This window comes from Phyllobates terribilis, unplaced genomic scaffold (genome assembly GCF_046119375.1).
Source record: "Phyllobates terribilis strain yellow unplaced genomic scaffold, ASM4611937v1 Scaffold_1__5_contigs__length_1240528914, whole genome shotgun sequence".
NCBI lineage: Eukaryota > Metazoa > Chordata > Amphibia > Anura > Dendrobatidae > Phyllobates > Phyllobates terribilis.
The window spans coordinates 713284803-713356891 of NW_027362761.1; the positions used below are offsets into that span (position 1 = coordinate 713284803).

Sequence of the window (72089 nt, forward strand, 5' to 3'; positions counted from 1 at the left end):
AAATGAGAAATTTAAGGCAATTTTCACGCCTCAATATTATAAATTTCTGTGAGGCACCTGTGGCATCATGATGGTCATCACACCAGCAGATGGATTCCTCAAGGGGTGTAGTTTCCAAAATGGGGTCGCTTGTCGGAGGTCTCCACTTTTTAGGAACATCAGGGGCTCTCCAAACGCAACATGGCATCCGCTACCTATTCCAGCCAATTTTGCATTTCAAAAGTCAAATCGCACTCCTTCCCTTCAGAGCCCTGCCATGCTCCCAGACAGTAGTTTTCCACCACATATGGGGTATCGGCGTACTCAAGAGAAATTGTACAACAAATTTTGGGGTCCGTTTTTTTCTTGCTACCCTTGTGAAAATGCAAAATATGGGGCTAAAGTAACACTTACATTTTTTTCCTTCCACATTTCTTTAGTTCCTGTGAAGCACCTGAAGGGTCAATTAACTTCTTGAATGTGGTTTTGAGCAGTTTGAGGGGTGCAGTTTTTAGAATGGTGTCACTTTTGAGTATTTTCTGTCATATAAACCCCTCAAAGTCACTTCAAATGTGATGTGGTCCCTAAACAAATTGGTTTTGTAAATTTGGTTGGAAAAATGAGACATTGCTGATCAACTTTAAACCATTCTAACTTACTAACAAAAAAAAATGTTTAAAAAATTGTGCTGATGTAAAGTAGAAATGTGGTAAATGTTATTTATTAGCTATTGTGTGACATAACGCTCTAGTTTAAGGGAATAATAATTAAAAGTTTGAAAATTGCGAAATTTTCGCCAGATTTCTGATATTTTCATAAACAAACGTAAGTTATATCGAAGAAATTTTACCACCATAATGAAGTACAATATGTCACAAAAAACATTCTCAGAACCACTGGGATACGTTGAAACGTTCCAGAGTTGTTACCTCAGAAAGTGACACTGGTCAGAATTGAAAAAATTGGCCTGGTCAGTAAGGTAAAAAACAGGCTCTGGCACGAAAGGGTTAAAGGAATTTTCTTTTTTCCAGTCGCTTATAATCTTTTCATTAACCCTGGGAAGCTATAGAAAATGTATCCATGGTATTAAGTTTTTATTCCACTTGCTGCTATAGGTCACCATAGAAGAACACAACAGATGTAGAAGAGAACGGACTGGGCAGTAAGGTTCTAACACACCCAGTCGTCAGAAGAGAAAAGCTTCTGACTATTAAGAACACATGAACACTTGGATGACCAGAGTACAGGCGTACAGGAAAGGGTCAAGAGAAATAGCTGTCAGACGAACAAGTGTTTGGCGGAGTACTGGCTGATGTGTATGGTCAGCATTATTATTATTCTCTTGCAGACTATGGATTTCATAAAGTCAATTTTACAGATGCCCAATGTATTTTATGCGGGGGCATTTATGCATATAGCATTTATGCATACTTTATCGAAGTGCCATAATTTAGCAAAGTGCCCTGGCAGTTAGAAAATGGCATTGCTAATATTCATCTTTCTTCTCTTCTTACAGGTATATATTTTTCACTGCTTGTGTGATCTGTCCTGAAAACTGCATTATATCTCCATGCAATGCTCTGCAGCCTATCAATTTCTGGTATATATTTTTCACTCCTCTAGCTTTTTTATTCCATGATACTTAAAGGTCATCACACTTACTTTAAGAGTTTATGATCCATGCCGAGTTTACTAGTCTGTTTTTTTTTTTTTTTTTTTTTTCCCTGCACTTTATGGTCTCCTGTTGTCTTTTAAGCTAGTGATTGATTGTTAATGAGTTAAATCTGTGCAGATCTAAGCAGATACGTCCCTATATATTGAGACTTAGTTAAGGGGAGGCATTTATGCGGGGGCATTTATGCATATAGCATTTATGCATACTTTATCGAAGTGCCATAATTTAGCAAAGTGCCCTGGCAGTTAGGAAATGGCATTGCTAATATTCATCTTTCTTCTCTTCTTACAGGTATATATTTTTCACTGCTTGTGTGATCTGTCCTGAAAACTGCATTATATCTCCATGCAATGCTCTGCAGCCTATCAATTTCTGGTATATATTTTTCACTCCTCTAGCTTTTTTATTCCATGATACTTAAAGGTCATCACACTTACTTTAAGAGTTTATGATCCATGCCGAGTTTACTAGTCTGTTTTTTTTTTTTTTTTTTTTCCCTGCACTTTATGGTCTCCTGTTGTCTTTTAAGCTAGTGATTGATTGTTAATGAGTTAAATCTGTGCAGATCTAAGCAGATACGTCCCTATATATTGAGACTTAGTTAAGGGGAGGCATTTATGCGGGGGCATTTATGCATATAGCATTTATGCATACTTTATCGAAGTGCCATAATTTAGCAAAGTGCCCTGGCAGTTAGGAAATGGCATTGCTAATATTCATCTTTCTTCTCTTCTTACAGGTATATATTTTTCACTGCTTGTGTGATCTGTCCTGAAAACTGCATTATATCTCCATGCAATGCTCTGCAGCCTATCAATTTCTGGTATATATTTTTCACTCCTCTAGCTTTTTTATTCCATGATACTTAAAGGTCATCACACTTACTTTAAGAGTTTATGATCCATGCCGAGTTTACTAGTCTGTTTTTTTTTTTTTTTTTTTTTCCCTGCACTTTATGGTCTCCTGTTGTCTTTTAAGCTAGTGATTGATTGTTAATGAGTTAAATCTGTGCAGATCTAAGCAGATACGTCCCTATATATTGAGACTTAGTTAAGGGGAGGCATTTATGCGGGGGCATTTATGCATATAGCATTTATGCATACTTTATCGAAGTGCCATAATTTAGCAAAGTGCCCTGGCAGTTAGGAAATGGCATTGCTAATATTCATCTTTCTTCTCTTCTTACAGGTATATATTTTTCACTGCTTGTGTGATCTGTCCTGAAAACTGCATTATATCTCCATGCAATGCTCTGCAGCCTATCAATTTCTGGTATATATTTTTCACTGCTTGTGTGATCTGTCCTGAAAACTGCATTATATCTCCATGCAATGCTCTGCAGCCTATCAATTTCTGGTATATATTTTTCACTCCTCTAGCTTTTTTATTCCATGATACTTAAAGGTCATCACACTTACTTTAAGAGTTTATGATCCATGCCGAGTTTACTAGTCTGTTTTTTTTTTTTTTTTTTTTCCCTGCACTTTATGGTCTCCTGTTGTCTTTTAAGCTAGTGATTGATTGTTAATGAGTTAAATCTGTGCAGATCTAAGCAGATACGTCCCTATATATTGAGACTTAGTTAAGGGGAGGCATTTATGCGGGGGCATTTATGCATATAGCATTTATGCATACTTTATCGAAGTGCCATAATTTAGCAAAGTGCCCTGGCAGTTAGGAAATGGCATTGCTAATATTCATCTTTCTTCTCTTCTTACAGGTATATATTTTTCACTGCTTGTGTGATCTGTCCTGAAAACTGCATTATATCTCCATGCAATGCTCTGCAGCCTATCAATTTCTGGTATATATTTTTCACTCCTCTAGCTTTTTTATTCCATGATACTTAAAGGTCATCACACTTACTTTAAGAGTTTATGATCCATGCCGAGTTTACTAGTCTGTTTTTTTTTTTTTTTTTTTTTTCCCTGCACTTTATGGTCTCCTGTTGTCTTTTAAGCTAGTGATTGATTGTTAATGAGTTAAATCTGTGCAGATCTAAGCAGATACGTCCCTATATATTGAGACTTAGTTAAGGGGAGGCATTTATGCGGGGGCATTTATGCATATAGCATTTATGCATACTTTATCGAAGTGCCATAATTTAGCAAAGTGCCCTGGCAGTTAGGAAATGGCATTGCTAATATTCATCTTTCTTCTCTTCTTACAGGTATATATTTTTCACTGCTTGTGTGATCTGTCCTGAAAACTGCATTATATCTCCATGCAATGCTCTGCAGCCTATCAATTTCTGGTATATATTTTTCACTCCTCTAGCTTTTTTATTCCATGATACTTAAAGGTCATCACACTTACTTTAAGAGTTTATGATCCATGCCGAGTTTACTAGTCTGTTTTTTTTTTTTTTTTTTTTCCCTGCACTTTATGGTCTCCTGTTGTCTTTTAAGCTAGTGATTGATTGTTAATGAGTTAAATCTGTGCAGATCTAAGCAGATACGTCCCTATATATTGAGACTTAGTTAAGGGGAGGCATTTATGCGGGGGCATTTATGCATATAGCATTTATGCATACTTTATCGAAGTGCCATAATTTAGCAAAGTGCCCTGGCAGTTAGGAAATGGCATTGCTAATATTCATCTTTCTTCTCTTCTTACAGGTATATATTTTTCACTGCTTGTGTGATCTGTCCTGAAAACTGCATTATATCTCCATGCAATGCTCTGCAGCCTATCAATTTCTGGTATATATTTTTCACTCCTCTAGCTTTTTTATTCCATGATACTTAAAGGTCATCACACTTACTTTAAGAGTTTATGATCCATGCCGAGTTTACTAGTCTGTTTTTTTTTTTTTTTTTTTTCCCTGCACTTTATGGTCTCCTGTTGTCTTTTAAGCTAGTGATTGATTGTTAATGAGTTAAATCTGTGCAGATCTAAGCAGATACGTCCCTATATATTGAGACTTAGTTAAGGGGAGGCATTTATGCGGGGGCATTTATGCATATAGCATTTATGCATACTTTATCGAAGTGCCATAATTTAGCAAAGTGCCCTGGCAGTTAGGAAATGGCATTGCTAATATTCATCTTTCTTCTCTTCTTACAGGTATATATTTTTCACTGCTTGTGTGATCTGTCCTGAAAACTGCATTATATCTCCATGCAATGCTCTGCAGCCTATCAATTTCTGGTATATATTTTTCACTCCTCTAGCTTTTTTATTCCATGATACTTAAAGGTCATCACACTTACTTTAAGAGTTTATGATCCATGCCGAGTTTACTAGTCTGTTTTTTTTTTTTTTTTTTTTTCCCTGCACTTTATGGTCTCCTGTTGTCTTTTAAGCTAGTGATTGATTGTTAATGAGTTAAATCTGTGCAGATCTAAGCAGATACGTCCCTATATATTGAGACTTAGTTAAGGGGAGGCATTTATGCGGGGGCATTTATGCATATAGCATTTATGCATACTTTATCGAAGTGCCATAATTTAGCAAAGTGCCCTGGCAGTTAGGAAATGGCATTGCTAATATTCATCTTTCTTCTCTTCTTACAGGTATATATTTTTCACTGCTTGTGTGATCTGTCCTGAAAACTGCATTATATCTCCATGCAATGCTCTGCAGCCTATCAATTTCTGGTATATATTTTTCACTCCTCTAGCTTTTTTATTCCATGATACTTAAAGGTCATCACACTTACTTTAAGAGTTTATGATCCATGCCGAGTTTACTAGTCTGTTTTTTTTTTTTTTTTTTTTTCCCTGCACTTTATGGTCTCCTGTTGTCTTTTAAGCTAGTGATTGATTGTTAATGAGTTAAATCTGTGCAGATCTAAGCAGATACGTCCCTATATATTGAGACTTAGTTAAGGGGAGGCATTTATGCGGGGGCATTTATGCATATAGCATTTATGCATACTTTATCGAAGTGCCATAATTTAGCAAAGTGCCCTGGCAGTTAGGAAATGGCATTGCTAATATTCATCTTTCTTCTCTTCTTACAGGTATATATTTTTCACTGCTTGTGTGATCTGTCCTGAAAACTGCATTATATCTCCATGCAATGCTCTGCAGCCTATCAATTTCTGGTATATATTTTTCACTCCTCTAGCTTTTTTATTCCATGATACTTAAAGGTCATCACACTTACTTTAAGAGTTTATGATCCATGCCGAGTTTACTAGTCTGTTTTTTTTTTTTTTTTTTTTTCCCTGCACTTTATGGTCTCCTGTTGTCTTTTAAGCTAGTGATTGATTGTTAATGAGTTAAATCTGTGCAGATCTAAGCAGATACGTCCCTATATATTGAGACTTAGTTAAGGGGAGGCATTTATGCGGGGGCATTTATGCATATAGCATTTATGCATACTTTATCGAAGTGCCATAATTTAGCAAAGTGCCCTGGCAGTTAGGAAATGGCATTGCTAATATTCATCTTTCTTCTCTTCTTACAGGTATATATTTTTCACTGCTTGTGTGATCTGTCCTGAAAACTGCATTATATCTCCATGCAATGCTCTGCAGCCTATCAATTTCTGGTATATATTTTTCACTCCTCTAGCTTTTTTATTCCATGATACTTAAAGGTCATCACACTTACTTTAAGAGTTTATGATCCATGCCGAGTTTACTAGTCTGTTTTTTTTTTTTTTTTTTTTTCCCTGCACTTTATGGTCTCCTGTTGTCTTTTAAGCTAGTGATTGATTGTTAATGAGTTAAATCTGTGCAGATCTAAGCAGATACGTCCCTATATATTGAGACTTAGTTAAGGGGAGGCATTTATGCGGGGGCATTTATGCATATAGCATTTATGCATACTTTATCGAAGTGCCATAATTTAGCAAAGTGCCCTGGCAGTTAGGAAATGGCATTGCTAATATTCATCTTTCTTCTCTTCTTACAGGTATATATTTTTCACTGCTTGTGTGATCTGTCCTGAAAACTGCATTATATCTCCATGCAATGCTCTGCAGCCTATCAATTTCTGGTATATATTTTTCACTGCTTGTGTGATCTGTCCTGAAAACTGCATTATATCTCCATGCAATGCTCTGCAGCCTATCAATTTCTGGTATATATTTTTCACTCCTCTAGCTTTTTTATTCCATGATACTTAAAGGTCATCACACTTACTTTAAGAGTTTATGATCCATGCCGAGTTTACTAGTCTGTTTTTTTTTTTTTTTTTTTTCCCTGCACTTTATGGTCTCCTGTTGTCTTTTAAGCTAGTGATTGATTGTTAATGAGTTAAATCTGTGCAGATCTAAGCAGATACGTCCCTATATATTGAGACTTAGTTAAGGGGAGGCATTTATGCGGGGGCATTTATGCATATAGCATTTATGCATACTTTATCGAAGTGCCATAATTTAGCAAAGTGCCCTGGCAGTTAGGAAATGGCATTGCTAATATTCATCTTTCTTCTCTTCTTACAGGTATATATTTTTCACTGCTTGTGTGATCTGTCCTGAAAACTGCATTATATCTCCATGCAATGCTCTGCAGCCTATCAATTTCTGGTATATATTTTTCACTCCTCTAGCTTTTTTATTCCATGATACTTAAAGGTCATCACACTTACTTTAAGAGTTTATGATCCATGCCGAGTTTACTAGTCTGTTTTTTTTTTTTTTTTTTTTCCCTGCACTTTATGGTCTCCTGTTGTCTTTTAAGCTAGTGATTGATTGTTAATGAGTTAAATCTGTGCAGATCTAAGCAGATACGTCCCTATATATTGAGACTTAGTTAAGGGGAGGCATTTATGCGGGGGCATTTATGCATATAGCATTTATGCATACTTTATCGAAGTGCCATAATTTAGCAAAGTGCCCTGGCAGTTAGGAAATGGCATTGCTAATATTCATCTTTCTTCTCTTCTTACAGGTATATATTTTTCACTGCTTGTGTGATCTGTCCTGAAAACTGCATTATATCTCCATGCAATGCTCTGCAGCCTATCAATTTCTGGTATATATTTTTCACTCCTCTAGCTTTTTTATTCCATGATACTTAAAGGTCATCACACTTACTTTAAGAGTTTATGATCCATGCCGAGTTTACTAGTCTGTTTTTTTTTTTTTTTTTTTTTCCCTGCACTTTATGGTCTCCTGTTGTCTTTTAAGCTAGTGATTGATTGTTAATGAGTTAAATCTGTGCAGATCTAAGCAGATACGTCCCTATATATTGAGACTTAGTTAAGGGGAGGCATTTATGCGGGGGCATTTATGCATATAGCATTTATGCATACTTTATCGAAGTGCCATAATTTAGCAAAGTGCCCTGGCAGTTAGGAAATGGCATTGCTAATATTCATCTTTCTTCTCTTCTTACAGGTATATATTTTTCACTGCTTGTGTGATCTGTCCTGAAAACTGCATTATATCTCCATGCAATGCTCTGCAGCCTATCAATTTCTGGTATATATTTTTCACTCCTCTAGCTTTTTTATTCCATGATACTTAAAGGTCATCACACTTACTTTAAGAGTTTATGATCCATGCCGAGTTTACTAGTCTGTTTTTTTTTTTTTTTTTTTTTCCCTGCACTTTATGGTCTCCTGTTGTCTTTTAAGCTAGTGATTGATTGTTAATGAGTTAAATCTGTGCAGATCTAAGCAGATACGTCCCTATATATTGAGACTTAGTTAAGGGGAGGCATTTATGCGGGGGCATTTATGCATATAGCATTTATGCATACTTTATCGAAGTGCCATAATTTAGCAAAGTGCCCTGGCAGTTAGGAAATGGCATTGCTAATATTCATCTTTCTTCTCTTCTTACAGGTATATATTTTTCACTGCTTGTGTGATCTGTCCTGAAAACTGCATTATATCTCCATGCAATGCTCTGCAGCCTATCAATTTCTGGTATATATTTTTCACTCCTCTAGCTTTTTTATTCCATGATACTTAAAGGTCATCACACTTACTTTAAGAGTTTATGATCCATGCCGAGTTTACTAGTCTGTTTTTTTTTTTTTTTTTTTTTCCCTGCACTTTATGGTCTCCTGTTGTCTTTTAAGCTAGTGATTGATTGTTAATGAGTTAAATCTGTGCAGATCTAAGCAGATACGTCCCTATATATTGAGACTTAGTTAAGGGGAGGCATTTATGCGGGGGCATTTATGCATATAGCATTTATGCATACTTTATCGAAGTGCCATAATTTAGCAAAGTGCCCTGGCAGTTAGGAAATGGCATTGCTAATATTCATCTTTCTTCTCTTCTTACAGGTATATATTTTTCACTGCTTGTGTGATCTGTCCTGAAAACTGCATTATATCTCCATGCAATGCTCTGCAGCCTATCAATTTCTGGTATATATTTTTCACTCCTCTAGCTTTTTTATTCCATGATACTTAAAGGTCATCACACTTACTTTAAGAGTTTATGATCCATGCCGAGTTTACTAGTCTGTTTTTTTTTTTTTTTTTTTTTCCCTGCACTTTATGGTCTCCTGTTGTCTTTTAAGCTAGTGATTGATTGTTAATGAGTTAAATCTGTGCAGATCTAAGCAGATACGTCCCTATATATTGAGACTTAGTTAAGGGGAGGCATTTATGCGGGGGCATTTATGCATATAGCATTTATGCATACTTTATCGAAGTGCCATAATTTAGCAAAGTGCCCTGGCAGTTAGGAAATGGCATTGCTAATATTCATCTTTCTTCTCTTCTTACAGGTATATATTTTTCACTGCTTGTGTGATCTGTCCTGAAAACTGCATTATATCTCCATGCAATGCTCTGCAGCCTATCAATTTCTGGTATATATTTTTCACTGCTTGTGTGATCTGTCCTGAAAACTGCATTATATCTCCATGCAATGCTCTGCAGCCTATCAATTTCTGGTATATATTTTTCACTCCTCTAGCTTTTTTATTCCATGATACTTAAAGGTCATCACACTTACTTTAAGAGTTTATGATCCATGCCGAGTTTACTAGTCTGTTTTTTTTTTTTTTTTTTTTTCCCTGCACTTTATGGTCTCCTGTTGTCTTTTAAGCTAGTGATTGATTGTTAATGAGTTAAATCTGTGCAGATCTAAGCAGATACGTCCCTATATATTGAGACTTAGTTAAGGGGAGGCATTTATGCGGGGGCATTTATGCATATAGCATTTATGCATACTTTATCGAAGTGCCATAATTTAGCAAAGTGCCCTGGCAGTTAGGAAATGGCATTGCTAATATTCATCTTTCTTCTCTTCTTACAGGTATATATTTTTCACTGCTTGTGTGATCTGTCCTGAAAACTGCATTATATCTCCATGCAATGCTCTGCAGCCTATCAATTTCTGGTATATATTTTTCACTCCTCTAGCTTTTTTATTCCATGATACTTAAAGGTCATCACACTTACTTTAAGAGTTTATGATCCATGCCGAGTTTACTAGTCTGTTTTTTTTTTTTTTTTTTTTTCCCTGCACTTTATGGTCTCCTGTTGTCTTTTAAGCTAGTGATTGATTGTTAATGAGTTAAATCTGTGCAGATCTAAGCAGATACGTCCCTATATATTGAGACTTAGTTAAGGGGAGGCATTTATGCGGGGGCATTTATGCATATAGCATTTATGCATACTTTATCGAAGTGCCATAATTTAGCAAAGTGCCCTGGCAGTTAGGAAATGGCAGTTGGACAGGGCAGGAGACAGGTAAGACATGCAAGACAATTAAACAAACTTGCTTCCAGGTCATCTTTTTGGCAAACAGTATTCACCATTTGTATCTGTGCCATTTATACTCTGGTTGCTACAATCATCCACATTCACCGTTCACCCACAAATGCGGCACACTTCATCCATATTAATCCCTCACTCCTCTCTTCTCCTATGTACAGTTGTCATGCTCTCTTCACAATGTTATACCACGCAGATCCATTCATTCCCACCATACAACGCAGGAAACGCTCTCACAAATCACTCAATCATCTGCTCACTCTCTGTATCTTCCTTCTATTAGTCGCAGGTGATATTTCTCCCAACCCAGGACCCTCCAGTAATAATAACACTAACTCTTTCCCTGTTACATTCAGAAACCCTGCTAATCTCATTAATATTCCCTGCATATCTTCTGTCTCATTCAACTGTGCCCTTTGGAATGCACGCTCAGCTTGTAATAAACTCTCTTACATCCATGACTTTTTCCTCTCTAATTCCCTCAACCTTCTGGCTCTCACTGAAACCTGGATCCAGCAGTCGGACACCACCGCCGCTGCAGCTCTCTCCTATGGTGGCCTACATTTCTCTCATACCCCGCGACCTGACAACAGATCAGGTGGAGGTGTTGGTCTGCTTCTTTCAACAAAATGTACTTTTCAGGTTATCCCCCCTGTACCCTCCCTTATCTTCCCGTCCTTTGAGGCCCACACAGTCAGACTCTACCGGCCCTTCTCCCTGCGAGTGGCGGTTGTCTATCGCCCCCCAGGTCCCCCCCGTCAATTCCTGGATCACTTTGCTGCCTGGCTTACAAATTTTCTATCCTGCGACATCCCCACGATAATCATGGGAGACTTTAACATCCCAATTGGCGATCCTCTTTCCCCATCTGCCACGCATCTTTTATCATTAACCTCCTCCTTCGGCCTTTCACAGCTTGCTAATTCTCCTACACATGAGGACGGGAACACATTGGACCTGATCTTCTCCCGGCTTTGCTCAGTACATGACTTTACTAACTCTCCCCTTCCACTCTCTGACCATAATCTTCTTTCATTCTCTGTCAAGAACTGTGACTTTACTCAAGACACTCCCACCGTCCACACTTATAGAAATTTACGCGCCATTAACACCCAGAAATTTATAAAAAGGTTGCAATCATCATTGGCCCCAATCTCCTCCCTCTCATGTCCCGAATCTGCATTGAAGCATTATAACAAAATAATGCTATGCGCCCTGGATGAAGCCGCACCTCCTACACAAAGAACAATTCGGCATAGACGGCGACAACCCTGGCACACGCCTCAAACACGTCTTCTCCAGAGGTACTCCAGGTGCGCTGAACGGCTGTGGAGAAAATCAAATCTGCCCGAAGATTTCCTCCACTATAAATTTATGCTGAAAACATATAACTCTGCCCTTCACCTCTCCAAACAAACCTACTTTAACAACCTCATCATCTCACTTTCCAATAATCCTAAACGACTCTTTGACACGTTTCATTCTCTCCTCAATCAAACAGCACAGGCCCCGACCACCGACCTCAGCGCTGACGATCTGGCTAACTATTTCAAAGAAAAAATTGACCATATCCGACAGGAAATTTTCTCCCAATCCCCAAATGTTATGCATGCTCCCCCCCGCCACATTGTATCTTGCTCATTTTCTGACTTCGAACCAGTCACGGAAGATGAAGTGATCAGGCTCCTTGCATCTTCTCGCCCTACCACCTGCACCAGCGACCCTATTCCCTCACATCTCCTTCAGTCCCTTGCTCCAGCTGTCACCTCTCACCTAACTAAAATTTTCAACCTTTCCCTCTCATCTGGTATCTTTCCCTCTTCTTTTAAACACGCCAGCATACAACCATTACTTAAAAAACCATCCCTCGACCAGAACTGCAAGGCCAACTACAGACCTGTTTCCAATCTTCCCTTTATCTCTAAACTCCTGGAACGCCTGGTCCACTCCCGTCTAATCCGCTATCTCTCAGACAACTCTCTTCTTGACCCTTTACAATCTGGTTTCCGCTCTTTACATTCTACTGAAACTGCCCTCACTAAAGTCTCTAATGATCTACTAACAGCTAAATCTAATGGTCACTACTCCCTGCTGATTCTCCTGGATCTCTCTGCAGCATTTGACACTGTGGATCACCAGCTCCTCCTCACTATGCTCCGCACTATTGGCCTCAAGGACACGGTTCTCTCCTGGTTCTCCTCTTATCTCTCTGACCGCTCCTTCTCTGTGTCTTTTGCCGGCTCCTCCTCCTCCCTACTTCCTCTTACTGTCGGGGTTCCTCAAGGATCAGTCCTAGGCCCCCTTCTTTTCTCCTTATACACCGCTCCTATTGGACAAACAATCAGTAGATTCGGTTTTCAGTACCATCTCTATGCTGATGACACCCAATTATACACCGCTGCTCCGGACATCACCCCTGCATTACTACAAAAGACCAGTGATTGTCTTTCTGCTGTGTCTAACACTATGTCCTCCCTCTACCTAAAACTGAATCTGTCAAAAACTGAACTACTCGTCTTTCCTCCCTCCATTAATCTACCTGTGCCCGATATTGCCATCTCCGTTTGTGGCTCAACCATTACTCCCCAGCTACAAGCCCGCTGTCTTGGGGTCATTTTTGATTCAGATCTTTCTTTCACTCCTCACATCAAATCACTCGCTCGTTCATGTCATCTACACCTCAAAAACATCTCAAGAATCAGGACTTTTCTCACCTTTGACTCGGCAAAAACTCTTACTGTCGCTCTTATTCATTCTCGTCTTGACTATTGCAACGCTCTACTAATCGGTCTCCCTCTTACTAAACTCTCCCCTCTCCAAGCCGTCCTGAACGCAGCAGCCAGGATCATATTCCTCGCCAACCGCTACTCAGATGCCTCTTCCCTGTGCCAGTCATTGCATTGGTTGCCCATCCAATATAGAGTTCGTTTTAAACTTATCACGCTTACCCACAAAGCGCTCCATGCTTCAGTACCCCCCTACATCTCCTCCCTTGTCTCAGTCTACCACCCTACACGTGCCCTCCGTTCTGCAAATGACTTGAAACTAAAATCCTCCATAATCCGAACTTCCCACTCCCGTCTCCAAGATTTCTCGCGTGCTGCGCCAATTCTCTGGAATGCATTACCCAGGACAGTTCGATTAATTCCCAATACCCACAGTTTCAAGCGAACCCTAAAAACACATTTCTTTAGACTGGCGTATCACCTAAACACACTCTGTCCATCCCAGCTTTCCCCCATATTAAAATCTTCTTCAACTTCGGGTTCAAACCAACCATGCACATAAAAGCCTCTGTCAGGACTGCACACATACTGGCTGGCGACCAGTCCATGTATTATTATTTATCCTATTCAGTATATCAAGGCTGCATTATACAATATATGTACTTTTTACCTTTTGTGTCTCCCCCACTTCCTCATAGACTGTAAGCTCGCGAGCAGGGCCCTCACTCCGTTCGATATGAGATATGCTTATTCTGTATTGTCTGTATAAGTCCCCCCTAAAATTTGTAAAGTGCTGCGGAATATGTTGGCGCTATAAAAATAAACTATTATTATTATTATTATTATTATTATTATTATTTTATTAACAGAATAAATACATAACTCTTCCAACCTTGAAAGGTTGTAAATTACCAACTCAATCAATTTGTAAATTGCAATTGAAAAAAAATGCCCGAAATGTACAAAACTCCAATAAAAGACATGGAGATTTAATGAAAAAAAAAGTATTTTTCTTGTCTCTATGAACAATTGTTTTGCAGTACAAACATGTACGAGTCCTCTCATCTTAGACTGCCAATCCTGCCGTTTGGTTTATATGTTTTTAATGCACTTTTTTCTTGATGTACATCAGGGTTGCTCCAACATATGTTCACATGTTCTACAAAGATCAGCCAGCTTCACCCGAGCATAGTCAATTCTATTGAGAGCCATGGTCCCATCCTTGCGTGCACTGTAACTGGAGCCTTCATGGGGCTGTCCTGTCGCTACCTGAAACAGATTATCAAAGGGTCAGAATCACAGAATTCAAGAAACAAGATAAAGTACTTATTGGTGTTTATTAAACTTCATTGTGGGTCTCAGTGGATGAAGCAATAAGGAATTTTAAATAAGCCTTAAATGTTAGAAAGGCACAATACATGTGCCTTAGGATAGACGTGGATAAAGTGTGGTCCATGGCCACATCCAACGCCTGGAGAGGGAAATCAAATGCTGCAGTGCTGGGCTACTATGACAGTGTACATCTGACTTGTTAGTATGAAGGTCAGGGGCACACAGTACATCAGGACTGCTGAGGCGTTCCTCAGTGTGTGCAAGGTGCAAGTCGGCGCTGGTTACAGCTAACCTGCCTGAAACACATATTGCCACAGCAGCACACAAGACGATTCACTGCAGCGCTCCCTGAGCAGCACATAGTGAAGTCCCTGCCATACTGTCTGAGGTCCATGATAAGTATAAAGATAAACATACTAAATGTTCCAAATATCTTTTCTCAGGGATCAAAGTGTAATTCTGAAACTGAATGAGGCTTATCCTGTTTCAGAATCCCATTCTAGGCCTGATGAAGAGATATCTGCGTAGGCCTCATGCACATGTGGACTGAATATAAGACATTTATTCCCCGTACATAGATCCACACATCACATGTGCATGACGAGCAGATATCTGTTGTTGTATGTCCAATAATGCATATTATTTACATAATTAACATAAGTAAACCACCTTTAGAGCCCCAAGAACTCTACATTAAATTAAAAAATAAGTAAACTTGCCTCCTGCATCGTTGCCATTTGGCTACTCTGAGCCCTGTGCCCACCAGCGGCGACAGCGGACACCAATTGCTGCTGACGTCACGTGACAATATTTGTGTCACAGGAGCGGACATTAAATTATCTTTTTTATTATTATTATGTTTTGCAGTTATAGGTTTCTGGTCTCTAATGGCTAACATTTCTAAAATAATAAAATCAGACATCATTCAATGTTCCCGGTTCCAGTCACTCTACAATCTCTGCTGACATCACCACTACAGACAATCACTGAGCTCAGCGGTTCTGCCGATGTAGACGGCATGCGCTACTGAGTTCAGGGATTGGCAGCAGAGGTGATGTGTGCGGTAGTCGTCACATCAGGGTTGCAGCCAGTACACAGAGACTGATGCAATGTCGGAGAGCAAAACTGGGTTCAGGGAGGGTCAGTAACATCCGATTTTATCATTTAACCCAGAGCAGACCATTAGAAGACAGAAATCTATAGCCAGAAAAACACCAATGCAGCAGTCTAAAGGCATGTTAAAAGCCAGGACTGGCCAGGAATGGAAAAAGACGTTGAAAGGGTTTTCCTCAAATACATTTTTTTTCTGTCCAATGTATTGTGCTGGATGAAACTAACAAATTGAGCAGTTACTCAACATTACATATGAATACAGTGGCATGTAAAAGTTTGGGCACCCCTGGGCAAAATTACTGTTATTGTGAACAGTTAAGCAAGTTGAAGATGAAATGATCTCTAAAAGGCCTAAAGTTAAAGATGACACATTTCCTTTGTATTTAGGCAAAAAAAATATATAAAATGTTGTTTTTTTATGGGCACCCTGTATGGTTAGTACCTACTAGCACCCCCTTTTGAAAGTATCACAGCTTGGAAATACTTTTTGTAGCCAGCCAAGAGTCTTTCAATTCTTGATTGAGGGATTTTCATCCATTCTTCCTTGGAAAATTCTTCCAGTTCTGTGAGATTGCTGGGTCGTCTTACAGGCACTACTATTTTAAGGTCTAGCCACAGAATTTCAATGATAAGATCAGGGGACTGTAATGGCCATTGTAAAACCTTCACCTTGCGCTTTTTGAAGTAGTCTATTGTGGATTTTGACATGTTTAGGATCATTATCCATTTCTAGAAGCCATCCTCTTTTCAACGTCAGCTTTTTTTAACAAATGGTGTTATGTTTGCATCACTAATTTAATTGAATCTATTCTTCCCTCTACCCATGAAATGTTCGGTGCCATTGGCTGCAACACAACCCCAAAGCATGATTGATCCACCCCCATGCTTAATGGTTGGTGAGATGTTCTTTTCCTAGAATTCTGTCCCCTTTTTTCTCCATATATGTTCTATTTTAACCTCATCAGCCCACATGACTTGTTTCCATAATGCATCAGGCTTGTTTAGATGTTCTTTTGCATACTTTTGACACTGAATTTTACGGTGAGGACGCAGGAGAGGTTTTCTTCTGATGACTCTTCCAAGATGGCCATATTTGTGCAGGTGTCTCTGAACAATAGAACAGTGTACCGTAACTCCAGAGTCTGCTAAATCTTTCTGAAGGTCTTTTGCAGTCAAACAGGTGTTCTGATTTGCCTCTCTAGCAATCCTTCAACCAGCTCTCACTGAAAGTTTACTTGGACTTCCAGACATTATCTTGACCTCCACTGTTCCTCTTAATTGCCATTTCTTAATTACATTTCAAACTGAGGAAAGGGCAACTTGAAAAAATTTGATATCTTCTTATAGCCTTCTCTTGCTTTGTGGGCCTCCACCATTTTCATTTTCAGAGTGCTAGGCAGCTGCTTAGAAGAACACATGGCTACTGGTTGTTGGCACAAGGCTAGAGGAGACTTGGATTTTATAAAGCTGTGAAATGTGCATCACTTGGCCTTTATTACTGATGATCGTGAACAAGCTATAACCCTAACAGGCTAATTAAGGTCTGAAACCTTGGTCAAAGTTATCGGAGCACACAAATCTCCAAGGGTGTCCAAACATTTACATTAGCCCATTTTCTTTTTTGTAACTTTTAAAATATGAAAAAATGACACTATATATTTTTTTTACCTAAAATACAAAGGAAATGTGTCATCTTTAACTTTAGGCATTTTAGAGATCATTCTATCTTCAACTTGGTTAACTGTTCACAATAACAGTAATTTTGACCAGGGGTGCCCAAACTTTTACATGCCACTGTATAGTCCACCAGGATCATGAGAGTCAATGTTTCTGTAAGGATACATTCCCATGATATGTTTTTGACGTTGCATATTTTTATTTAGTCAAAAACGCAGTGTCTTACAGTTCCAGCAAAATGGATGGGATTTATAGAAATCTCATGCTTCTTTTTAACTCAGCGTAAATTGAACGGCGGTGCGTCCTTCTAATCCGCAACATGTCAGTTGCTCTTGTGGGTACACTGAGTTTTCTGTGCGGTTTTTCCCCACAAACTTGCATTAGATGCAGAAAATCTGCAGGTAAAAACACACAAGTTTTTAGTGCGTTTTTGCCGCAGAAACACATCAAAAACATGTAATCTGCACCTAAGTATGTCAATAAAGTTTTGTCAAAGCCAAATATCAGGAAGTGTCAAAAACAAAGGAGCTTTATTTAAAGCATGACACCCCAAACAGACACAAAAGACGCAGCATCAAAAATGCGATAAAAACGCATATTTAAAAAAAAAAACGCGAAGAAAAACTGAAGGCGATTCAATTTAAATAATAGGTGCAGAAATACTGCAGCTTCAAAAACTCACCAAAAGATCATTGTATGAGTATAGTCTTAGGGGTCTTACTAGAGTCAATTAACCCTATTAGGTTAGGCGCACAAGGCGTATTTTTCAGGCTGATTCGGCCAATGTTTTCCTGATCCAGCCTCACCTTGGAAAACTCTGTGACTCTGCGGCATGTTTACATAGTCTTATTAATTCTTCCCCAGAGATGCTTAAGGCTATGTGCCCACGATGCAGAAATGCTCAGGATTTTTTCCTGAGCGTTTCTGCATCTCCCTGGCAGAAAAAAACGCATGCGGATTGTACATGCGTTTTCCTGCCAGGGACATGCGGAAATGGAGCGTTCATTTCCGCATGGGGATTGACAAGCGCTTTCTTAGCGATTAGCATCACTTGGACAGTACTTGTGACAACTAGGTCACACTATATATAAATCCATGCAAACAGCATGGATTTATATAGTGTGACCCGAGAGAGTGGTAAAAATAAAATAAGAAATATATACTTACCCTCCGATGGCCCCCGTTGTCCCGCTCACTCCGTTCTCCCTTGCCGGCAACAGTGAATTGAAAGACCTGCCGACGTCAGCGTCGCATGACCCATCACATGACTCTGACGTCAGCGCAGGTCCTTCAATTCATTGCAAAGTGCCGGGAAGCAAGTAGGAGCGCAGCGCGGGACGACAGAAGGTAAGTATACATTTATTTATTTTATTCTTTTTTTTTTTTTTTTTTACAGATTTTTTTAATGGTACCCTGGTGTGGAGGAGACTCTCCTCTCATCTACACCCGGGTACCATCCGCACATTAGAATGCTTGGATTACGCATCTACATATACAGTGATGCGTAATCCATGCGGTCTAATGCAAGTCAATGGCAGCGAAGACGCAGCACTTCCGCAAAATAATTGGTAGTGCTGCGTTTTTTTTCCGCAGCGGAAATTTCCGCAGCATGTGCACAGCACATGCGGATTATCATTGGGGAACATTGCTGCCCTTCTACCATGCGTTTTTAATGCGTTTCCACAGCTACAAAAACGCTGCGGAAACGCATTAAAAACGCATCGTGGGCACACAGCCTTAGGCTATGAGCCCATGATGCAGAAATGCTCAGGATTTTTTCCTGAGCGTTTCTGCATCTCCCTGGCAGAAAAAAAACGCATGCGGATTGTACATGCGTTTTCCTGCCAGGGACATGCGGAAATGGAGCGTTATCACTGACATTTCCGCATGCGGGTTGACAAGCGCTTTCCAAGCGATTAGCATCACTTGGAAAGTGCTTGTGACAACTAGGTCACACTATATAAATCCATGCGAACAGCATGGATTTATATAGTTTGACCCGAGAGAATGTCAAAAAATAAAAAAATAAATATATACTTACCCTCTGATGGCCCCCGGTGTCTTGTTTCCCGGCAAGCACAGACAAGTGGGGCCGCCAGAAGGTAAGTGTATATATATTTTTTATTTTATTCTTTTTTTTTTTTTTTTTTTACAGTTTCTATGGTACCCAGGTCCAGAGGAGAGTCTCCTCTCCTCTAGACCTGGGTACCATCCGCACATTAGAACGCATGGAAAGGACAGGCCAGAGTACAGCCGCCCCCTCCCCCGCAGGCTTGGACGCAGGCCTGCATGACAATGGGTTGGAGGGAGTGGCTAAGGCTATTAGCATTGGGAGGGGTTTAACGGGGGGTTTAAGTGCCAGGGAGGGGAGGGGCGTCACATTTTCCCGCTCACAAGGGTGGTGAGTTGTCTCTCTCACATCGTGCTGCGTACCTCATGGCTTCCACAGCGCAGCTGTTTGAGTCCCTGAGGGTGGCTGCAGAGTCGCACCCTGCGGGCTGGCTGGAAGAGCAGATAGCGGCGATCGTTGGAAGGGGAGCGTGGACGGTGGCTGTGTCAGCGCAGCCTGAGCGGCGTTCCCGTTGGGCGCGGCCTCCTGTCAGGCTGTCGCCTGATTTAGCTCCCCAGACACAGCGCAGGCGCAGGAGCCCCTCCGGGGACCCTCCAGGCCGGGTGCCGGTTAGGAAGCGCAGCAGCAGGCCCCGGTGTGGGAGGAATCCGCTTGCCAGCGCGTGGGCCTACACGTGCCAGTCCTCGCAACACCAGTGACGTCACAGGTGTCACATCGGCGATGCTCCGGTCGGGCGGCCCGCCTCCTCAGACACAGTAGACGGCAGGATTATCCACGATGGGCAGCAATCAGGCGGTGATAACAGGCAAGTGTTGTTACCGGCCCTTACAGATGGTCTCTGGACAGCGTTAAATTCAGGACCGGATGCCAATACACAGACCTTGCGGGCAGAGCGGACAGGGGGTCGGGTGATATTAATTTGTCCCCACATACACAACCCTTTGGTCCTTCTTCAACTCCAGTGCATGTCAGTAACTTTCGGCCTTACAGGGCTGCGTCGGCGGGATCCAGTGCATTGGTGGTGCTCGGGCCTCAAGAGATAGAGGGTCCAACGGGAAGAATCGGAAGTCGGTATGGACGGCTGGAGTCGGGATTATCGGCTGGGGGGACCACAGCTCCTCCGCAGCCCGGTGAGTTGGGTTCTATGTCGTGTTCGTTATCCCAGAATTTTTTATCCCCAGGTTTAAGTGCTAATCGGGGGTCAATGGCTGGGGGTACAAGTCAGGAACAGGTTGGGGAAAGTGTGAGTGAGGTTTTAGCAAATGTGAGGGAGTTATTGTTGCGTTTGGAAAGGGGTAGTAGTGCTGTTTCGGGCCATTTAGCCGCATGGGTGAGCCCGCAATGGGGCAGGCTGAACAGCTTAGGTAATAGATTTGGGGGCGCGAGCCAATTGCCTGAGCCCGTTTCGGTGTCAGTCCAGACAGAGAAAGAAAGAAAAAGTGTAGAATTCATTTGGATAGGTCTTAAGGCGAGGTTTACGTGTGTTTTGAGGGTCCGTTGGGTGCACACCTCAAGAAGGAGGTGAGGGAAAAAATTTGGAAAGATGAGTACGTCGAAATTTTTTCTCTTTTGCCACTGGTGAAATTTAACCTGGAAAAAAGTAAGAAGGATGATAGTAAGAAGGAGGAGGAGGAAAAGAAAAGGTAGCGCATAATCCCGCAGACTTTTACTAATTGGCTGCAGGCATTCGCCATTTTGGCGAGCGTAATAGGTGAAAAAGCACCGGAGAATTGCTCTCCCTTGTTTTGCTATATGGATGCTATTGGGGAGGCTCACGGAACTTATGGGGGACAAGCATGGCTTCGTTATGACGAGCAGTTTCGTCAGAGGAAAGCTAGTCGTCCTGCCATAAGATGGGATCAGAAGGACATTGGCCTTTGGTTACGGGTGATGGCTCCTTCTAGATTAGGGCATTCCTTTCATGGATGGGCCGGTTTTGCCGGCCATTCCGGGGGTCAATCAAGTACGCAGGGGAGCGGAGGCACGTCAGGGCAAGCGGGAACGCAGAAACCGGGTTTATGCTGGCAGTTCAACGACGGCCAGTGCAAATTTGGGGCTAACTGCAGGTTCAAGCATCTTTGCTCGCACTGCAGTGGATCATCACACTGTGCTGCCAGATGTTTCAAAAAGAAGGCTAAGCCAGGGGCCAACAATTCTCAAGGGGGAGACGCCGGTGAAACTAACCGCGATGCTCCCTTATCTAAGTAGGTTTCCCGATAGGGAAAAAGCTGCAGTGTTAGTATCAGGTTTTGCTGACTGTTTTAAAATTCCTCCACCTCCATTCGAGATTCCCCAGGTGTTGAAAAATCTTAGATCAGCAGATCAATATGCGGAGGTGGTTTCTGCTAAGTTACAAAAGGAGGTAGCTTTGGGGCGTATGGCGGGTCCGTTTTCCGATCCTCCTTTTTCCAATTTAGTAGTATCGCCATTGGGGGTGGTGCCCAAAAAGGAGCTTAATAAGTTTCGGCTCATTCACCATCTTTCCTATCCGCGGGGAAAGTCAGTGAATGATGGGATTGATCCGGAACTATGTTCCGTGGTTTATACATCATTTGATGAGGCGGCTCGGTGGGTCAGACAGTGTGGTAAAGGGGCATTGCTGGCTAAGACGGATGTGGAATCAGCGTTTCGGTTGTAGCCCGTTCATCCTGAAAGTGTTAGGTTGTTGGGTTGTTACTGGGAGGGCGAGTTTTTCGTAGATAGATGTTTGCCCATGGGATGTTCTTTATTCTGCTCCTTGTTTGAGGCTTTCAGCACATTTTTGGAATGGGTCGTACAGGATGTGACAGGGCTTGAATCCATTATACATTACCTGGATGATTTTCTGTGCATCGGTTCGGGCGATTCTTCATGTTGTGAAATTTTGCTGAGAGCGACTCAGTGGGTAGCAGATCGTTTCGGAGTGCCTTTGGCTCCAGAAAAGACCGAAGGTCCAACTACCACCATTTGTTTTTAGGAATTGTAATTGATTCAGTGAATTGGGAATTTAGGTTGCCTGAGGAGAAAGTGAAGGCTTTGAAGGAAGAGGTCGCACGGGTTAGGAAGTTAAAGAAGATGACTTTGAGAGAAATGCAGTCTCTTCTTGGGAAACTTAATTTTGCATGTCGCGTTATTCCTATGGGGAGAATTTTTTCTCGCCGGTTAGCCAGCGCTATGGCGGGTCTAAAATTGCCGCATCATTACATGCGTTTGTCAGCTGAACACAGAGACGATTTGGTAGTGTGGGAGAAATTTTTGGAGCAATATAATGGACGCTCATTGCTCATGGAGGAAGTACAGGACAACGGTGCTTTGGAGTTGTACACGGATGCGGCGGGAAGTTCAGGTTTTGGGGCGTACTTTAGAGGTCGATGGTGCGCATCCAGTTGGCCTAAGGAGTGGGTAACATCAGGATTGGTAAAGAACATAGCCCTATTAGAGATTTTTCCCATTTTGGTGGCAATATATTTGTGGAAGGGGGACTGCAAAATAAGAGGGTGAGGTTTAATTGCGACAACATGGGGGTTGTGTTGGCAATTAATAACATTACAGCATCTTCACCTCCAGTGATTAGGGTTCTACGACAGTTAGTGCTGACTTGCCTTTCCATGAATGCTTATGTGACAGCGTCTCACGTACTGGGAGTCCAGAATGCCATTGCTGACTCACTTTCTCGTTTTCAGTGGGAGCGCTTCCGGCAGTTGGCACCAGAGGTGGCAGACAAGGGGCTGGAGTGCCCTCCAGAGCTTTGGAAGGTGGTATGTGGGCCGCTGAGTCGCTGATTAGGTCATCGTTGGCGGGGGGAACTTGGGAAGCGTATCAGTCTATTTGGCATTTATGGGAAGATCGGTTGCTTAATACAGTCGGGCTTATGGCTCAGGATGAAGATCAGTTAGGTGCACTATTGTCATGGATTAGTCAAGGGGCTGGGGAGGGTTGGTCGGTAGCAAAAATCTATCGGACTATGGCGGCTTTGGCTTTTGGTTTCAAGTTTCATGGTCAGAGAGATTTGACAAAAAGTTTTTTGATCAAACAGGCTTTGAAGGGGTTTCGGAAAGGGCAAGTGGACTCCAGGAGACCGGTTTCATTTGGCATTTTGGAAAAGATTGGGGGGGTGTTACCTTCTGTGTGTTGCTCCGGGTTTGAAATCTGTCTTTTTAGATTGGCCTTCTCCCTGGCCTTCTTTGGAGCGTTGAGGTTGGGTGAGATCATGTCACCCAGCAGGTCAGTGGGGTGGGGGGCTTTTGTCAGCAGATGTGATTGGTACCTCAGGAGGTGTGGAATTTTGGATAAGGAAATCTAAAACGGACCAGTTGGGAAAAGGGAGGCGTGTAGTTTTGAGAGCAATTGGGAATTCCATTATGTGTCCGCTAAGATGCTTGCAACTGTTTAGGGAGTCCGAACCAAAGCAGGGTGGTCCGTTATTGTGTCATGAGGACGGTTCCTTCTTGTCCAGATATCAGTTCATAGCGGTATTTAGGAAGTGTTTAAATTCATTAGGGTTAGATGCATCCCGTTTTGGGTCCCACTCGTTTCGGATTGGAGCAGCAACGGAAGCGGCTGCGGGTGGTCTTAGGGGGGAGACTATACAGCGCATTGGGCGTTGGGAATCGAGGCGTTATCGGAGTTATATCAGGCCTCAGGCTCAGGGTAAAATACAACTTTAATGTTTGATTTACGGCAGGTGTTGTTATTGCGAGAGTTGTTCAAGTTTGTTTGTATTTTCTGCAGGTTCCAATTCCGCGTTGGTATGGATTTTGGGACACTCCTACGTGCACTGGGGAGCACTGAGGGCGGATATAAGGCCTGCAGGAAGGCAGCTCGGTTTTGACAGAGAAACAGCTGTGATTAGGCGGTTGGGCTTTAGAGGCATGAGTTGGTGCAGAGTGCTGCAGGAGGTACATCACAGTGCGCTTTTAGATAGGTCACCTGACATTTTGGTGTTGCACGTGGGGGGAACGACATAGGTTCGCACCCTTTTAGAGAGTTGATAAGGGATGTTAAACATGATTTGTTGCGTTTGTGGGTGGCATTTCCAGGCTTGTTTATTGTTTGGTCGGAGATTGTTCCTCGAAGATGTTGGCGTAGGGCTAGGTCAGTGGAGAAAATCAATAAAGCCAGGATTAAAGTTAATAGGGCAGTCTCTAGTTTTGTTACTAGGAATGGGGGGATTGCTGTGCGGCACTTTGAGTTAGAGAAAGGAGAGGGTGAATTTTGGTTGGCAGATGGGGTGCATTTGAACGCAGTAGGGATTGACATGTGGGCTTTGGGGTTACAAGAGGGCATTGAGAGGGCCATAGCTTTTCGTTCGGGGGGAGGGGGTCTCGGGCATTTGAGATATTCAAAGCGCCCTCGTTGTGGCGGTTGGGGGTCCTTGAAGTTGGTTTTAAATTGGTATAAGGGGTCCATTTGGGTATGGATTCCTTAATTGGAAAGCGTTGATTGCTGATCTGGTTTTGGGGGTCTCACGGCAGGGAATGTCGGAGCCCGGGAAGTGGAAGTAATTTTTGGAACCCATGTTGGGTTGTGGTGCTCTCGAGCCAGTGGGTATTGGCTGGGGGCAAGTTGGTGTTAATTGTTGGTTTAGGTTAATCACCAGATCTTTGGAGCTTCAAGGACCCTCATACCATTGTGTGTTAGATAAGTAATTAAATTATGTAATTTTGTTTAAATAAAGGCTGCTGTGGCCAGTTTTTCCCAAAGTATATGGTTTTTGGTCTTATTTTAGTTAAGTAAAGGAGTTTCATGGGAAGATGGGTATTAATATTAGATGGTTTGGTTAAACGGATCATCGACAATACCAGTGTCATGCGCATCTACATATACAGTGATGTGTAATCCATGCGATCTAATGCAAGACAATGGCAGCGAAAACGCAGCACTTCCGCAAAATAATTGGTAGTGCTGCGTTTTTTTCCGCAATGATAATCCGCAGCGGAAATTTCCGCAGCATGTGCACAGCACATGCGGATTATCATTGGGGAACATGGCAGGCCTTCTACCATGCGTTTTTGCCGCTGCGGAAACGCTTAAAAAACGCATCGTGGGCACACAGCCTAATATCTAAAGCGCCTGGGAGAATTTAACTATGGATAACCCACCAAGCTCCAGTTCAGGTCTATGGTTCACATATCATGGACATCTTAAAATTGCTTTGTTTTAACATGCAGTACCTGTGTGAGATAACGGATTTGTCCTGAGAGTTCAGATTCAACCTTCTGCATGGAGGTGGTGAATTGGGAGGCATGTCTGTCTAAGAGGCGTTCATTTGGTTTCTCTTTGGACAGTTCCAATATAACATTCCCTGAAACAAATTAAAGAACCTTATAATCTGTGTTCACAAAGCAAAATGCCTTTAGATGTATATATCTCTGACCTTTCTGGCAAGTATCAATTTCTCCTCTCAAACAAGCCTTCCTGAAAAAGCAAAGAAGACACCCGGAACAAAACAATGGTGTTTTGATATTTCGAGGCATGAAATCACAGGGAAAGGGTAGATTTATATCCTTGAAAAAGAATTCCTGAGGAACAGTCTGGAGGCATTTCATCCCACAGAGGTTAGGGCCAAGCAAGAAACATTCAACGCAGCAATCAAAGAAATGGAATTGTAAAGAGAAAAACATGCTCTTGAATTTAAAGGGAATCTGTCAGTAGGTTCAACCCTCCTAAACTGTCTATATGGGCATGGAGTTCATAGGAAGCCAAATTAAATGATACCTTGATATCTGCAATACGATTAAGGATTCCCAAGAAATCCATGTTTTTCTTATATGCAAATGAGCTGAAAAGATCTCGGTTCCAGAGAAGGCTCGTCACTAGAATCTGCCTCCAGAACCGATTTGAAATCCTGGCCACGCCGTGTATGTATATCGCACCCCTCTCTTTATGTGGCTAGAATGTATGGGCTCCTGGTGGCGTAGATGCTAGAAAGAATGGGCTCCTGGTACATGGTAAAATGTATGGGTTGTCACTGTGCATTGAAAAGGAATATTGCGCATGGAGCTCATACAGAGCATACATCAGAATTGAGAACTGAAACATGGTCATTGATGATGCTTTGTTTCAGTGCGGGGAGAGCAGCTGCAGCAGTGACCACAGCCCCTTCCCCCTGAAGACATCCCATTTGAGTATCCCAGGATCCATAGGGGATTCTCAAAGGAGACATTACTGAAAAAGATATAAGTAAATAAAGCAGTTAGTTTAGAGACAGAACATTAGGGATTTTTTAATTAAAGAATATTAGAAAAGCGAATACATTAAATACACATTTAGGACCACCCGTTTAACTACACTATGGAAGATGGGGGAATGGACATAAGCTCAGTGAACATCGAAGCTGAGGCCATGAAAATTTTTGGGTTTTCTCAAAGGACAGTAAATAAAGCTGGTAAAGGTTCTATCAGGGAACAGGCGTAATCAAATAGCATTCAGGGTACACTGGAATAATTGTTTTGGATAATGTCTAACCTCTAATAGTAGCTAGTTACTAACAGAATTATTAAATGTCATATAATTTCCTTTTCACAAGATTACCTGCATTCAATAAGATGGTTGAGATTTCTCTCTCAATATCCTCTAGGATACGGAGTCTTTCATTTGCCAGGCTATAAGTAGCCATAAGGACCAGAGATCTTTGCCCTGCGTAGAATATCCAGGCTCTAGAAATGAACCTCCTGTGGCACACAAAACATTATAATATAAAAGATATATATAATCCATTTCTCTCCATTGACTTTTCATGAATATTATCAGACATACATACTCAGGTGTCACGAGTGCTGTTTGTACAGAAGCAATGATGGGAATGACACATTTTTATCTACTATGCAGTAGACCGCTCTGACCAATAAGAGATGGGACAGGATAACAGCAGTGTGAAAAGAGATCATTGTCAAAGAGGAAACCAATGAGGCGGGTGAAAATAGATTTCAGAATAACTATTATCCTGATATTGTCACACAAATTACGTGTATGAGGTCCTGTTATACAGAAGACTGTATGAAGGATGTCTATCAAGCCCAGGGGGCCATGATTTGATGATATAAGCCAGGACTAGCCTGGAGGAAGAAATGCATTGCTGGACTAGTCTAGGCTCATTCAGATATGCCGAGCTGCTGAGTAAGGCCGGGTTCCCACAAGCACATGTCACAGTACTCATCTGGACCACACTGCCCGGACTAACTGTGGGACTCCTGAGCCGAACTTACAACCTCCTGAACACATATGGGGGCTATAAGTTCGGGTAAGGAGACCTGCTGTCAGTCTAGGCATTGCAGACTGTTTACAGACTGCAAAAACCGCTTGTGTGAACACAGCCTAAAGGTGATATTTTTCAAATACGTACATGTTACTGTGAAACTTCCAAGGCTTTATTATACTGCAACAATTAAAAAACTATATTTTAGTGGCTTCCAACAGTTAGGCCTCATTCAGACATCCATTTTTCCTCATTCATGAAAAAAAAAAAAAAAAAAAAAAAACAAGCAATTTACAGTGTGTCAGTTTTTATCATCAATGATTTTCTTATATGCCCCAAAAAAATAATTAAAAATAGCAAAAGCTTCTCCTACCCATTAGGCTAAGTTCACACAACCATATTTCTAAAAAAAAAAAAAAAAAAAAAAAAAAAAAAATCACCCAATTTTTTATCCAGAAAAAAAGGACTTTTTTTCATCCATATGCTATCTGTATGTCCGTTTTTATACTTTTGCAGCGAGTGACATTTACAAGACCAAATTCAATTTCCTACGTTAAAGGTTATCTGTCACCCTCTGGGACGTTTTTACCTAATAATATGGGCATACAGTTAATAGAATGGTTAAAAAATTCATACCTGTATGCCCATATCTGCAGTTTTGATGTGCAGAAATTGTCTTTTAATCGTGTATGCTAATGATTTCTTCCAGTCTCCAAGGCGTGCGGTGCCTGGAAGAAAACTCAGCCTTCAGTGTTCATTTGTGTACCTATCCCCCTCCCATCAGCGTCACAGGGCCTTGTGACGTGGATTGCTGCCCCCAGAATATTGCGCCCTGCAATCGCGCGATTATACGCACCTTCCCACTCTGCTATGGGCACTGGATTCATTGATCTTCTGCACCGGCGAGTCACTGCTACTGAAGTAGCAATACATGTCACATTGTATTAACTATGGCTGTTAATCTGCAGGTTAATAGCATTACTAGCAGAAAATGAACTTTATTCTCCCCGACAGGATTCGGTTTCAGTTAAGGGGGCGGCGCTGCCACAGGTTCAGTCATTGCTCTAACAATATAGAGTTGCGGCTGTAACCGTGCCCCCTGACTGAGACTGACTTTGCATGGAACGGGCTGTCAGTCAGGGCCAGGGGCGCGGTTACAGCTGCGTCTGTATTCTGAGAGAAGTGACTGAACCAGCGCTGGCGCTACCCCCGTGTCAGACTGGAACGCTACAGGGGAGAATAAAAGTTAATTTTCTCCCCGCAGCGTTCGGCTACGTGCAAGAATCAGGCAAGTAAGTAACACTATTAAGGCTGGTTTCACACGTCCGTATATTTCCAGTACCAAAAAAAACAGTACCGGAGATATCCTCATCATGGTTCCCAGCAGGGACAATGGTGAGGGTAGTAGTATTCTGCTCCCGCAGTGTCCCTGTGTAAAAAGAAGATTAAAATAATAAAATCCTTCCCTTAAAGGTTCCCTTTAAGAATTGCAATGTATCGATAAAAATCAGATGCTATAGGGATGATGTGTATAAGATTACGATTTTTAATTGCCTATCCATAGACTTGAATTTGAAACACAGAAAAGAATAGAGCATGCAGTATTTTTTTGCCATGTGGACATCCAGTCTGTCTGTAATAAACCTGTCAATTGAACAGTTCAGTTGAATAACATTGGTCTGAGTGCTGTCCGTGTCAAGTCAGTTATTTCATGGTACAGCACTCAGATGGAATATATGGTTGTTAAAGGGGTACTCCCATCTCCAAGATCCTATCCCAATGTGTAGTAGTTGTAATAATAATAATATTAGCAAATACCTCCTTTTAGAAATTTAGTATAGTTCTTCTGATTCGCTATGTCTCTTTCCTCATGTGTAGGCAATGCATGACCTTAGGTATCCATGGTTATGACCACTAGCAACTAGCTGTCACTGTATCAGTGGTCGTAACCATGGATACCTAAGGTCCTGCAATGCCTGCACATGAGGAAAGAGACATCGAAAATCAAAAAAACTTTACTACATTTGTAATTGGAGGTATTTTCTAATATTATTATTACACCTACTATATATTGGAATAGGATAGGATCTTGTAGATGGGATACCCTTTAATTATAGACATCACATTGATTGGACACGTGTGGCATCCGAGTGCGGTCCATGATTTTCACAGATCCATAGACAAGTTTGGGAGATTTTAATCCATGACATGCAAGTATGAGAAAGATGGATGTCTGAATAAGGCCTTAGTGACCCTAACTGGTTCCCTTTGAAAGTGTTTTCCCAATATTGAAAGGTATACCCAATCGCTGGTGGTCTGAATGGAGATCGAATGAGCGCACCTCAACTTTATTCATTTTTTATGAGACCGACAAAGAAAGCAGAGCACAACGCTTTTCAATTACCGGCAGTCCCTTCGACAATGATCGGAGTGGAGGCGTGCATGCTCCACTCACCTCCCCTCCATCCATTTTCCATGAGACAGAGGAAGAAAGAATAAAGCACTCATTAAAAAAACTGTCCCGTGAATATTTTTTTTTAATAAGTCTGTATGTATGGGGTACAGTGTCAGTGTATTAATATATTCACCTACCCAAGTCTTCTCAGGGATCCAGTACCGTTCTGCTCCGCTTCTCAGTGACATCACTGCTATGCAGACTATCAAATTGTGCTCTGCGTGACCTGGAAGTGGCTTTTACAATGTAAGCCATTGGAGCGTCAGAACGAGGCCTTATGGGCTTAAACTGTACAAGAGAATTCTGGTTCACGCACAGAGTGATTCGGATAGTCTGAAGAGCAGTGACAACATTGTTATGTCATGCTTTTCCCCCCCTCGAATCTATATTTATTGGGTGATATTTTGATGGTACGGATTTTTCACTATATTGTGTCCTGTTTTGATCTTGTAGCAAATGCTCTAATACTGTTTTTAACAGATGTAATTACAGTAAATTAAGACATGCAAGTGAATACATCTAATTATGTTACTGAATGCATACTGGAACGGTGTGCAATATAGGCGCAATGATAACTTAATTTTAACATCATGACTAAGGGTGCCGTGAGCACCTGAAATGCATAGAAGTTTCTAGCATGAAGGTTTATTTATGTTATCCGTTTTGAATTGATCTACTAAATAAAAAAATATTAAAATTTGAGAGTCCTCAGTGGTTGATACCTTTTAATGGCTAACTGAAAAGATGGTAACAAATAGCAGCTTTCCAGACCACTCCAGTCTCTTCATCAGGCTAATATAACATTAAATCTGAAGAGTCACATATTTGTACACAACAGGACACAGGAATAATGCAATAAATAAGACATGTGACATGAAGCAGAACTATCAATGTGGGGCATGGAGAAAACAGTTGTGGCAGTAAATATTGGAAGAGATCATAGTTAAGGAGTGTGAAAGTTGTATTGTACTCTGATTAAGGGCTGGTCAGGGGTTGTGACACCCCCACATGGTCTGAGGAGCACATTTCTTAATTGATGTAAAAAGACATAAATCCACACATTCATTCCTGCTCTGAATGTGTCAAAGGTTATCATAAGTTTGTATTCCCACAATCTTCTGACTCTCTGGGAAGTGAAGTTAACTTTCAATACCATGTTCATAACTCTATAATCAGGGCTACAAAAATGTTTGGCCACAGGTAGATCTATTATTTTTCCTTTATTGTGTGGCGACGAGAATTCATCCTTGTTCTAAGTTTTTGTCCTGTCTCTCACATACAGATCCCCAGTTGGACATTTAGTACCACTAATTGCTGTCAATCCCTTCAACAATAAATGGAGCAGTGGCACACATGCTCCATTCCCTTCCGCTCCATACATTTTCTTTGGACTAAGGAAGAAAGAGTAAAGCACTCAATTCCTGGCAGTCCCTTCAACAATGAATGGAGAAGAGGTGCGCATGCCTCATTCCCTTTCACTCCATCCATTTTCAATGGGACCGATGTAAAAAGAGTACAGCACTCAATCGCTGGGAGTACACCGAAAAATGAATGGAGCCGAGGCATGCATGCTCCATTCCCTTCCGCTCCATCTATTTTTTTGGGGACCAATATAGAAAGAGTAAAGCAGGGCTGTGGAGTCGGTGTCCATTTTGGTGGAGTCGGAGTCTGTATAACATGGACCGACTCCAACTCCTAAAATATATAATAAATTGGGTACAGTAGTTCAATCCAGTTTGTGGGGAATATTTTTTCATAAGAATTTGGGAAAGTTATGAAATGTCCTATAAATGTCTGTCCTATTCCTGATCTAAGGGTCTAGACTTTTAGCTGAGATGAATCTGTGCTACAGTAAATTTATCACTTAAACATGAGCCATGTATGAGGGAGTCGGAGTCGTGGAGTCGAAGTCATGGAAATTGAGGAGTCGGAGGTTTGGCTTACCGACTCCACAGCCCTGGAGTAAAGCACTCACTAATTGTTGGCAGTTCCATCAACAATGAATGGAGTGGAGGCGCACATGCTCCATTCCCTTCCGCTCCATCCATTTTCTGTGGAACTAAGGAAGAAAGAGTAAGACCATGTTCACGCATTCAGTATATGTGAAACAAAATCAGGAGTGGAACAATCAGATGAAAAGTATAATAGAAACAGGTCACCACTTCTGCATTTTTCACCCACTCCTGGTTTTGGCTTACAAATACTGATAGTGTGAACGCGGCCTAAAGCAGTCACTAATTGCTGCCAGTCCCTTGAACAATGAATGGAGTAAAGGCGCGCATGCTCCATTCAGACAGGGAAAAACATTTGGAAAAAACCCTTTATGAAATAAAACGGAAAATTGTAGATGTTAGGGTACTTTCACAATGTACTTAAATTGTGGATGCAAGAAAGTGCCAATGATCCCGCGCTCCTCCGGGTCAAAGAAGGGATGCATTACCCCAGGGGCGGACACAGACTGCAGTGGGCCCATGTGCAAGAATTTTTTTGGGCCTCCCCCCCCCCCCTGCCCTTCATAGGGGGCATGAAGGCCCCCCCCCCCCCCCCCCCCGTGCATCTCTTATTCCCCCCACTCCTAGTTAATTGTATTTAAAAAAAATAAAACTTGTTATACTTACCTCCAGGGCCGGCTCCAGGTTTTTGTGGGCCCTGGGCGACAGAGTTTCAGTGGGCCCCTTTAACACATACCATGATTCATGATGCACAGATACCACAGAGAAATATATACATATAGTACAAAGCCAAGGATTTCACTTACTACATTACATGAGCGATATCCTCAGCGCACAGTGCAGACCGGACAGTATAGTCCTCCATACAGTATTATGGGCACCATATAATGCTCCATACAGGATACTGACCCCCTTATAATGCTCCATACAGGATACTGGTCCCCATATAATGCTCCATACAGGCTACTGGTCCCCATATAACGTTCCATACAGGATACTGGTCCCCATATAACACTGCATACAGAATACTGTCCCCCATATAACGCTCCATACAGAATACTGTCCCCCATATAACGCTCCATACAGAATACTGTCCCCCATATAACGCTCCATACAGAATATTTGCCCCCATATAACGCTCCATGCAGGCTGTTTCCCCCCTTATAATGCCCCATTACACGAGCGATATCTATTGTAAATTCTACAATAGCTCAGAAACCGGCGAATCCTCACAGCGCACAGTGCAGACCGGACAGTATAGTCCTCCATACAGTATTATGGGCACCATATAACGCTCCATACAGGATACCGACCCCCATATAACGCTCCATACAGGATACCGACCCCCATATAACGCTCCATACAGGATACCGACCCCCATATAACGCTCCATACAGGATACCGACCCCCATATAACGCTCCATACAGGATACCGACCCCCATATAACGCTCCATACAGGATACCGACCCCCATATAACGCTCCATACAGGATACCGACCCCCATATAACGCTCCATACAGGATACCGACCCCCATATAACGCTCCATACAGGATACCGACCCCCATATAACGCTCCATACAGGATACCGACCCCCATATAACGCTCCATACAGGATACCGTCCCCCATATAAGGCTCCATACAGGATACCGTCCCCCATATAACGCTCCATACAGGATACCGTCCCCCATATAACGCTCCATACAAAATACCGTCCCCCATATAACGCTCCATACAAAATACCGTCCCCCATATAACGCTCCATACAAAATACCGTCCCCCATATAACGCTCCATACAGAATACCGTCCCCCATATAACGCTCCATACAGAATACCGTCCCCCATATAACGCTCCATACAGAATACCGTCCCCCATATAACGCTCCATACAGAATACCGTCCCCCATATAACGCTCCATACAGAATACCGTCCCCCATATAACGCTCCATACAGAATACCGTCCCCCATATAACGCTCCATACAGAATACCGTCCCCCATATAACGCTCCATACAGAATACCGTCCCCCATATAACGCTCCATACAGAATACCGTCCCCCATATAACGCTCCATACAGAATACCGTCCCCCATATAACGCTCCATACGGAATATTGGCCCCCATGTAACGCTCCATGCAGGCTGTTCCCCCCTTATAATGCCCCATGCAGGATAACACCCCCCCCTTTTAATGCCCTATGCAGGATGTCACCTCTACCCCCCATAAAATGCCCCATGCAGGATGTCACCTCTCGCCCCCATATAATGCCCCTTGCAGGATGTCACTTCCCCCCTTTTCAATGCCCCATGCAGTATGTCAGACCACCCCCACCCTTATAATGCCCCATGCAGGAGGTCACACACCCCCCCTCCTTATAATGCGCCATGCAGGATGTCAATTCCCCCCTCCCCCTCTTATAATGCCCCATGCAGGATGTCACCCCCCCTCATATAATGCCCCATGCAGGATGTCACACCCCCCTCCTTTATAATGCCCCATGCAGGATGTCACATCCCCCTCCCCTATAATGCCCCATGCAGGATGTCACACCCCCCTCCCTTATAATGCCCCATGCAGGATGTCACACCCCCCTCCCTTATAATGCCCCATGCAGGATGTCACACCCACTCTCCCCCACCATATAATGCCCCATGCCCCCATACATGAAAAAAATAAAAAAATCCAATACTCACCTCACTTCTTACCTGCTGCTGGCGCTGCTCCAGACTCCAGTGTCGCCCGCGTCTTTCCGCTCTGCTCTGTGACAGGTCAGGAGAGAGAGCGCGCGGTGTAAAGACATCACCGCGCCCTCTGACCTGAGACGTCACAGTCAGAGGACGCGGAAGACGCTGCGAAGGCACGGTGAGGGGTAAGTATTGTGCCGACGCCGTCACATGACCGGAGATGGCCCTGCGCTCAGCATGGGGCCGGGGGCCCATGCTGAGCGCAGGGACATCTCCGGTCATGTGACTGCGGGGGGGCCCCATGAGGAGACGCACAAGAGGGGGGCCCCGACCGGCCGGGCCCCATGCTGGAGTCAGGGCAGTCATGCCCTGATGGTGGCCCTGCTGGAGGAGCCCCCTCTCCCTCGGGGGCCCCCGTTCAATGAACCGGCTGCACGGGCGGTAGGTCCGCCCCTGCATTACCCAGTACTTGGCTAAGAGTCCATTTATTTAGAAGCTAAAATCAGAAGCGTTTCGTGGACGTCCTGTCCACTTCATCAGTGCATAGCTCCTATGCACTATGATGAAGCTGTGCACTGATGAAGTGGACAGGACGTCCACGAAACGCGTCTGGACTCTTAACCAAGTACTGGGTATTGCATCCCTTCTTTGACCCGGAGGAGCGCGGAATCATTGGCACTTTCTTGCATCCACAACTTATGGTACTCGGACCCTTGAGGTTTGGTGTCTCCTGCAGCACTCCACTATACCATCATATGAGTTGTGCATTTCACAACTCACCAAGGTGAGCATCCTTTTTCTTTTATACCACTACTTGTCTGGGTAACAGCGCTATTGGCACCCCCTCTCCATCTTATTGCACAATGTATTTAGGCACCCGTTCAGTGGCCCCGTCGGTACTTACATCCTAACCCCCCGCAAAACAGTATTTGGACTTATATGGCGACTACGCCATAGACTATAATGGTCCCGACAGAGCGAACGCATGCTCTGCCGTGCATCATTTTCTGGCATTTACACCTACTGGAGGAGAACACCCTGACACAGTCTACTACATCTAAGTGTCTGCCTCCAGTACGTGTACATGCCCATGGTTCCCTCTGTCGGCACCATTATAGTCTACGGCCACGTTTTGCGAGGGGTTCGGACGCAAGTCCTGATGTGACCACTGAATGGGTGCCTGAATGCAATGTGAAAGCACCCGACCTTATTTCATATGGGAGGAGGCAGCACACTGTAATGAATGCTATGCAAGGTTATGGTGGACATATTACATCAGTAATCAGTTCTATACACAGTGCTTCCCGCATCTACCGACTCTGCACTGCAAGCTGTGACTGGTATACTGTCGTGTCACGACAGCACAACATGACCGACATGACTGATACAGCCAGCAATATAAAGCACTCACCCACTGACGCCCTTCCATAAAGCCACTAACAAACCGACTTCAGCTTCCTGCAGATTCGCGAGTACCAAGATGGAGTAAGACGGAGTGCACTGTGAGAGCACCAAGATGACGGCGTCTGTCTGTCTCTGCGCACTCAGTCTGTGAGTCCGCCCCTGACGTCACGTGCGACATGGAGCCGTCGTGGAAACAGCAAATCCAACGTGAGCTGAGGAGGCGCAGCTCGGAAACTACGGCAAGCTGCTGGAGTCATGTAATCACCCGCCGTGCACAGCATAGTGCTTCTGCCATATACTTCCGTGGTATCCTCATTTCTGTCACATTGTGAGGGGATTCCAGTGTGTACAGGGGCAATCCAATGCGTTTACTGAGCAGCTTGGGTTAGATTTGTTATTGCTTTGATATTTTTACACCTATTGTAAATATGTTGAAAAGTGTCTAAACCACTTTGCAAACCTAGCCCAGTCCTTTATATGTGCCACACACCGTGGCATAAGGAGGGTCCTATGGGTCTCCACCAGCATGTTAGTCAGCTCTATGGGCCCCTGTAGCAATGTCCTGGGACCATCCTGTAATAATGGCCCCCTTCTTTATTTAATAAGGTCTCCCATTCTGGCTCCTTACTATAGTAATGTCCCTTGTCCTAGCCCCTTTATTTAATAATGTCCCCCATTATGGTCTCTTCCTGTAGCAATGTCCCTTGTCCTGTATTAGTGGCTCCATCCTGGCCCCTATCCTGCAACAATGTCCCCCTGCTCAGACCCCTTCCTGCAACAATGTCCCCCTGCTCGGACCCCTTCCTGTAACAATGTCCCCTGTCAATAGTGACAGAGGCATCCAGCTTCTTATTCCAGGGAGGGTGCTCATTTTTTTATCCTGCTCATTGTGGCTTGCTGATAGTCTCCATGTTGACCCCTGCCAGAAAAATGTCAACGAAGTCACCCACGTATTGTGGCCTGCAAGATCCCGCAATAATCAGGACCAGACTCTCCTCTGGTCAGTGCCTGCCTGACGAGTCTAATATCCTGCAATGGAAAAGCATTGCGGAGTATTAGAACAGTGATCAGAGCAGGGAAAGTATATGTCCCATACTGGAACAAAATAAAAAAAGGAAAAAAAATGGAGAAATGTTTTGTATCGCCGTGTCCAGAACGAGCCGATCTGTAGAACAATTATTATTTAGCCTGTTGGATGAACACCGTAAAAAAAAATATTAATAACCAAGCAAAATAGTATTGTTTTTTATGACATGAATAAAAATTTGATCTCATCCCACAAAAAACAAGTTCAGGGCAGCACGGTGGCTCAGTGGTTAGCACTGCAGCCTTGTAGCGCTGGGGTCCTAGGTTCAAATCCCAACAAAGACAACATCTGCAAGGAGTTTGTATGTTCTCCCCATGTTTGCGTGGGTTTCCTCCCACACTCCAAAGACATACTGATAAGGAATTTAGATTGTGAGCCCCAATGAGGACAGCGGTGATAATGTATGTAAAGCGCTGTGGAATATGTTGGTGCTATAAAAAAATAAAGATTATGATTTATTATTATTGCATCTGTTTTTCAATAGAAAATAGAGGCTTTCTGTAACATCCCTGTTGGCGTACTGGCATGGCTTACCATCTCCCACCATGCAAGACTGCCAACTTACCTACCAGTAAAGGCTGTGCACTGTGCTCCTCTATTTGCTGTTTGCAGGCTTAGGGCAGTGGCTCTGGAACTTCCTGAGTCTTAAAGGGACAGTGAGCACATTCCTAATGCGTCCCCAGCCTATTGCTGTGAGGCACTGGATACTTAAGGCACCCCCGCCCAGTGGGAGGTGCCTGAGCAACACTTTGTTTCAGTGTGTTCTGTGTAACTGTGAGTCAGCCCCGCCTCCGCCACCCTGGGGGCTGAGTGCCCAGGCCTCTACCTGTGTTCCTGTAGATATCCTGTTCTACCACCCTGGGGGCTGAGTACCCAGGCCAGTTATCTGTACCTGTGACTTCTAGTCCATTTCCGCCACCCTGGGGGCTGAATTCCCAGGCTCCTACCTGTATCTCGCTCCTGTGTCATTTCCTGTCTGAACTGTGTCCTAGCCCATTACCTGTTTGTCTCTGTCTGATCCTTCCCTTTGCCTGCAGTGTCTGTACCAGAACCTATCTCCTACCTGTTGTCTCTGTACTCCACTTTGTGAGTGTGTCCACTCTCTACTTCATAGCAAGTAGCTTGTGTGTATCTGGCTCTGTTTGTCCCGCTTCCCTGCCTCTGTATCTACCTTCTGTGTTCTAGCAACCTTCCTGCGCTTTCCTGACCCTGTCTGTTCCATGTGAACAGAGCCCTGTCCCGCCTGGCCGCACCTGCGGTATTCCCGCCTGGCCGCACCTGCGTCTCTGCCCTGCTCCGATTCCCATCTGCACCTGCCGCTCTGCTTTTGCCTGGTCCATATCCAGCCTGTATACCAGCCATGCCCGTCAGTACCGGCCTGTCCCTGCATACCCTGGTGTGGATCAACAGCTGTGTGACTGGGGTCTGCCCTGGAGTAGCACCTGGGCCACCTCCCTCGACTAAGCCGCCGTATGAGCCAGGGTCCGATCTGGCGAGGCCCCTAGTCAAGTCCCTCCAGGCACTCCTCGGTTTGTGGCCCAGTGGGACCACTAACCACACTTAAAAGATCCAGGCGTGAGCTTAACACTTTCCATGTCACTAGTAGCTCAAATGCACTGGAATATCAACATAACTCCAAAAAACCAATGTAGTAAAATCCACGCTCAGAAAGACAAACCTCCCCTTTTAAGCTCCATAGCATGCCATACCACACTTCAGAGCAACATGTATGGCATTGCTGCAGAGGGAAGAACGCACTTAAAGGTGTCCTAATCATTGATGACTTATCCGCTGGATAGGTCATCAATATAAGATTGGTTGGTGTCCGACACACCCATTTATATGCGGAAAACTGACTGCTCAGTCAGTGGCTGGAACTAGGCAATATACAGGCGGAACACAGTAGTGACCGTACATTACGTAATGGCTGTCGACCACAGCACTTTATTTCCCATTGTAGTGAATTTGCTGCCTTGGTGGCGGCCACCAAGCAATGTGTGGGGTTGCTATATGCCATCCATACATCACTTAGACTAGGTGCACATTGTGTCCGTTCATCTAGCCTACAGTATATGTCTGAAAACTTTTCCAGACGTATACTATAATGTCACAATGGGAAACCATTCACCAGGTTCGGGCTAAAAACGTGTTCATTAAACCTCCATCTGGCCGGCATGTACTTATGTAACTGCTCTTTCCCCACAGTGGACGGACACTTCAGCATCCATCCTGACAGTGCTGACTAATGTGCATACACCTCCCGAGTGTATGTGCCTGACAGTGTCCATAGTGCATTGTGGACCTAGCTTTAGTTTTCAGCTGATCGTGAGACTGCCAGCCCCCCACCAATCTCATATTGAGATGAGTCGTCAATTGTTAGGTCTTGGACAACTCTGTTGACAATTTATGGGGCGCATGTCTCCAGAAGTACAACCTGGCTGCTGTCTATCAGGCAATAAAATGGCATATATGCAATTTTCACTCAGCAACGTCCACTACTCACTAATTTTTGGAAACTCCAGTCACTACACCCACAGTTGTTTTCCCTAAGTGTAATTTGCAAAATGGGGTCACTCTTCGGGGCATTTCTGCTGTTTTGGAAGCTTAGGGGCTCTGCAGATGGTATCCACAAACTACTCCAGGAAACTGCATGCGCAGTGAAGCTGGGTAGTACACAGCTGCACTGCGCATGCGCTATGATGCCCTATTCCCCGCGCATGCGCAGTAAAGCTGGTAATCACACAGCCTCACTGCGCAGGTGGCCGGACATATACAAGTGCGCCTGCGCCCCACAATATCAGTGCTTGCCGGGAGCAGGATTCAAATACATGGGCGGCGCCAGCAGTGAGTGAATGCTGCACCCGCCCATGACTAAATATGACAAGCACGCCCCTATGACTGAAAAGGCAGGTAGGATCTAAGTATATTGAACGTTATAAAATCATTATAGCTGCACCAATTTTCATGAAAACAGCTTGTTAGTGATGCACATTGCATCACTAGCAACGCTATGGGGGCAGTCTAGAGGGCAGCTAGGACGTGACAGGTTCCCTTTAAAAGCCCTCCACTCCCTCCACCACTCAGTGTTTTTCCTGTCACTGTGAAGATAGGAACAGCGAGGTGTGTGTGCGCAGAAGAGCATACCTGTGTGCGGGCTCAGGGGATCGAGCGGCTCAAACCTCTCCTTCCTCCTATGAAAAAGCCTGAGGCTGACACCCCCTGAACGGGGGTTCCTCAGCCCGGTCAGTGCAGCGCTGCTCCTGACCCAGGAGCTGTTTCCCTCTGGCGAGGGCTCTCGGCTCCGGCGCCTGCCTTCGCATCGGGTTCTGGCCACATGTGCGCGCACTTCCGGTGACGTCACGGGAGTGCGCGTGAGGCAGCGCGCGAAATTTAAAAGTTTAAAGCAGCAGTCGGCGTGCGTTCCACGGTGGAACGCAGAAGGCAGGGAAGACATCAGACAGGTAAGTATAAAAAAGCTCTACCTGTGTCTGGCTTCCCTGCTGTGCTGGAGACTGCAAGATGGAGGATCTTGGGAAGCCAGAGACCCCATCTGAACCACCAATGGTACATGTGAGTGGGGTGGCTAAGACAACCTGGGGGAGAGAGTGTAATCTGCCAGGATTAGTCTAAAGTTACCCTCCTAAATATATAGATTTCTGTTCCCTTATTTTTATAGGATAAAGGCTCCACTAACCCACCAACGGTCACAAAAAAGGATGGTAAAAAGTCAGGGGGAAAAATGAAGAGATGCCCCATATGCAATTGCAGGTTGCCAGAAGCATGGCTTAAACAGTTATGCGAAGGCTGCACTGCCAGCATTGTCAAGGATGAACAGCCATCCATCCTTTCGGATATGAGATCCATTATCAGAGAAGAGGTTCGGGCCTCCCATTTTGGGTCTAGTTTCCCCCCAGATGGCTCAGCCGGGACCCTGGGCAAAAAGACCGAGGTGGGAGATGGAGCTATCCTCAGAGAAAGATGTACAGTCCTTTGGATCTGAGGATGATGAGGATGAAGACGTAGCTTCGGATCCACCGGAGGAGGGAAAGAGATATCTCTTCTCAGCGGCGGACACAGACGAGCTGTTAAAGTCTGTCAGAAATACTATGCAAATGGAAGAGACCCAAATATCGGATAGCGTAGAGGATGAGATGTTTGTGGGTTTAAGATCCCAAAGACACAGGGTCTTCCCTGTAAACAACCACATCCTTTCCATGATCCTTGAGGAATGGGAGGATGCAGAAAAGAGACTAGTAATTCCATGAGACTTTAGGCTACGCTTGCCGTTTGGGCCAAAGGACATTAATCCCTGGAAGGAGATTCACAGGATCGACGTTCCCATTGCAAAGGTGGCCAAGATCTCGTTCGAGGACTCGTCCAGCCTGAAGGATCGTATGGACAGGAAGGCAGATGGCCTTCTAAAAAGGACCTGGGAGACGTCGGCAGCTATCATAAATACTAATATTGCTGCCACCTCTGTAGCTATGTCTATGTATTTGTGGGTAGAAGATCTCGAGGAGTAATTAAGATCAAAAGCTCCTAGGGAATCTATTGTTAGGGCCCTTCCTCTCCTTAAGATGTCAACAGGTTTAATGGCTGACGCTTTGGTGGAGTCTGTTAGGTTGATAACCTGGTCTGGGGAAAACCAGTAAAAAAATTAAATTATGCTCCATTCCCTTTTCAGGTGATGGGGTGTTTGGGCCGGTATTAGACGACATCCTTGAAAAAGCGCCCGAACAAAGGGTTTCCCGAGGATAAATCTCATAAGTATCAGCCCTTTCGGAGAACCCGCCCTTCGCGTAAACCAGATTATAAAGGTAAAGGAAAGTCCAGTAGATGGAGTTACCATAAAGGGAACAAGGGTAGAGGGGCCCCCCTTTAGTTCTGGGTCTGGCTCAAGAAAGCAATGACGTCTAATGTCGTTCTTCAGAGGCTGGCAAGAAATCTTTCAGAATCCGTGGGTATTAAAAACCATATCTTCTGGAAATACAGGATGAAATTTGCACAGTTACCTCCGGAGAGATTTATTCTCACAAACCCCCAACCAGTGACCTATACCTCTCCCATGTGGTCGGAGGTACAGGATCTAATAAAGATAGGGACCATAAATCCAGTTCTCAGAGTAGAGGTTCCAAGGACACTACTCAAGACTCTTTTCCATCAGGAAACCCTCCGGGGAAATGCGTATAATAATAAATCTAAAACCGTTAAACCACTGGGTCAGATACTAGCGTTCAAGATGGAGTCAGTTTGGTCTACCATTCCCCTGATAGAGGGGCCATGATGTGTACTCTAGACCTCCGGAAAGCATACTACCATGTCCCCATCTATCCCAACGGTCAAAAAAATTTGACATTTGCAATAAAAGTCGGGAATCAGATCCACCATTTTCAGTCCCTGTGGCCTCAGCTCCACGGGTGTTTACAAAACTAGTAGCAGAAATTGTAGCACAATAAAGACGCTTGGGGATTTTTATCGTTCCTTACCTCGACGATTTCCTTCTGGTGGCGTGGTATCGTCGGGAGCTTCTTGATCATGTAAAAGTATCCGTTTCCACCCTCCAGAGTTTGGGTTGGTTGATAAATTGGGACAAATCAGATCCAGATCCTGGGCCAAGAAACAACTTTTTGGGGGGTCACCCTGCATGCTCTCCTAAGAACCTCATTTCTACCCGTAGAAAAACAGAGGTCACTGAGGAAGCAGATTGTTCAGTTTCCAAGGAATCATTGTTCCATCAGGAGTGCAATGAGGATCCTTAGACGGATGATGGCCTGCATTCCATGTGTCAGGTGGAGCCAGTTTCACGCCAGAGAACTACAGAAGGCTGTTCTGTTGGCTTGGGACAGGCGTCAGATATCTCTGGACAAAGTGATGTCTCTATCCGGCGTGGTAAGAAGGTCCCTGTTATGGTGGACACTTCCGGAAAATCTCCAGGTGGGAGTAGCTTGGATACCTTCCCAGGCCATAGTAATTACCACCGACACCAGTCAGTCAGGGTGGGGCGCTCACGTACAGGGTAAATTCTTCCAGGGGACATGGTCTCCAGAAATTCGTACAAAATCCTCAAATTATCGGGAATTACGAGCCGTATGGGAAGTTCTCCGCCACAACAGACCATTGTTTCTGAACAGACATGTGAAGGTCCTGTCGGACAACACAACAACGGTGGCCTTTCTGCGGCACCAGGGAGGCCCAAGACATCCTCTACTTCAGAGCCTTTCTACAAAGATGTTTCTTTGGATAGAAAGGACGACCTTATCTATAACAGCTGTTCACTTAGCAAGGGCTCAGAATCAAGTAGCAGACTTCCTGAGCAGACGGAAGATTTGTCCCACAGACTGGGAACTGAACATGCAGGTTTTCCTCGATATTACCCATCGTTGGGGTACTCCACATATAGACCTTTTTTCAAACAGAGAAAATGCCAAGGTCAGGAAATTCTATTCAGGAGATTATATTCCCTAAATCTGCTGGACAATCCAGAAGGGATAGATGCCCTATCCCAGGAATGAAACAAGGGCCTGTTATATGCATTCCCTCCGCTGTCCTTGATACCAAGTGTACTAAGAAAAGTGCAGGACGAGCAGGCAAGAATAATACTAGTAGTGCCCTTTTGGCTGAGGAGGAGCTGGTTTCCTCTATTGGCCAAGATGACACTGGAAGACCCTGTCCAGCTTCCTTTGATAAGGGACCTTCTTCATCAGGGTGCAGTGTTCTACCAAGAAGTAGACGGGTTGCATCTTTCGGCATGGATCCTGAGAGGCAGATCTTGAAGTCCCGGGGACTTTCTGATCAAGTAATAACAACCCTACAGGTGAGTTGGAAACCGGTGATCTCGGCCATATATAGTAAGATTTGGAAGAGATTCTGCTCAGAATGTGGAGATTTAGCTATTGATATTTCAAACTCAAATATTCCTAGAATCCTGGATTTCTTACAAGCAGGGTTTAACAAGGGTTTAAGACCAAGTACCCTGAGAATCCAGGTCTCTGCCCTGACCGTATTTTTTGATACACAATTGGGAACAAATCCTTGGATAGCTAGGTTCTCCAATGCGGTTGAGAGATTAAGACCCTGGCTCAAGAAATCTATTCCTCCTTGGGACCTCTCTCTTGTACTTAATGCTCTTTGTAAACACCCATACGAGTCAGGCAAAGACTTAAGCATAGACAGACTCACCTTTAAGACAGTTTTCCTGGTAGCAATGACAACTGCTAGAAGGGTGGGAGAGCTACAGGCCTTATCCAGGAGGGATCCGTACTTACAGGTTTACGAGGATAGGATAGTTCTTAGATTCGCTCCATCCTTTCCACCCAAGGTCGTTTCTACCCGTTATATAAATCAGGAAGTGGTGCTACTGTCCTTTTGTCAAAATCCTAAAAATCAGGCATACGGTCATTTCTTATTTAGAGGCCACCCAGGGTTGGAGACAGGATCACAACCTGTTTGTGCAGTTTGGGGGAAGAAATAAAGGTAAAAGAGTGTCAAAAAAAGACAATTGCCAGATTGATAAGGTCTACAATAGGTCTAGCCTATTCGGCAGAAGGAAAGACCCCTCCGGTTGGGTAAAGAGCTCATTCAACTCGATCAATGGACACTTCTTGGGCAGAGAGAGGGGGGCCTCGGTGGAGCAGATATGTACGGCCGCAAATTGGTCTAGCCTAAGTACATTTTCTAGACATTACAAACTAGATGTGTTAGCTAGTCAGAGAATGGCTTTTTGCAGGAAAGTTCTCCATGCGGTGGTGCCATCCTATCTCAATACTTTGGTATTCTCCATGGTGCTGTCAGGTGGATGTCCTGGAAAACGGTAATTAGTCTTATCGGTAATTGTATTTCCAGGAGTCCATCCTGACAGCACAGTTCCCTCCCTTTCATGTCATATACAGTGTGAAGTAACATTGTTATATAGAATTGTAATAAAATTTGTTGCAGCCATCCTGATGTGGTACTTAGAAATACATTGAGGGGTGGAGGGAGGGCTTTTAACCTCTGTGTTTCCTGTCCCTAAAAGGGTAAGAAGGACGTCCTCCATGGAGCTGTCAGGATAGACTCCTGGAAATACAATCACCGGTAAGACTAATTACCGTTTTTTTTTTACCTGACTGATTTGGAAAACTGCTGCATTTTTGCAAACTGCAGCATGTCACTTCTTTCAGCATTTATTCAGCGTTTTTTCACCCATAGAAAGAAATTAGTAAGTGCAAAAACACAGGTATCAGATTTTGCTGCGTTTTTGGTGCAGAAAACTCAGGAAGTTGCATCATGTTTTTTGGGGGGCACTAAACTTTATCAGCATGTACAAATGTACATGAAAAAATGCAGCTAAAAGCGCAGCAAAACCTGCTTTTTGTAAGACACTTTTCTACTGCCAAAAGAGCAGGTTTGGCCTGCAGGAAAAAAAACACAGCAAAAACGCAAAGTGTGAACATAGCCTTATAAAGTTTTATGAAACAGTAGGGGACTCAATATGCTCACCACACCCCTAGATGAATTTCTGAATGGGTTTAGATTGTAAAATGGGTTCACTTGTGGGGGATTTCTGCTATTCTGGTACCTCAAGGCCTCTGCTAATGGGACACAGCACCCATACCATTCCAGCAAAAACTGCATTCAAAGATTATGCCTTTTACTTTCTGAGCTATTCAGTGTGCCCAAATACTATTTTCCAATCTCATATTGGGGTATTGGTGTAGTCAGGAGAATTTGGAGAACAAAATGATCCACTTTCTCCTACTACTCTTGTGAAATTGAAAGTTTTGGGACTAAAGCAACATTTTTATGGAAAAAACACATTTTTTCACTTTCACGTCCTAATGTCATAAACTTTTGTAAAGCACTTGTGGGTTCAACAAGGTCACTACACCCCAAGGTAAAGTCAAAAGTGGGTGTAGTTTCCAAAATGGGGTCACTTTTGGACGGTTTCTCCTGTTTTGGCATGTCAGGGGCTCTACAATCGTGACATGACATCCGCAATCTGTTCCTGACAAAATTGCACTCTTTTCTTTCTAAGCTCTGCCATGTGCCCAAACAGTAAGAGTAGTATCTGTCCATATGTGAGGTATTGGTGTATTCAGAATAAATTGCCCAACAAATCTTAGGGTCCATTTCACTCTTCTGTAAATTAAAAATTAAATAAGTTGTCCACAACTTTTCATTACCCCCCCCCCCCAATGTTTTTGTAATTACCTTTAGTTGTCCTTTTTGCCTGTGAGCGGCGCTACCGCGGGCCGCTCACAGGCATCACGTGACCCCCCCGCTGATGTCACATCAAGCGAAGCGTGACATCAGTGACGCGGTCCCCGCTGTGGATGCTGTGCTGTGGGCGGGGTTACCCCGCACGTCACACCCAGCATCCACCGTGTGCTTTCTCAATGAATGAGGAGAGGGAAGGCGGGTGGTGGATGCTGGGTGTGACTCGTGGGGGAGCCCCGCCCACAGCCCGACACCCACTGTGGAATGCAGAAGTAAGTCACCCCCAGCTGCTGCCGGAACTTGACATGACATCAGCGGATGTCAGAGCCGGCTGCAGCCGGGGGTCACATGATGCAAGATTGCTTCAAAACCGAATAGGTCTAAAAAAAAATGATTTGGGGAATTTTGTTGAAAAAAATGAAAATTGCTGGTAAACTTCTAACCCTTCTAACATCCTAACAAAACAAAAATATTTTTTAAATAAAAATGCTGATGTAATGTAGACGTGATTAAAAATTATTTAATAACTACTGTATTTTGTGTGGTGCGTTTAACCCCTTCACAACATTCAAAGAGATTTTTCTGATTAAAGGATTTTTATATTCTGAGGTTACATGTTAGCCATACTTTTTCCTCAGAACAGTTGTATTATAATATAAAGAATTACCGCAAAACATAAGGACTCAAAATTAGTGTTGAGCGAGCACTAAAATGCTCGGGTGCTCGAAGCTCGGGCCGAGCTCGCCGTGATACTCGGGTGCTCGACCCGAGCAACGAGCCCAATGTTAGTCTATGGGAGACCCGAGCATTTATGCGGCCGCACCCCCGGCAGTCTGTAGAAAGCCTAAAAAGTGCCCAAAATGATAGTGATAGTGCTCAAAAGACATGGGGACAGCATGGGCATCGCCCCAGGAAGCATTTCTGACCCCCAGGTCACTGCTGTCAACAACGTGGTCAGAGGTATTAAGCCACTTTAACGGGGTCACAAGAAAACGTTCAAAAACGAAACTGAAAGTGCTTTCCTGTGAAATATGTTAAGGAATTTCCTTTCCAAGGTAAAGACTTGTGTATAAGGTAAAATAAATAACTAAAAACAAAAATACTCCTCCACACCTTGGGCTATGTTCACAAGTAGCATTTTTTTATGCGTTTTTGCACTTCTGTATTGCTTTCAACCGTGACAAATGCATTCACCGGGAAATGTCATTTTAACATTTTACAACCTTATCTGGCCATGTGCTGTGTGACACATGCATACAGTGCTGAAAAGACATGGGAACAGCATGGGGAAGACCCCTGGAAGCATCTCTGACACCCAGGTCACTGCCTAAAAGTGTGCCCATCAGAAGTGATCCTTGCCGCATCAGAAGATGCAGACTTGCAACTATCCCCGTGCAAGTCCTTCTCCCAGAGCAGTGTTCAATTGTACCTCCCCCATTCCTTGCAATGCAAGCGCAAGTATGCAGCCTGCCACCCACCCCCAGGCTGCAATAGCATACTGCTAGCTTGCTTAGGCATGTGGAGGCAGACGCCGGCCACCATGTCATGGCTGCGTCGGCGGCCTGGTATCCATACTCAGTCCCCAGCCGCCCGGCGGCCGGGTGTCCACGCTCGGTCCCCAGCCGCCAAGGGGCGGCCAGGTGTCCATAAACGGTCTCCAGCCACCCCGCGGCTGGGTGGGGGCAGCCGGGTGTCCATAAACGGTCACCAGCCGCCCCTATTTCTCCTGTCAACTTCCCCCCACACACTTTTATTAGCCCGGCCTGCTTTAGGGCAGCATTGGACGAGCCCACCAGAGAACCAGACTCCTCCGGTGGGCCCTGGCTTCTCCATCAGGGGAGTTGAGAGTGCCAAGGGGAGGAGCATGATGATGATAGAAGTTAGCATCTGCTTTGCCTTCTTGGAATGCAAGCGTAAGGGTGCAGCCTGCCACCCCCAGGCTGCAATACCATACTGCTAGCTTGCTTGCACTTCAAATTGGGCCTTTTAGGCATGTGGAGGCGGAATCTGGCCACCACATCATGGCTGGGTCGGCGGCCTGGTATCCATACTCAGTCCCCAGCCGCCCCTATTTGAAGGACAGCCTAACCACAAACACGTGGACAAGTGAATGTGGCCAGGGATGGTCCATCTCACACCTTCACACTGGGTTAATATTGTGGAAGCCGGGACACAGTTGGACACTGGGATGCAACACGTCCTCCAGACAGAGGATTGCGGGTCCTGGGTCAATCAGGCTTCAACACAAAGTTCAAAAGGTAGACAGCAGCAGTGGTCAGCCTCCTACACAACGAGTAAATTATTCATGATCATGAGGCCATCCATCTCCTTAGCTTTCTGTTCCTTGGAATGCAAGCGCATGTATGTAGTAGCGGCTAGGCCTGAGGTGGTCAGCGTTTTGGCGCATATCCTACCTCCTCCAAGGATTGCTGGATGTTTTCCTGCTACTATCCCAGTTCTATGACTCCCGTTAAAACAAAGCTTCAGGTGATGAATGATGGATGAGGTGGTGGCAAAGGAGAAAGAGCAGGAGGAACAGGGACCATTCACATCAATATCAGGCCAGTCAACCACACATGTCTTGTAGGATATGTTTCTGTACCAAAAGGAGCGGTTCGGCTACACAGTTATAGGGCATACAGTGAGTGCAATGCCTACCAAAAATTTCGAGGCACTCCAATGCCCCTTGGAAGTGACATGGAGGTCAGAGGGCCTTAACTAAACCGTTTTTTTCCATTTATAGCAACTGGGTCTCCTGAGCACTGTTGGCCTAAGCAGTGAATGGAAGGCTTTCCAAAAATTATGAGGAGCTGCAATAGCCCTTGAAACAGACGTGGATTACAGCATACTAAAAACCTTCTACCCATTATTGGGGAGTGGGTCTCCCTTAGTGTTCGCCTATGCATTGAAAAGCAAAAGCTGACTAAAATTAGGAGGAAATGCAATGCCCGTTGGAAGAGTCATGGAGGTTTGAGTTAATTAGAAACATTTCAATGCCCCTTGGAAGAGCTGTGGAGTTCAGAATGGTTTAACAAGACGGTTTTAATGCTCCTCGGAAGAGATGTGGAGGTCACAGTAGCTTAACAAGACGGTTTTAATGCCCCTTGGAAGAGACGTGGAGGTCACAGTAGCTTAACAAGACGGTTTTAATGCCCCTCGGAAGAGATGTGGAGGTCCCAGTAGCTTAACAAGACGGTTTTAATGCCCCTCGGAAGAGACGTGGAGGTCACAGTAGCTTAACAAGACGGTTTTAATGCCCCTTGGAAGAGATGTGGAGGTCCCAGTAGCTTAACAAGACGGTTTTAATGCCCCTTGGAAGAGACGTGGAGGTCCCAGTAGCTTAACAAGACGGTTTTAATGCCCCTCGGAAGAGACGTGGAGGTCCCAGTAGCTTAACAAGACGGTTTTAATGCCCCTTGGAAGAGACGTGGAGGTCCCAGTAGCTTAACAAGACGGTTTTAATGCCCCTTGGAAGAGATGTGGAGGTCCCAGTAGCTTAACAAGATGGTTTTAATGCCCCTCGGAAGAGATGTGGAGGTCCCAGTAGCTTAACAAGACGGTTTTAATGCCCCTTACAAGAGCCATACAGTACAGCATCTTAAAAATATTATTCCCATTATTGGGGAGTGGGTCTCCCACAGTCTTTGCTTATGCCTTCCAAGCAAAAGCTGACAAAAATAAGGACGGAGGAACTTTCAATAGTGGCAACACGGACCACGGTCACCCTGGTGGTATAGTGGTGGTGGAGGCTGAGGATAAGGAGAACAGCAAAAAAAAGCCGAATTGAGGAAGCGTATACCCATGTGTGGGTGTGAAGCGGTGCATGTGAATACACCTCCCGAAATAACACAGTGGATTTGACTTTATGTTACTCTGCTGTCATTTGGTGATGTTGAGAAGTCTGGCCCAATCCAGCCCTTGTTCATTTTGATAAGGGTCAGCTTGTCAGCATTGTCAGCTGACAGGCGAGTGCGCTTATCAGTTATAATTCCCCCAGCGGCACTAAAAACACGCTCCAATAACACACTAGCGGCAGGGCAGGCCAGGACCTCCAAGGCGTACAGAGCGAGTTCATTCCAAGTGTCCAGCTTGGATACCCAATAATTAAAAGGCACAGAGGAATCACGGAGGACGCTGGTACAGTCGGTAAGGTACTCCCTCACCATCTTTTGAAACTTTCCACTCCTTGTGAGAGTACCCCGCGCCTCAGGGTCTGTCCGAAGGGAGGGTCTGAGAAAACTGTCCCAGAACATTGACAGTGTTCCCCTGCCTCTGCTGGATTGGAGTTGCGTCTCTCTCGCATGTACGCCTTGGTTGGGCAACGAACTGTAACCTCTGCCGCTAGCGTGTTCTGATGGGAATTTTTTTAACAGTTCTGCAGCAAGGGCCTTCTGGTACTGCCCCATTTTTGTAGACCTCTCCACCTCAGGAATAAGAGAGTGAAAGTTCTCCTTGTAGCGGGGGTCTAAAAGTGTCACCAACCAGTAATGACTGTCACCCAACATTTTGACAACGCGAGGGTCACGGTTAAGGCAGCGTAACATAAAGTCAGCCATGCGTGCCAGACTGGTAACGGGCAAGACTTCCGTGTCCTCACCAAGATGACGACTGACCATGCTCTCCTCCTCCTCCTCCCCCTCCCCCCTGTCCTCAGGCCACTCACGCTGAACCGACGGTATGACAGTTGTACAGGTACTACCGTCTACAGCGCATGATACAAGCTCCTGTTCTTCCTCCTCCTTCTCCTCCTCCTCATTGTCCCCAATGCACGTTGGGATGAGATTAGGCTGGGCTGTGTGTAATCGACTGCTACGGCTTCTTGATCCATCTCATCATACTCTGGCTGCAATGCCTCCTCTTTAATTCTCTGCAGAGAGCGTTGCAAAAGACAGACAAGTGGAATGCTGACGCTAATGGTGGACTCCTCAAAGTTTGTCAAGATGGTACATATGTCAGACATCCAGGTCCACTCCTGAGGTCTTATGTTTGGAGTCTGACCTGAATATCGACAGCCTTGTTGCAGCTGGTAGTCCACAACTGCTCTCAAATCCTTTGCAACATGTGGAGGGTAGAGTTCCAATGTGTGGGGACATCACACACCAGTCGGTGTGACGGAAGCTGCAAACGCTGCTGCAACACAGCAAGGGCGGCGGAAGCTGTAGCCGACTTCCGAAAATGAGCTGACAGGCGGCGTACTTTGTCGAGCAGATCTGGCAACTCGGGGTACGATTTAAGAAACCACTGAACCACGAGGTTAAGCACATGAGCCAGGCATGGTACATGTGTGATCTCGCCTCGCCTCAGAGCCGCCACCAGGTTACGGCCATTGTCACACACGACCATGCCTGGATGTAGGTTCACCGGTGTCAGCCACAGATCTGCCTGCTCTTTCACAGCTGTCCACAACTCACAAGCAGTGTGAGGTTTCTCACCTAAGCTTATGAGTTTCAGCACAGCCTGTTGCCGCTTGGCTGAGGCAGTACTGCAGTGCTTCCAGCTTGTAACTAATGTGGTGATATCTGAGATGGAGGCTGAACATGAGGAGGAGGAGGAGGAGGATGATGCGCAGGAGCTATACACTGTTGGGGCAACTCTGACTGACATAGGGCCCGCAATCCTCGGTGTGGGGAGGATGTGCTCCGTCCCAAGGTCCGACTGGGTCCCGGCTTCCACTATGTTTACCCAGTGTGCCGTCAGGGAGATGTACCGTCCCTGGCCATAAGCACTTGTCCACATGTCCGTTGTCAGGTGGACTCTCCCAGTAACTGCGTTGTTGAGGGCACGGCAGATATTTCGGGACATGTGCTTGTGTAGTGCAGGGATGGCACACCGGGCAAAATAGTGTCGGCTGGGTACAGAGTACCGAGGGATGGCCACCGCCATAAGGTTGCGGAAGGATTCCGTCTCCACCAGCCTAAAAGGCAGCATTTCCAACGCAAGCAGTCGTGAAATGTGCGAATTTAGGACTGTGGCCTGTGTGGCGTTAGCTGCGAATTTCCAGTTTCGTTCAAAGGTCTGGGATATGGACAATTGAATGCAGTGGTGGGACGTGGACGTTGATGCTGTTTCTTGAGAAACTGCCATAAGAAGTGAAGACTGAGAGGAGGGGGTATCTTTGCATGCAGTATGGACAGGGGATTACCTTGCACACACAACAGGGGGTTCTATTGCACGCACAACAGCGGAAGAAGCAGTGGTGACACCCGCTGACACTGTCCGTGGACCCTGGGGTTCGCCCCACAAAGTCGGGTGCTTTGCTGCCATGTGCCTGATCATGCTGGTGGTGGTCAGGCTCGTAGTTTTGTCACCCCTGCTGATGCTGGCATGGCAGGTGGTACAAATGGCCTTTTTGGGGTTATCAGCAGAGTCTTTAAAAAAAATTCCAGACTCTGGAAGACCTACAGGTTGTACTGGCAACGTCCCTCGTGTTGGTGTTACCGGGAACTGTTGTCTGCCTTCTGTGTGCGGCCACCACACTGCTTCTTCCTGCCTGTTGGGGTACTCTGCCTCCCTCACCCTGTGTGCTGCTGGCCTCACTCTGCATGTCCTCCTGCCACGTTGGGTCAGTTACTAGATCATCCACCACCTCCTCCTCTTCCACTTGCGCACCACGATCCTCCTCCTCACTTCCCGGCAATTGTGTCTCGTCATCGTCCACCTCTTGTGACAAATTGCCAGCATCGACTTCCTGTATCCGTGGCTGTTCAAATATTTGGGCATCGCTACATGGGATCTCCTCTTCCACCACTTCAAGCGGAGCAGACGAGGGGCACAAATCTGGAAATGGACCAGTACACAGCTCTTCAGAGTGTCCAAGTGTGGGATCAGTTGCTGTCTGACGACACTCGGCATGTTGGGAGGAAGGAGCATCAGGGTGAGGAGGAGTATGCGGTCGAAACTCACGGCTACTAAGATTTGACCGTGTGGAAGACAGACCGGAGGTGGTGGTGCCCAGGTAACGGGAAGTATTATCTGCTATCCAATTAATAACCTGTTCACACTGAGCAGTTCGCAATACTGGTGTTGTTCTGTGCTTCCCTAGTAATTCGGTCAAGAAGTGGGAGCGAGAAGATGTGGCTGTTGGTTGTGGCACATTTTCACCTTGGCCACGGCCCCGTCCTCTGCACGCACCATCACCAGAACGTCCAGTTCCACGTCCCTTGCCACGCGCCTTGCCCATTGTAAAGGAAGTAAAATAGCTTACACTCGCACTATCAATGGAAAAAGGGTAATAAAAAGTAGATTAGAACCGTGGAAGAGGAAAACCACAGTTCTATTTCTCTGGCCTACACCCAACTCTTTTAAACAATCTGAACAATCAGGGAGAAACTATTACTGTTTTTCTTTACGGAAAAAATATCAAAAGCTGAATAATAGAGATTTTTTACTGTGGGACGGCAAGACCACAGTTATAATTTACTGGTGTATACCAGACTCTTTTAAACATATACAGTGCCTACAAGTAGTATTCAACTCCCTGCAGATTTAGCTGGTTGACACATGCGGAATTAACTTGGCATTGTGACATTTGTACTGTAGATCAGCCTGGAAGTGGCAAATGCACTGCAGCAAATTTTTTTTTTTTTTTTAAAAAACGTTAAAAGTTAATTCAGAGTGTCATTTATTATTCAACCCCTCAAACCACAAGAATTCTGTTTGGTCCCCCAAAAGTATTAAGAAGTAGCTCAGGCACCAAGAATAATGAGCTTCACATGTGTGGATTAAAGATCTCTTTTGCCAGCCTTTTCTGACTATTTAAGACCCTCCCCAAACTTGCAAACAGCACTCAGACATAGTCAACATGGGAAAGACAAAGGAGCATTCCAAGGCCATCAGAGACAAGATCGTGGAGGGTCACAAGGCTGGCAAGGGGTACAAAACCCTTTCCAAGGAGTTGGGCCTACCTGTCTCCACTGTTGGGAGCATCATCCGTAAGTGGAAGGCTTATGGAACTACTGTTAGCCTTCCACGGCCAGGACAGCCTTTGAAAGTGTCCTCCCATGCCGAGGCCAGGCTTGTCCGAAGAGTCAAGGCTAACCCAAGGACAACAAGGAAGGAGCTCCGGAAAGATCTCATGGCAGTGGGGACATTGGTTTCAGTCAATACCATAAGTAACGTACTCCACCGCAATGGTCTCCGTTCCAGACGAGCCCGTAAGGTACCTTTACTTTCAAAGCGTCATGTCAAGGCTCGTCTACAGTTTGCTCATGATCACTTGGAGGACTCTGAGACAGGCTGGTTCAAGGTTCTATGGTCTGATGAGACCAAGATCGAGATCTTTGGTGCCAACCACACACGTGACGTTTGGAGACTGGATGGCACTGCATACGACCCCAAGAATACCATCCCTACAGTCAAGCATGGTGGTGGCAGCATCATGCTGTGGGGCTGTTTCTCTGCCAAGGGGCCTGGCCATCTGGTCCGCATCCATGGGAAGATGGATAGCACGCCCTACCTGGAGATTTTGGCCAAGAACCTCCGCTCCTCCATCAAGGATCTTAAGATGGGTCGTAATTTCATCTTCCAACAAGACAACGACCCAAAGCACACAGCCAAGAAAACCAAGGCCTGGTTCAAGAGGGAAAAAGTCAAGGTGTTGGAGTGGCCTAGTCAGTCTCCTGACCTTAACCCAATTGAAAACTTGTGGAAGGAGCTCAAGAATAAAGTCCACATGAGACTCCCAAAGAACCTAGATAACTTGGAGAAGATCTGCATGGAGGAGTGGGCCAAGATAACTCCACAGACCTGTGCCGGCCTGATCAGGTCTTATAAAAGACGATTATTAGCTGTAATTGCAAACAAGGGTTATTCCACAAAATATTAAACATAGGGGTTGTATAATAATTGACCCACACTTTTATGTTTAAAATTTAATAAAATTCAACTGAGCAACATAACTTTTTGGTTTGTAAGATTTATGCTTCTGTTCATAAAACCTACTCTCGTTTGCAGTTTGAAGGCTCTAACTTATTTGCATCTTATCAAACCAGCTAAATCTGCAGGGGGTTGAATACTACTTGTAGGCACTGTATATTGGTGTCTGAACAATCAGGAGACACTATTACCGTTTTTCTTTACGGCAAAAAATGCCAAAAGCAGGATAATACAGAGATTTGACCCGTGGAACTGCAAAACCACAGTTCTATTTCTCGGGCCTACACCAGACTATTTTCAACAGATATATTTGTGTCTGAACAATCAGGGAGACACTATTACAGGGTTTTTTTACGTCAAAAAATGACAAAAGCAGGATAATACAGATTTTTTAACCGTGGAACAGCAAAACCACAGTTATAATTTACCGGTGTATACCAGACTTTTTTAAATATATATATTTGCGGCTGAACAGTGAGCGACACACTCAAACTGTTTTTTTTTAGATCCAGAAGTGGATAATATAGAGGTTTGAACCGTGGAACTGCAAAACCACACTTCTGTCTCTCTGGCCTACACCAGACTATTTTCAACAGATATATTTGTGTCTGAACTGTCACAGACACACTTTTTTTTTTGGGTGGGGGCACCAAAAGGTTAATAAGATGGGTATTTGTACAGCGTGAAGGAGGAAAAAAAAAGAGGATTTAGATGAAAAAAAGAGGATTTTTCATGAGACCTGGAGCTAAGTCCAGCAATTTCAGCAATAGGAGCACACAGGACTGTAATGCAGCGTTTGCTGGTATAACCACTGCATCTCCTATACAGCCTGCCTGCCTTCCTGATATCTGGGATGGATATTAGTCCTGAGAAGGACTGTTTGTTTGATCTGGCAGCCTTTACAGACCCTACACTAACTATTTCGCAGTATATATCTCTCCCTAAATCAGCAGCCCTGTCCCTACACTGTCTGATCCCAGCCGTCTGTGTCCAAGATGGCGGCGCCCGGTTTTAAATACTCGAGGTGACGCTGTGCGGCCAGCCAATCAATGTAATGCCCACAACCAACATGGCTGCGGCATTACAGTGACTGGCTGGCAATCCCTGCATGTTCATTGGCTCTGTAAAGAGCGCCAAACATGCAGGGCGGAGACCCGAGCTCCCGCCCGAGTAACCCGGAAATGCTCGGTGCTCGCCGAACATACCGAGTAGCGTGATGCTCGGGCGAGTACCGAGCAGTGTCGAGCATGTTCGCTCAACACTACTCAAAATGGAAAGAACCCAGGTGTCACAAACCGATCGGAGCCACGTGCCCCTGATCCTTCCTCACAACTTCCGTGAGTTCCGGGTTTAGGATAATGTGAAGCGAGCTTATAAATTTTATATATTTATTTACTCAAAAGAGCGATGCTAGGTACAATATATACAAGCGGTTACAAGATATATATATATATATATATATATACAGTAGTCAGACAAATACAGTAAGGAAGCAGTAATACGATACAGTAAAATTAAAAGGAATAAAAGTGAATATACCACACTTTCATCAAAGGTCTCTGGACACGGCAGGAAGGGTGCTGTCATGGGTCCAGGGCGGTTCCTTGTGTCTTTCTGCTCATCTGTAGCGACAGGTGACCCTCAACAGAAGACCCCTCCTCTCTCACAGAGGGACACATTTATACGTAACTTGGGCAGGGCAGAAAATAGGCGATTTACATGTAATCTCCTCTTCCCTTCTATCAGACATTTCATAATCCATTTCCCAGCAATATTCTCATTGTAAGGTGCGCATGGTAATTGATCTAACACAGGAGCTTCCCCTGACTTCAGAGGTAATTCAATTAGCTATTCCTCATTGCCATGATTCAATTAGCTCCCCCATACTCTTGTCAGGAATAGGTGTTTGCACTACAAAGGTATATATCCTAGCTGACCTGTATTCAATTCTCTCCTGGGCAATAGCATCCTTTTGGTAATGGCCTTTTGGATCCGGCATAGTAACGTAATGGTAATTAAGTCATATCCTGACTGTGGGGAATACACCATTTCCCCTGGGGTCCTTTGAAGTCAGACAGACTAGCATTCCTGCTGAGACCTTCATAACTGGGAATATGAATTTCCAGTCCCTGGCCTCACCACACCTCCCCCTTTTAGAGTGCGTTCGGAGAAAGACCTCGTCGGTCATCATCCGCAAGCACTTCAGCTGCCTCCCCTTGCCTGTATAACCCATCTGCGTTACCGTGGGCCCGGCCGGACTTATACCAAACATCAAAATTGTAGTGTTGGAGAGCTAGGCTCCAACGCAACAACCTTCCGTTCTCACCGGCTACTCGAGATAGCCAAGTGAGGGGGTTGTGGTCCGTCACCACGGTGAAATGGCGCCCGTACACGCATGACTGCAGATGCTGCAGAGCCCACACGATGGCCAGGCATTCCTTCTCCACCATAGAGTAGGCCACTTCCCTCGGCAGAAGTTTCCGACTGATGTATTGAACAGGGTGCTCTTGACCTGCCGAGTCAGGTTGGCTCAGCACCGCACCGAGTCCGTAGGTGCTGGCGTCAGTCTGTACTACAAGCGGCCGGGAGTCGTCGTACACCTGGAGTACAGGGGCTGCCGCCAGGGCAGCTTTCAAGGTCTGGAAGTAGCGCTCGCAGTCCGCTGTCCAGTTGACAGCACTATAGTCCTGTACAAACTTCCTATAGTACCCGGCCGTACCCAAGAAAGACATCACCTGTTTCTTGGTCCTTGGGGCGGGCCAGGTCGTGATTCCATCCACCTTCCCGGGTTCTGGTCTCAGTTTCCCCCCACCTACCCGGTGTCCCAGGTATTGGACCTCGGTCATGCCCATCTGACACTTTCCCGGCTTGATGGTCAAGCCTGCCCGGTGGATCCGCCCCAGCACCTCTGACAGGTGCCGAAGGTGTTCCTCCCAAGTGGGGCTGAAGACGGCAATGTCATCCAGGTACGCAGCTGTGAACCCTTCGCACCCTGACAGCAAGGTGTTGACCATCTGCTGGAAAGTGGCGGGGGCATTCTTCATGCCAAATGGTATGACGGTGGGCTCATACAGTCCAAAGGGAGTGATAAAGGCTGATTTCTCCTGTGCCTCTGGGGACAGGGGAATCTGCCAGTATCCTCGGCTCAAGTCCATAATGGTCAAGTACTGAGCCTTGCCCAACCGGTCAAGCAGGTCGTTGATGCGCGGAATGGGGAACGCGTCATCAGTGGTAATGGCATTGAGCCCCCTGTAATCCACACAGAACCGGGTCGTCCGGTCCTTTTTGGGTACGAGGACTACAAGTGAGGCCCATGCCCTGGTGGACGGGCAGATCACCCCCAGCTCCAGCATCTCGGCAATCTCCTTCCGCATTTGCTCCTGTACCTCCAAGGAGATGCGATATGCCGTTCGCCGGATAGGGGCGTGACTCCCCGTGTCCACTTGGTGGACTGCCAGCTTTGTCCGCCCGGGCTTTCCCGAGAGGAGGCCAGGGAAAGGGCGCATGACCTCCTTCAGCTGGGACCATTGGTCCTCAGACAGAAGGATGCTCATGGGGGCATCCTCCATGGACCCTCCCGCATGGGCATGTGCGAGCAGATCCATGAGGTCCTCCTCATCCCCTTCCTCCGGCAGACTGCACACCGGAAAGGCACAGGCTTCCCTGTCATGATGCGCTTTCATCATGTTGACATGGAAGACCTTCTGCCTGTTCCGGACCGGGTCAATTGTGACCAGGTAATTGACCTTGCTGAGCTGACGATGCACGTCATAAGGGCCCTCCCATCTTGCCTGAAGCTTGTCCTGGGGCACAGGGACTAGGACCCATACTTTCTGCCCTTCCTGGTATGTCCTCTCCCGAGCATTCTGGTCATACCAGCGCTTCTGCTCTGCCTGGGCCTGGACCATGTTGTCATGCACCAGCTGCGTCAGAGCCTGCATTCTGTCACGGAATCGCAAGACAAATTGCATGACTGAAACGCCCGGGGTGGCTGCTTCTTCCTCCCAGGATTCCCTCACGAGAGCGAGGGGTCCCCGTACCCGTCTTCCATACAGGAGCTCGAAGGGGGAGAACCCCGTCGAGGCTTGAGGCACTTCCCGGTAAGCAAACAGATGTGGGAGGTGTCGCTCCCAGTCACGTCCCTGGGACTCGACCAACATTCGGATCACCTGTTTCAATGTGCCATTGAACCGTTCACACAGGCCATTAGTCTGTGGGTGATACGGGCTGGACACCAGATGTTGCACCCCTGTTTGCTTACACAGGCTCTGCATCAAGTCAGACATGAACTGGGTCCCTCGGTCCGTGAGCATCTCCTGGGGGAAACCAACACGGATGAAGATTTCCAGCAGGGCTTTGGCCACTACGTCTGCCCGGATGGAGGACAGCGTGACAGCTTCTGGGTATCTAGTAGCGTAGTCTACTACCGTTAGTATGTAGCGTTTCCCGGAGCTGCTGGGAATGGGCAGCTGCCCAATGAGGTCCACAGCAATCCGCTGGAAAGGCTCACCTATTATGGGCAGAGGTATCAATGGGGCTTTAGGGCCTGGCCCCGCCTTCCCCATCCTCTGACAGGTGACACACGAACGGCAGTAGGCAGCTACTGCTGTCCCCATCTTAGGCCAATAAAACAAGTGGGCTAGCCGAGCCTTGGTCTTAGCGACCCCTAGGTGACCAGCCAACGGAATCTCATGCGCGAGCCGTAACAACTCAGCCCGGTACGGCTGAGGTCCCACTAGGTGCCTCTCGCCGCGCCAACCTTCTTGTCCATCTGTGGGCAGTGTTTCCCTATACAGCCTCCCTTGGTCCCAGAACAAGCGGTCCTTGTCTGTCTCCAAGGGGGGCTTACCTGAGCGTTCCTTCAAGGCTTCCAGGCTGCTGTCGGCTTGGACAGCCGCCTGGAACTCCTGGCTGGAGCCCGCTAACAGGGACCTGAAGGCCGCACTCTCGCCGGAACCCTCAGGGAACGGCGCTGGGGGGTTAACACCCGTGGGCCCAGTCCCAGACCCAGGTGATGGGGTGGAGGAGTCAGGGTGCAATGCGGCCTCTGCCTCCTGAGCCCTCCTGCTGCGGGTGACCACAGCAATGCCCGGGGTCTCCTCAGGGAGTCCCGGTCCCCTTCCCTCAGCTGGATGGGTTGTGGGGTCACTGTGGGTTGCCCCAACATGTGATACACACTTGACAGGTTCACTAGGTTTTGAGCTGCTGGAGGGATCATGTGCAAGCTGACAGTTGGGAGGGGCAGGCAAGGCCCCCACCAGCTCCTCAACCAAGCCAGAGAGTTCATTAGCAGGACAATGAATTACATTAGCATTCTCACTGAAAAGTTCAGAGCTGGACATGTCAGCTGAGAGAGCAGGAAGGGGGGCTAAATCCCCCCCAGCTGCACTCCTGTCAGCTGGCACGTCACTACAAGGATCAGCATGTATGGTACCACAAAGTATAATATCACTTACAGATACATTACCACGGGGCAGTGGGGTTGCTCTCTCCCCATACTGAGAGGTGAGAGGCCCCAAGTCTGTCCCCAACAAGACATTGACAGGGAGACGAGATGTAACCCCGACCTCTACCAGCCCCTTGTCCAGATGCACACAAGCCATGGGTAGAGTTATCTTCTCCGTACCCACCCCGCTGACGGTCAGCGTCTTTCCAGGGATGATACTCTCCGGGGGTACCAGTTCAGGCTGTACTAGGGTCACATCGGCCCCCGTGTCCCTTAGTCCCATAACCACTTTATTCCCCACAGTCAATTGCTGGAGATTGTCATTGGGCCTGGCCCCACCCCTCCCCACCACATAAACCGTTGGACCCGCTGCTGGGGTTTGGGAAGTAGGGGGGTTCCTCATCCGGCTTGGGCAGTTCGCCCTGTAATGTCCCGGCTGATTGCAGGCGTGACATCGAGGGGGTCCTCCCTGGGGCTTGGAAGGGGGAACAATGGGGCCCATAGGTTTTCGGGCAGGGGTAGTCTCAGGGGAAACTGCAGGGTTACCCGCATCAGGATTGGTCTTACCCCCCCTCCAGCCGGTGCTGACGGGTCTCCGCGACGTCCAGTTGGCAACGTACTCATCCGCTAGCTCCACAGCAGTTCTGGCATCTTGGGGTTTCCGGTCCAGGACATATTGTTGCACTTCCTCCGAGCAAATGTTTAAGAATTGCTCCTTGAGGAACAGGTCCAAGGTTGCTTCGTCGGGATTGTCTAACTCTCCCTCTGCCTATCTGTGAAGCTGGACACTCATCTGGAGCAGAGTCTCTAGGTGTCTCTCGGTCGGTCGTTTCCTCAGGCTGCGGAATTTCACTCTGTACACCTCAGGCGTGAGACGGTACCTCAGGATCAGTGCAGCTTTAATGAGGTCATAGTCCTGGTGCTGGGCTACAGGGAGAGACGAGAAAGCGTCCAGGGCTCTCCCTCTTAGCCTGGTGGACAGGGTGCGTGCCCAGTCTGCCTTGGGTACCTGGTACTGGAGACACACCTGTTCAAACCCTTTCAGGAAAAGGTCCAGGTCTCCGTCCGATTCCAGGACAGGCAGATCCTCTGAGCGCAGCTTAGCTTTTGGGGCTGCTTTAGTCTGTGCTGTTTGAGCCGGTGGGTCCTGCCGGCTCCGCAGCTGGGCTAACTGTAGCTGGTACTGCCTCTCCTCCTTTCTTTCCTGGGCATCTCGCTCAGCTTGCCACATGTGGAGCACGGCCTGGCTCTGCTCCTGCTGTCCATCTCTCAGAGCCTGGAGGTAGGCCTGCATAAGAGCGTCCAGGGCCGGGTTACTGGCCCCTCCAGCTGGAGCTGTCGATTGCATAACAGAATGTCCTGGATTTTCGTGGGTGTCGGGGGCACTTCCACCCTCCTCTGACACCTCAGTCTGGTCAGCGACTGGCACCACACTGCCACCTTCCATCTGCTCAGCGTCCCCTCTGGTAGCACTCATCTGGGAACCTTTGCTTCTGAGGCAGTATGCCATCCACCAGAGACCGTAGCCAAATAAAAGATAGGACAGAAAACTAAGAGGGGGAAGGGTACAGTATCGTACACACGCTTTCACTGTATACTATGTCTGATCTACTAACTAGCACCAAGCTCAGTTCACAGATATCCAAATCCCACCGCTGCCACCAATTGTCACAAACCGATCGGAGCCACGTGCCCCTGATCCTTCCTCACAACTTCCGTGAGTTCCAGGTTTAGGATAATGTGAAGCGAGCTTATAAATTTTATATATTTATTTACTCAACAGAGCGATGCTAGGTACAATATATACAAGCGGTTACAAGATATATATATATATACAGTAGTCAGACAAATACAGTAAGGAAGCAGTAATACGATACAGTAAAATTAAAAGGAATAAAAGTGAATATACCACACTTTCATCAAAGGTCTCTGGACACGGCAGGAAGGGTGCTGTCATGGGTCCAGGGCGGTTCCTTGTGTCTTTCTGCCCATCTGTAGCGACAGGTGACTCTCAACAGAAGACCCCTCCTCTCTCACAGAGGGACACATTTATACGTAACTTGGGCAGGGCAGAAAATAGGCGATTTACATGTAATCTCCTCTTCCCTTCTATCAGACATTTCATAATCCATTTCCCAGCAATATTCTCATTGTAAGGTGCGCATGGTAATTGATCTAACACAGGAGCTTCCCCTGACTTCAGAGGTAATTCAATTAGCTATTACTCATTGCCATGATTCAATTAGCTCCCCCATACTCTTGTCAGGAATAGGTGTTTGCACTACAAAGGTATATATCCTAGCTGACCTGTATTCAATTCTCTCCTGGGCAATAGCATCCTTTTGGTAATGGCCTTTTGGAGCCGGCATAGTAACGTAATGGTAATTAAGTCATATCTTGACTGTGGGGAATACACCATTTCCCCTGGGGTCCTTTGAAGTCAGACAGACTAGCATTCCTGCTGAGACCTTCATAACTGGGAATATGAATTTCCAGTCCCTGGCCTCACCACACCAGGAATAAAGGGAAAACCTCCCAAGAGGATAGTTTTTTGTCCGGGTTTCCAAAGAAAATCAGGGAGACAATGACGACAGGTCCCAGGTAGGTGGAAGGTTAAAACAGTTCTTCCCTGCCTGGGAAAATATTTCCCTAAGCCCCTCGGTACTAGACACTATTCATGAATGAGTGTGTTCTGTTAACCCTTTCGGCGAGCATGCTCGGGTGCTCTCCGAGTATCTTCAGAGTGCTCGTGTGTTATGTTTTAGTCACTCTTTGTGCATGATTTGCGACTGTTTGACAGCTTTAATACATATGAGGAATGCCTAAGAAGTAGGCATTCCTCACATGTATTAAAGCTGTCAAACAGTCGCAAATCATGCGCACAGAGTGACTAAAACAACACCCGAGCACGCTGAAAATACTCGGAAAACACCCGAGCATGCTCGTAAACCTCGAGTAACGAGTATGCTCGCTCATCACTACTAGACACCATTCGAGACGGTTAAAGTTAGAATTTCTCTCTTTCCACCCAGACACCTATATTGTCACCAAAAACTAGCATTCGGGATTAGGCCAAAATGCCTTAGAACAAGAGGTTATGTCTCTAATTCAGAAAGCAGCATTAGCTTATATTCCAAAAGGAGAGGAAAGAAAGGATTTTTACAGTCTCCTATTCCTAAGAAAGTCCTGAATGAGTGGTCTGGTTTCTATCATAAACCTAAAAGGTCTGAACAAGTTTCTAGTGCCACAGCGATTCAAGATGGAAACTATCAAATCAACGATAAAGCTATTATTTCCAGGATGTTTCATGGCCACTATAGACCTCAAAGATGTCTGTTACCATGTACCTATTTTTCTAAGTTTTCAAAAATACCTAAGGGTAGCAGTCAACATCAGGGGACATTTAACACACTTGCAGTTCCAAGTCCTCCCTTTTGGTCTTTCTATGGCCCCAAGGGCTTTTGCAAAGATAGTGGCGGAAATGTCAGCACACATAAAAGAGATAGATGTGCTGTTCATTCCATGCTTGGATGACTTTCTCATGGTAGGAGAGTCAGAGACCGAATGCAATCTAGCAGTAACACAGGTATCAGACATTTTGACAAACCAACAAAATAATGACCTTAGCAGAGGAAAATCTAAGATCCATTTCAGCAGGTTATCTGAAAGGGATAGAAAACACCGCGGCAGATTACCTCAGCCGTCACAGGGTAGATCAGGATGAATGGTCCCTAAACTCAGAAATTTTCCAAAAGATAGTATACCGTTGGGGGTTCCCAAGGTAGACCTATTCGCAAACTAATTAAATAGAAAAGTTCAAAAATTATTTTCCTTAAATCCAAAAGACCACACCGTTGGGGTAGACGCCCTTCTCCACAAGTGGCAAAGGGATCTAGTTTATGCTTTTCCCCATAAACAGTTGATTCCAGCAGTTTTCAGGAAGATACGAACAGACCAGGCCAAGGTGATTCTAATAGCACCTTTTTGACCCAGGAGAACGTTCACCTGGCTTCATCGGCTGACGATAGGAACACTGTGGGTGCTTCCAGAAATCCCGACCCTTCTATCCCAGGGTCCCATATCACACCCCGACATAAGAAAACTTCATTTAACGGCCTGGCGCTTGAGCGGGAACTGTTGAAGGCTAAGGGATGTTCGGAAAGGTTAATCTCCACCTTTGTAAAATCTAGAAAAAAATTACATCAGATACCTATTCCAGGATATGGGAAAAGTTCCTGGAGTTTTCAGGGATAGACCCTCTAAAAAATTCTGAAGTCCCATGGATCTCTGTCCTGGAATTTCGGCAAAATGGGTGGGAGATGGGATTGAAAATAACACCCTTAAAGTCCACGATCCCAATTCAAGCCCATATCAGGATGTTCGATAAGAAATCTGACCTATTAAAAATGGCCCTTCTGGTGGCCCTCACATCGGCTAGAAGGGTGGGTGAAATTCAGGCACACTCAATAAACTTGCCTTTTACTCGGTTCCTGCCAGAGTTATTCTTACCCCTGCTTTTCTCCCAAAGGTAGTTTCCACCTTCCATAGATCCCAGGAAATAGTGTTACCATCCTTCGGCGAGAACCCTAAAAATGAGGAAGAAAGGGAATTACATACTTTTGGATACCAAAATATGTCTACTACAATAATTTGAGTCAACCAGGGAATTCAGGAATTCTACCCACCTGAATATTCTCTTACAGGGTCCCAGGAAAGGCCAGGCCGCGTCCAAAGGATCCATAGCCAGATGGGTCAGGAGAGGGATTGCCCTAGCCTACCCTTCGGGGGTGCACGTCTGAATCACAGGTTGTCGCATAAAAAAACCAAAAACCATATGTGCGTGTATATAATAAAATATTTATATTTATATATATATATATATACATACAGTACAGACCAAAAGTTTGGACACACCTTCTCATTTAAAGATTTTTCTGTATTTTCATGACTATGAAAATTGTACATTCACACTGAAGGCATCAAAACTATGAATTAACACATGTGGAATTATATACTTAACAAAAAAGTGTGAAACAACTGAAAATATGTCTTATATTCTATGTGGTTCTTCAAAGTAGCCACCTTTTGCTTTGATGACTGCTTTGCACACTCTTGGCATTCTCTTGATGAGCTTCAAGAGGTAGTCACCGGAAATGGTTTTCTCTTCACAGGTGTGCCCTGTCAGGTTTAATAAGTGGGATTTCTTGCCTTATAAATGGGGTTGGGACCATCAGTTGTGCTGTGCAGAAGTCTGGTGGATACACAACTGATAGTCCTACTGAATAGACTGTTAGAATTTGTATTATGGCAAGAAAAAAGCAGCTAAGTAAAGAAAAACGAGTGGCCATCATTACTTTAAGAAATGAAGGTCAGTCAGTCCGAAAAATTGGGAAAACTTTGAAAGTGTCCCCAAGTGCAGTTGCAAAAACCATCAAGCGCTACAAAGAAACTGGCTCACATGAGGACCGCCCCAGGAAAGGAAGACCAAGAGTCACCTCTGCTTCTGATGATAAGTTTATCCGAGTCACCAGCCTCAGAAATTGCAGGTTAACATCAGCTCAGATTAGAGACCAGGTCAATGCCACACAGAGTTCTAGCAGCAGACACATCTCTACAACAACTGTTAAGAGGAGACTTTGTGCAGCAAGCCTTCATGGTAAAATAGCTGCTAGGAAACCAGTGCTAAGGACAGGCAACAAGCAGAAGAGACTTGTTTGGGCTAAAGAACACAAGGAATGGACATTAGACCAGTGGAAATCTGTGCTTTGGTCTGATGAGTCCAAATTTGAGATCTTTGGTTCCAACCACCGTGTCTTTGTGCAACGCAGAAAAGGTGAGCGGATGGACTCTACATGCCTGGTTCCCACTGTGAAGCATGGAGGAGGAGGTGTGATGGTGTGGGGGTGCTTTGCTGGTGACACTCTGGGGAATTTATTCAAAATTGAAGGCATACTGAACCAGCATGGCTACCACAGCATCTTGCAGCGGCATGCTATTCCATCCGGTTTGCGTTTAGTTGGACCATCATTTATTTTTCAACAGGACAATGACCCCAAACACACCTCCAGGCTGTGTAAGGGCTATTTGACTAAGAAGGTGAGTGATGGGGTGCTACGCCAGATGACCTTGCCTCCACAGTCACCAGACCTGAACCCAATCGAGATGGTTTGGGGTGAGTTGGACAGCAGAGTGAAGGCTAAACGGCCAACAAGTGCTAAGCATCTCTGGGAACTCCTTCAAGATTGTTGGAAGACCGTTTCCGGTGACTACCTCTTGAAGCTCATCAAGAGAATGCCAAGAGTGTGCAAAGCAGTCATCAAAGCAAAAAGTGGCTACTTTGAAGAACCTAGAATATAAGACATATTTTCAGTTGTTTCACACTTTTTTGTTAAGTATATAATTCCACATGTGTTAATTCATAGTTTTGATGCCTTCAGTGTGAATGTACAATTTTCAAAGTCATGAAAATACAGAAAAATCTTTAAATGAGAAGGTGTGTCCAAACTTTTGGTCTGTACTGTATATACAAACCAGAGAAACCTGACCAGCACCTCCTAGTGTGAACTGGTGCCAGCTGCCGTAACTATAAATATATATCAAAAGAATGCAGCAGCACTCCATATGGCTAAGATATGTCTTAACAATGAAAATATTAAATCTAAACTGTTTTGCTCAGCAGCAAGTACTTACAAAAAACGAAGGTTACTGAGCAAAACAGTTTAGATCTAATATTTTCATTGTTAAGACGTATCTTGACCATATTGAGTGCTGCTGCATTCTTTTGATATATTTTATAGTTACGGCAGCTGGCACCAGTTCACACTAGGAGGTGCTAGTCAGGTTTCTCTGGTTTGTATTACTATAAGGGGGTGTAAATGCCTCTTGCCTGATTCTGCACTCCTCCCATTAACCAGCGGGTGTTGTATAAACAGCTCTGCTTGCCCTTTAAATGTAGGTGTTTTTAGCCCAGAAGAAGACATGTTTGTCCGTTTAGTTGTAGGCTTGTAGCCGAAAAGTGGCATGGAAGGCAGAGTAGTTACCCATCAGGGGGAGGTTACCTTGCCGTGGTTGATTGGCACACATGAATTGGCCAATTTATGCGCTAAAAACCTTCATTTTTTGTAAGTACTTGCTGAGCAAAACAGTTTAGATCTAATATTTTAATTGTTAAGACATATCTTAGCCATATGGAGTGTTGCTGCATTCTTTTGATATATACACTCAGGGGTGGATTAAGAGTAGCAAGGGCCCCGGGCAGTTTAGAAGGCGCGCCCCCCCCCCACACACACACCTGATGTATCACATGTCACATGATCCCCTGTTATAGAGAATAGTTCACGTGAAATTAATTTGGCACAATATTAATATATTAATTATAATAATTTTTTTTAGGCTGTGTGCCCACTATGCGTTTTTTAAGCGTTTCCGCACAGCGGCAATTCCGCTGCAGAAACGCTTAAAAAACGCTTTGTAGAAGGTCTGCCATGTTCCCCAATGATAATCCGCATATGCTGTGCACATGCTGCGGAAATTTCCGCTGCGGATTATTGCGGAAAAATCCGCAGCACTACCAATTATTTTGCGGAAGCGCGGCGTTTTCGCCGCCACTGACTTGCATTGGAACCCGGATGGTACCCGGGTGTGGAGGACAGGAGACTCTCCTCCGGACCCGGGTACCATAGAACCTGTAAAAAAAAGAATAAAATAAATATTATACTTACCTTCTGATGGCCCCCGGTGTCTTTATCCGATGCATCCTGGCTTGCCGGCAGCTCGCGGTAGACTAAAGGACCTGTGGTGACGTCATTTAGTCAAGTGATGGGTCACGCGACCGCTGACGTCGGCAGGCCATCAGAAGGTAAGTATATATTTATTTTTTATTTTTTACCATTCTTTTACGGTCACAATATATAAATCCATGCCGGTTGCATGGATTTATATAGTGTGACCAAGTTGTCAAGTACTTTTCCAAGTGATGCTAAAATCACTTGGAAAGCGCTTGACAACCCGCATGCGGAAATGCATGTGAAGAACGCTTCACTTCCGCTTGTCCCTGGCAGGAAAAACGCATGTACAATCCGCATGCGTTTTTTCTGCCAGGGAGAGCAGAAACGCTTAAAAAAAATCCGGAGCATTTTTGCATCATGTGCACATAGCCTTACATTAATTGTATGACTTAATATTGAGCCCACATAGCCATCTATACACAGCAGGAGGCTGCACGTAGCCATCTATACACAGCGGGAGGCCGCACGTAGCCATCTATACACTGCGGGAGGCCGCACGTAGCCATCTATACACAGCGGGAGGCCGCACGTAGCCATCTATACACAGCGGGAGGCCGCACGTAGCCATCTATACACAGCGGGAGGCCGCACGGCGCCATCTATACACAGCAGTAGGCCGCACGGCGCCATCTATACACAGCAGGGGGCCGCACGTAGCCATCTATACACAGCGGGAGGCCGCACGATGCCATCTATACACAGCGGGAGGCCGCACGTAGCCATCTATACACAGCGGGAGGTCGCACGTAGCCATCTATACACAGTGGGAGGCCGCACGTAGCCATGTATACACAGCGGGAGGCCGCACGGCGCCATCTATACACAGCGGTAGGCCGCACGGCGCCATCTATACACAGCGGTAGGCCGCACGGCGCCATCTATACACAGCAGGGGGCCGCACGTAGCCATCTATACACAGCAGGAGGCCGCACGGTGCCATCTATACACAGCGGGAGGCCGCACGTAGCCATCTATACACAGCGGGAGGCCACACGGCGCCATCTATACACAGCAGGGGGCCGCACGTAGCCATCTATACACAGCAGGAGGCCGCACGGTGCCATCTATACACAGCGGGAGGCCGCACGTAGCCATCTATACACAGCGGGAGGCCGCACGTAGCCATCTATACACAGCGGGAGGCCGCACGTAGCCATCTATGCACAGCGGGAGGCCGCACGTAGCCATCTATACACAGCGGGAGGCCGCTCGGCACCATCTATACACAGCAGGAGGCTGCACGGTGCCATCTATACACAGCAGGAGGCCGCACAGCGCCATCTATACACAGCAGGAGGCCACACGGCGCCAACTATACACAACCGGAGGCCGCACGTAGCCATCTATACACAGCGGGAGGTCGCACGTAGCCATCTACACACAGCGGGAGGCCGCACGTAGCCATCTATACACAGCGGGAGGCCGCACGGCGCCATCTATACACAGCGGGAGGCCGCACGGCGCCATCTATACATAGCGGGAGGCCGCACGTAGCCATCTATACACAGCAGGAGGCCACACGGCGCCATCTATACACAGCAGGAGGCCGCATGGCGCCATCTATACACAGCTGGAGGCTGCACGTAGCCATCTATACACAGCGGGAGGCCACACGTAGCCATCTATACACAGCGGGAGGCCACACGTAGCCATCTATACACAGCGGGAGGCCGCACGGCGCCATCTATACACAGCAGGGGGCCGCACGTAGTCTTCTATACACAGCAGGAGGCCACACGTAGCCATCTATACACAGAAGGAGGCCACACATAGCCATCTATGCACAGCAGGGGGCCGCACGGCGCCATCTATACACAGCAGGAGGCCGCATGGCGCCATCTATACACAGCAAGAGGCCGCACGGCGCCATCTATACTCAGCAGGAGTCCGCACGTAGCCATCTATACACAGCAGGAGGCCGTACGGCGCCATCTATACACAGCAGGAGGAAGCACGGCGCCATCTATACACAGCAGGAGGCCGCACGCAGTCACGCGCACACACACAAACATATACAGACATATACAGTACATACATGCATAAACACATTTGAAACACAAAAATACATATAAACAGACATCACACAATGATATCTGCCTGCACACACACACTCAATCACACACACACACACACACACACACTCACCATCCCCTGGCTCGGCTCCCGTCGTCCAGCTCCTCTCTGGTGGTAAGTAGCAGTGCAGGGCGCGCACTGCGTGACATCACACTAGCAGACACGGCCGCGCACAGGGCCGTGTCTCTTAGCAGTGACGCGGCCGGGCCAGCACACAGGGAAGTTAACAGGTGCAGTGCTGGCCCGGCCGAAGAAGCAGCGGCCGTGCGCAGCTGCTGGGGGAGCGGTTTGGTGGCCCCCCCGCCACTGTCAGCCGGTATGTGCCGCGGCGCCGCACATATTATAATGAGGGCAATCTGGCCATGGAGCCCCGGGCCCCCTGGAACCCATGGGCCCCGGGCGGTAGCCCAGATTGCCCTCATTATAATCCGCCTATGTATACACTGCTCAAAAAAATAAAGGGAACACTCAAATAACACATCCTAGATCTGAATGAATTAAATATTCTCATTGAATACTTTGTTCTGTGCAAAGTTGAATGTGCTGACAACAAAACCACACAAAAATCATCAATGGAAATCAAATTTATTAACCAATGGAGGCCTGGATTTGGAGTCACCCCCAAAATTAAAGTGGAAAAACACACTACAGGCTGATACAACTTTGATGTAATGTCCTTAAAACAAGTCAAAATGAGGCTCAGTATTGTGTGTGGCCTCCACGTACCTGTATGACCTCCCTACAATGCCTGGGCATGCTCCTTACGAAGTTGCCGATGGTCTCCTGTGGGATCTCTTCCCAGACTTGGACTAAAGCATCTGCCAACTCCTGGAGAGTCTGTGGTGCAACGTGACGTTGGTGGATGGAGAGAGACATGATGTCCCAGATGTGCTCAATCGGATTCAGGTCTGGGGAACGGGCGGGCCAGTCCATAGCTTCAATTCCTTCATCTTGCAGGAACTGCTGACACACTCCAGCCACATGAGGTCTGGCATTGTCCTGCATTAGGAGGAACCCAGGGCCAACTGCACCAGCATATGGTCTCACCAGGGGTCTGAGGAACTCATCTCAGTACCTAATGGCAGTCAAGCTACCTCTGGCGAGCACATGGAGGGCTGTACGGTCCTCCAAAGAAATGCCACCCCACATCATTACTGACCCACTGCCAAACCGGTCATGCTGAAGGATGTTGCAGGCAGCAGATCGCTCTCCACAGCGTCTCCAGACTCTGTCACGTCTGTCACATGTGCTCAGTGTGAACCTGCTTTCATCTGTGAAGAGCACAGGGCGCCAGTAGCGACTTTGCCAATCCTGGTGTTCTGTGGCAAATGCCAAGCGTCCTGCACAGTGTTGGGCTGTCAGCACAACCCCCATCTGCGGACGTCGGGCCCTCCTACCACCCACATGGACTCGGTTTCTAACCGTTTGTGCAGACATATGCACATTTGTGGCCTGCTGGAGGTCATTTTGCAGGGCTCTGGCAGTGCTCCTCCTGTTCCTCCTTGCACAAAGGCGGAGGTATCGGTCCTGCTGCTGGGTTGTTGCCCTCCTACGGCCCCTTCCTTGTCTCCTGGTGTACTGGCCTGTCTTCTGGTAGCGCCTCCAGCCTCTGGACACTACGCTGACAGACACAGCAAACCTTCTTGCCACAGCTCGCATTGATGTACCATCCTGGCTGAGCTGCACTACCTGAGCAACTTCTGTGGGTTGTAGAGTCCGTCTCATGCTACCACGAGTGAAAGCACAACCA

General features: G+C 45.7%; 1 protein-coding gene across 1 annotated transcript; it reads right to left on the reverse strand.

Annotated features, from left to right (window-relative positions):
* Positions 1-13881: 13881 nt before the first annotated feature.
* Positions 13882-36052, reverse strand: MED11 (mediator complex subunit 11). The gene is made up of 4 exons (XM_073655154.1): positions 35885-36052; positions 26718-26857; positions 25358-25488; positions 13882-14281 (listed from the first exon to the last, which is right to left on the reverse strand). Exons 2-4 carry the CDS (start codon positions 26800-26802, stop codon positions 14141-14143), a joined length of 357 nt encoding a protein of 118 aa, XP_073511255.1. The 5' UTR covers positions 26803-26857; positions 35885-36052; the 3' UTR covers positions 13882-14140.
* Between the last annotated feature and the right edge of the window lie 36037 nt (positions 36053-72089).

Coding starts and splice junctions, on each gene's coding strand:
- MED11 (XM_073655154.1), bottom strand. CDS start 26,802: ATGGCTACTTATAGCCTGGCAAATGAAAGACTCCGTATCCTAGAGGAT. Junction 25,489..26,717: donor AACCATCTTATTGAATGCAG/GTAATCTTGTGA, acceptor AATTTGTTTCAG/GGAATGTTATATTGGAACTG. Junction 14,282..25,357: donor AAATCCGTTATCTCACACAG/GTACTGCATGTT, acceptor AATCTGTTTCAG/GTAGCGACAGGACAGCCCCA.